At 42.8% G+C, this 72,089-nt stretch overlaps 1 protein-coding gene and 2 pseudogenes across 1 annotated transcript; all 3 read left to right on the top strand.

Annotated features, from left to right (window-relative positions):
- Window positions 1-18,151: 18,151 nt before the first annotated feature.
- Window positions 18,152-19,755, top strand: LOC105734208 (G1/S-specific cyclin-E1-like; annotated as a pseudogene).
- A 15,689-nt stretch (window positions 19,756-35,444) lies between these two features.
- On the top strand, window positions 35,445-45,179 carry LOC135276608 (G1/S-specific cyclin-E1-like; annotated as a pseudogene).
- Window positions 45,180-54,602: 9,423 nt separating this feature from the next.
- LOC105710517 (E3 ubiquitin-protein ligase RNF34-like) lies at window positions 54,603-55,313 on the top strand. The gene has a single exon (XM_064380570.1). It carries the CDS (start codon window positions 54,603-54,605, stop codon window positions 55,311-55,313), a length of 711 nt encoding a protein of 236 aa, XP_064236640.1.
- Window positions 55,314-72,089: the final 16,776 nt, after the last annotated feature.

Here is a 72,089-nt window from a genome sequence, read left to right as displayed (position 1 = left end):
GTGATATACAAGGAGAGAGGGCTGCTAACAGCAGGAGGAAAAAAAAAAAATAAGAAAGAAATTCTCAGACTGCTAGAAGCAGTTTGGCAGCCCAAAGAGGTAGCTGTCATGCATTGCAAGAGCCACCAAAGAGGAACTGATCGGCCGGGCGTGGTGGCTCACGCCTGTAACCCCAGCACTTTTGGAGGCCAAGGCGGGTGGATCACAAGGTCAGGAGTTTGAGACCAGCCTGACCAACGTGGTGAAACCTCGTCTTACTAAAAATACAAAAAAATTAGCTGGGCATGGTGGCATACACCTGTAATCCCAGCTACTCAGGAGGCTGAGGCAGGAGAATTGCCTGAACCTGGGAGGTGGAGGTTGCAGTGAGCCAAGATCATGCCACTGCACTCCAGCCTGGATGACAGAGTGAGACTTTGTCTCAAAAGAAAAAAAGAGGAACTGATCTTATATCTACAGGAAACCAGCTGGCTGACCAAGAAGCTAAGGCAGCTGCACTGCAAAAAGAACCTGTACGGGCCCCCACCCACTTATTCAGTCACCCCTTGGCTCTGAGAGGATATGGGAAAGCCAGAGTGCTCTAAGGAAGAAAACCAGTGGGCACAGCAGGAGGGGGCAAAGCAGAGTGCTGGAGGATGGTGGCTGCTCCCTGACAACACACCAGTAGTGCCTAGGAACTTGGCTAACACCGTCATTACTCAGTGCCATGGTCTCACCCACCTAGGTAAAACTGCTCTGGAGATCTTACTCAACAGCTATTACTATATTGCAACCCTCCCTAAACTCTGTGCTGCAGTAAGCAATCAGTGCCTTACCTGTGCTAAAAGCAACCCCCTACAGTGGCTGAAACCTGCCCCAGGGGTGCAATGGGTGGGGATCTACCCCTTTGAGGACATAGAGGTGGACTTCACTGTAATCAAGTCCAGTAAAGGGTACAAATGCCTACTGGTCCTTGTATGTACATACTCAGGCTGGGCTGAGGCACTGCCAACTAAGATGGAAAGAGCCTGAGAAGTAGTGAAAGTCCTATTTTGTGAAATTTTTACCCAATACGGGATTCCACCATACACAGTGACAATGGACCAGCATTCAGCATACACAGTGACAATGGGCCAGCATTTGTGGCAGAGATCATCCAAACCCTCACCAGCATGCTCAAGATTAAATGGAAACTTCATACAGCCTACAGGTCACAAAGTTCAGGGAAAGTGGAGCACATGAATCGAACCCTGAAGGTTACACTAGCAAAGCTCTGTCAGGAAACACAGGCTCCCTGGGTAGATATGCTTCCCCTAGCCCTGTTGTGGTCATGGTGTACACAAGGACCTGCCAGCTACTCACCCTTTGAAATCCTATTTGGGAGCCCCCTCCACCTCCCTGGTTAACAAAGTAAAGGGAGACCTCAGACAGCTAGGAGAAACAAGCATGACATCCCAGCAGCAGGCATTGGGAAAGGTGCTGTCCCTGGTCAGTCAGTTTGTAATAGAAAGAGCACCTATCTCCCTAGCCAATCCAGTACATCCCTTCCAACCTGGGGACCAGGTCTGGGTGAAAGATTGGAAAAAGGAACCCCTCCAACCTGTCTGGACAGGGCCCCATGCTGTAATCCTTGTCACCCCAACTGCTCTCCAAGTTACAGTAGTCATTCTGTGGGTACACTATTCCAGAGCCAAGAGGACCCACCCAGACACATTGCTGGACAGGTGGTCTGTGCGCCCAGACCCTTGGCACCCCATGAAAATCATGCTCCAGTGAGCTGAATCCTGAGAACTCATCAAGCCCTGCTCTAGTCACACAACTGGAAGCTGACTAGTCAACACGCAGCTGAAGCTTGAGGAGCCTCCACTGAATCAGCAAATGTGGACTGAAGTCTCAATACTTGGAACTATTCTGACAGCATTTGTTGTTCTACTGTTGTGCTGACATCATTGTCTTCCCTCGAGGGACATTCCTTGTCCATGTCTGGTGTAAAATGTCACTCCCTGTTTTGCTATTAAAATCTTGGCCTTTGCCTTCAGCCCTTGCCTAATTAACATACTCCAGTGCTTCATTGAAGCCATGGTAATTAGAAAACCAAGTGCTCAATTACTAGCCCTCCATGAGTACAAGCCGCTAAGTACAGACACCAGGGTGTAAAAGGGGATGCTCCCTATATCCATAAGAGAGCATCAAAGCGGGGGATGAAGTGGAAATTTTGCCCAGGATTCTGTCAGCACGTACTCAGCAACCGTCCGTATTTTAAAACTACCCCTATTTTTGTTGTTAACTGCCTCTTTCCACTTCTGTACCTCAGCTTATTCCTTACTAACTGGAAAGCCTTAAGGGAAACTGCTGCATCATCTAAAACCTGCTGCATTGTGTAAAGTCCTGAGTTACTTCACCTGTCCATTTACCTATAAAAACTGTGTACTTTTCTTAGCTGGGGTCCAGACTTTTTGGTGTGAACCCTTCTGGGCCTGCCGGTGTAATAAAGTGTGTTCCTCTGATCACCTGAATGCTGCTTGGGTTTCTTGTTGGGTAAGATTTTCCAGAACATCCATACTTTTTTCCAAAGTGGTTGTATTAATTTATATTCTCAACAATAGCAGTGTAAAGTGTTCTCTTTTCACCACATCTATGCCAACATCTACTATTTTTTGACTTTTTAATTATGCCCATTCTTGCAGGAGTAAGGTGGTATCTCATGATCAACCCCACATTTATTTAGCAAACATTTATTAGGCAGTTATTACGTGTCAGACTCTCCTCGGCCTCAGTGAGTGAAACATCAAAGATTCCACAACAGGATTGAAAGAACTTGTAAATGCAGGCTACTATAATTAGTGCAGGAAAACTGCTTCCAGGAAGATGCAATATCTAAACAGAGACCTGGATGAGGAACAGTTAATCCAGGTGAATGGCAGGAGAAATCTTTTAGGGAATCAGTATCACAAACACAGGCTCAAAAGAAAGAGCACACAGGGAGTCTGGGGAACTGTCAGCAGTTGAGGGTGGAGATTAGAGAGAAAGGAGCACAGGGGCAGAAAGCAAGGTTGGAGCAGTGAGCAGGTTCAATGGCTGAGGCACATGGGCTTTGGGAGAACCTTGGGTTTTATCCCGAGGACAATATGCAGCATTGGCAGCACTGAAGTCAGAAAGAATCTTGATCAGATCCACATTCCAGAAGAATCACTCTGAGTGAGAAAAGAAATAAAGACAAAGACACAAGGGTAGAATTTTACAGCATGAGTCCAGGGGTCCAACACACTCTCCAGTGGGGTGATCCGCATGGGGTGATCCACATTGGCATTGAGCGCTGAGCTTCATGTGCTGTTATTGGGTGCATTATCTTTTAAATCTTGCAGGCTTTAGGGGGTGGGGATTGAGAAGGAAGATAACCTGAGGAAGAGCACTTGTCTGCAGCATTCAATAGCAAATGTGGTTCTCCTAAGAAATGCTAAGGACCCTGAGACTTTACCACCCATTATCTATCCAGGTGCTTTGGCAAGATAGGTGCAGTTGATAAGGTGCCATAAGGTCTGACCACACACACATGCATCAAGGGGCTTTTATCTCTGGAGTGTTGTGGACACAGAGCAATTAGAATTGCTCCATATAAGAATTGCTCATATTCCATATTCTGCTCCATCTCTGGAGTGTTGCCTGCAAGACCTTCAGGCCTCACAAGCATCCATCTGCAAAGACCCTCCTGAGTCTAGTGAGCAGAGGTTGCATTACTTCCCAGAGTCTTTTGCATACAGCAACTTTATGAGACCCTCATGCAAACTCTATGTTGGGAAGAGATGTGGGACCAAAGCAGTTTTTCCTGCTCTGCAACCACACAGCAGTGTTCTGCAGTCATAGGGCAATCTCAATTTGTCTTTACCATAGGCCTCCTATTACCGTTTGAGCTCTGCTTTTACTTTACTGCACCATAGTTTGGATTTGATCCATGGAACACAGGTCTGCCCTTGGCCATCCCTTCCTGTAAGAAAGGACCCTGGCTGGGTGCAGTGACTCACACCTACAATCCCAGCACTTTGAGAGGCCAAGGCAGGTGGATCATGAGGTCAAGAGATTGAGACCATCCTGGTCAACATGGTGAAACCCCATCTCTACTAAAAATACAAAAATTAGCTGGGCATGGTGGTGCACACCTGTAGTCCCAGCTACTTGGGAGGCTGAGGCAGGAGAATTGCTTGAACCCAGGAGGTGGAGGTTGTGGTGAGCTGAGAACATGCAGTTGAACTCCAGCCTGGGTAACAAGTGCAAAACTCTGTCTCAAAAAAAAAAAAAAAAGAAAAAAGAAAGAAAAGAAAAGAAAAAGAAAGGACCCTGAGTGATTGAGATCCAGTGTTTCACACCTGGAAAATAAGTTGGAAAAGGAGAAAGGGCCCCATGTGAACAGCACCTCACCTGGAAAAATGACATAAAACAAGGGAATTTGGCCCATGATATGAGAGGTTGTTGGGCTCACATGTTATTGAGTGATCAGGGAAGAGTTTAGTTGAGTTCACCTCTACAAACAGATATTGAGTGCCAGGTATGGTGTCATCAGGGACATAAAGAAATCAATGGTATATGTTTTATATCTTTGTCACCAACATGTCTGCTCCTGCTTCAGAACGATGCCAATCCCTGACTTTCCAGGATTCCCACGAATTTTATCTAGTGCCCATGTGGAAAGTGAGCTGAGGCTTGGCAAGAGGATTTTAGCTTATATGGTCCAAAAAATAGTAGAAAGATTTATTTAGAAAACACCAATTCCCTAATCAAATTAACTAGTTAATCCATACAAGAGAAATAAACCACTAAAAAATAAACTGAGTGAAGGAAAAGAAATAATTATTAGAAGTAACTTCATGGGAATATTCAAGAAAACAAGCTTGAAGAAATAGTGAGAGCAGAACATTTGCCTGACCGGATGACACTTGATAGAAAAAAAACAGATGGGTTTAGTGATGGTGCTTCTTCAGAGATACAGGAGGTGTGAAGAGTAATACAGAAAATATTTGGAGAAAATGCCACCCTAGCTTCACACAGAATACAAGACCAGCCTTTCCAGTGGGCATCTCTGATTCTTGTATCCAGGACTTTGCTTTCATAAACAGAGTTCAGCTCTGCAGATCATCCAGCCCAGCCCGGGACAGGGGTGTGTAATGATCTTGTTCAGTGATGGCCCAGCCTCTGCATATAGACCCGAAGATAATGCCCAGTGATTCTCTCTCTTGGCATCTCATCCAGCTGAGTACCAAAGGACCTATAACTTGCTTCTAACCAATAGAATGTGGAAAAAATGATGTCATTTCTGTGATGAGGTCATGTGACAGCCCCACTTCTGTATTACTAGATGACTCTGTCTTCTGCCTTCATTGTTTACAACTTTTGATGAAGCAGAAAGGCCTGTTGGTGGGGGAGAAACTCCATAAGAGCCAAGGCAAGGGTCTGAAGCCTCAGCATGTTCTCATATGAACATAAAATTAGAGACAAATTACAGATATAGTTACATAGTTATTCCTATATAAATATAATCATAAAATAATCACATAGGCGTTCACATGTAATCATAAATATACTCATCTATATAATTGTATAATCTTTACTCTTACTAATAAGTGTCAGGTCAAGAAGTATGGGACTAAAGTGGCATTGGAAAAGAGGTGACCCTAAGGCAAGATGCTCTAAGTCCTCTGTCACACCTGCATAAGGGCTGCTGGAGGACACCTTGGCTGTGGGACAGTGTCAGCACTATGAAAGGGCCCACTGTTTAGCCAGCTAGAGAAGGACACATCCAAGATGGCTGAGATGTCTCCTTCCTCAGGGGAATGAGGAGAAAACTCTGCTCTTCCAAGCTCTTGTGCTAGGACTGATGCCTGTCAGGGAAGCCCACAGACATCCGGGGACTTAATTGTCTCCATGTGGTGCTGTGCTTCAGTGGTCACGTTCCATGTCTACTATCAAGTTTTGATTCTGCACCTGGTTCCTCTTTTTCTTGGAAGATAAGGATGAGAGGTGGCCATGAGGTCAGGGAAACTCCCACAGAATTCTCAGGAGAGGAAACTCTTCAGAGCTGTGGCTTTGGTTTAGTTTGTCTTACCCACCCAGCTACCTGTGTCCTAGAGCTGGAGATGCTTAAGTTTAAACCAGAGACTCTGAATATTTTCTCTGAGTGACATAATCCTTGTCTTTCTCTCCTGGAATCGTGGGTCCATCAGAGTGATCCACTCTGCACAGTCTCCTTCTTCTCTCACTCCAGTCTCTCTCCCTGAGCTGGACTCTCCACCACCCTTACATTTTGGAAAAGTGCAGTGTCCTGAGCATGGCCCTGGGGCAGGGTTGTCTGAGTGCAAACTCAGCTCCACTCCTACTTTTGTGTGACCTTTGCTCCTATTTATCATAATCTGTAAAAGAGAAAATAACAGGCACAACCTGATGTGTAGTCAGAATAAAATAAATTAGTATTTTTAAAGTGCTAAGACCACTAATTGACACATAGCACAATGAAAGTGTAAAATATTATCACTATTGTCATTCCTTTAGTCCCTTTTTCTTGAGCTCTTCCTCTTCTCTTTCAGTTCACATGAAAATTTGTCCTGTTGGAAGTTGATGTCAGCAAGAGACCTCCACCTGGGAAATGCTGGCTCAGGGTGGGGCCTTCCTTTTAGCAAAGGGAAAAACTGGTGGTGGACCAGTAGCTAGTGAATCAGAGTCCATTTTACTTAAAAAAAAAAAATCATCTACCTAGATTAACTCCATTTTGATAAGGACATGCATCTCACAGATAAGTCCAATGTCATTTGTCAGGAGACTGCTTTGATTTATTTGTGTAAAACTTACTCTAATGCCTTTCACAGAGTCTTGCAACATATTTCAAATCCCTGGTTATCCTTTCACACCGTCTGCCTCATGGAGTGAGGATGATGAGAAGTGTCTTCATACTGTACTCCCACATGTGTCTATCAGAGTCATAGTCATATATTACATATGTAGGTATTTTTCCTAGCAGTTTGAGTGTATTGATATATATTTTAATCTGGAATAGATATTATCTACATTTTTGTTTTTATTACCTTTAAATTACACATGTTTAAGTAAGGGGTCACTACTGATACCTACGCATTTTCTCTCTTGGTAACATTGAGATAAAAATGGTACACTGTTCTTTAGTTTTCAGCAATTACTAATCGGTAATTTGGATCATCCCTCCCATTGAGTACTACTGGACAAGTGGGAAAAGAGTGCATATTTGAAAAATCTGATTGAAGGTACAGATGGGCTAACCAAGCATTGAAGATTTGCCAGGCCAGGAAGCAGAGGGAAGGGAAAACTCTAGAAGTGCGAGTGGAGCTGTCGGGCTGTTTTGTATTGGATGATGTTTGCTGGTCTGGACAGTGTCTGAGACCCTCGATGGCTGGGGGATAAAGGCTACATCTAAATGCTGCAGGGTGCATATGTCACACTGTAAATTCCTGGGTTTAGGATGGGTCTCTAAGGACTGAAATGCAAGAGCAACCCAGTCAGTTCTCAGGAGTTACTGCTCAACTTTTGTTTGGTTGGTCCAGGAGTTTTCACTGCTCTTATTAAACATTGTAATTGAGGATCTTCCCAGTGTTAAAAAGGAAGAAAAGAAATACACTTAAAAAGGTTTTAAAAGAAGGCACAAAACTCTTATAATTTGCAAATGGTAATATGCTGAATGCAGAAAATACAAATGATTAGAACATTCTTGAAATTAGTAGGATAGCTTTGCATGGTAAGTAGAAAAAATTAGGAAGCTGTTTTGCAAAGATGGAAAACAAAATTTTAAAAAATTGTTACTGCCTAAGTGCATACATATAAACTTCTAAAACTAAACGTAACAAACTCTGTACAAGATATCAATTGGGTTACTTAAAAATCCCTACAGAGTAATTATAGAAGAGTGTAATTAAAGAAGACAATGGATTAACTGAAGAGATTTACCAAGATCCCGGCTTGGATGATTCAATATTATAATGACATTAATTTCTTACAATGCTCTAATAACTCAAGTACATCTCAACAAAATGTTTATCAATCATTTTGTGACAGTAAACTGATTTTAAATCTTATATCGAAATATGAATGACAAATAAGAGCTATGACACTCTAAATAAAAATAAGCAGAGAGAATTTCCTTAGCAGATATTAAGACAATGTTCGAGTTATTTTAGTTAAGAGAGTCAGGGTGCGGAGACAGGGGCACTAAACTAGATCTTTCAAATAGAATAGAAAGCCATGAACATCTGTAAAGCAAAGGTAGCATTACAGATTAGATCAGTGGATAAAGAAAAACTATTTAGTAAAGAGTTTAAGAACAATTGGTTATTTATATGGAAAAATGCAACTGTACTCCTCTCTTGGAAAACATTCTTTAAAATAATATAGTAGAATATCTTCATTACTTTATCATAGGGAAAGACGTTTATAAAGGTTACAATGAAATATCCATCCCAAGGTAACCTCTGACAGAATTAAAGACATTAAAATTGAGCTTCCCTATTATTTGGGGTTTTTCTGTTTCCCAGTGGACAGGGGAAAATGACTAAATGTTCCTCTGGGAAAGGCCTGTAGAAATAATATATCTAAAACAGCATCATAGGGTCTTTTCTCAAAGACACCAGACTTCTGCACATTTGAAGGACTCTGACATATAACCTAACTTTCGTGTAGTTACTGGGTAAGAATTTCTGAATATCCAGGACTCAAGATTGGTGACTATTCAGCAGACCTAGCAGTTTTTATACCTGTATGTGTCAAATGACACCTTCATGCCTTGGTGAAGGGGGCATGCTCAAAACAGAAATGTGTTGTGTCACAGTTCTGGAGGCTGGAAGTCCAAGATCATGGTGATGGCAGTGCACATTTCTTCTGTGTCTTCTTTCCTTGGCTTGTAGATGTCTTCTCCCTATGTCTTCACATGCTCATTCCTTCTGTATCTGTCTGTGTCCTAATCTTCTCTTTTTATGAGGACACCAGTCACATTGAATTAGAGCACACTCATATGACCTCATCTTACCTAAATGACCTCCTTAAAGACCTCTCCAAATGCAGTCACTTTCTCAGGTACTGGGAATTAGGACATCAACATGTCAATTTGAGGGGATGTAGTTTAGCCCATAACAGTCTGAATGATCCTTGAGATTCCATTTTCTAAAGACTAAAATAGAATAAATCTCTTTGGCTTGACTCTGGTGGGTGAAGGGAGAGCTCTTGGTGTAGGGTTTAGTCTTTACAATGAACCATTCTGTTTGGGCAGCAGGTTTAGCTCTGGAAGCTTGAAGGTTATGAAGGAGTGCGATCCTCCTTCCCATTCAAAAGGTCAAAGTAGAGCAGGTTCTTGTTCAGGGTGCAGTGAGTGAGAGAAGGGAACATGACAGAGAGCATTCTTTCACCATTTTGTGGCATGCACACATCCAAGTCTCTGGTGTTTTAAATAATTGAAACTGAGACCTAGGTCCACTTAGCTGTAAAGTAGAACTGTGGAGGAGGGAAGCATATCATCCCCACCACTGGAGAGATCCCTGAAGAGAGATTTGTGAGCCCCTAATTTGCCAAAAATGACACAAAATTTTATCAAAATAAAGTGAAATTGTGGCTTTAGATGGGCTTTATTTAGAGTTTCAACTCCACATCTACTTCCTAAAACATGGTCCTTCCCCAGGATACTATATGTTAGGAACAAACAGTTCCTCTTAAAAAGTTTTACTTCTTTGTTCTTTGAGGGAAGAAGATGAGAAAAGGAGATGTTCTTTCTTCTCCAAAGCAACTTCCTTATTCTTGTACCTCCTCGCCTCTAGTTGCTTAGTCACTGCTTGGTCAACAACTCTTCCCACCAGTTCTAATCTGTAGAAAAATACACCTCTCCAGTTTCTTCCTTGTTCCTGATTCTGCAAGTAATCTTTGCCATCTTTGCTGTTCCTGGACATGCCCAGACATGTCTCCCCTCCCCCCACCCTCACCCCTGCCACAGACACATTTGTAACTGACCCACACCTCCTTTACTTGGAAATTGCTAAACAATAGCCAATTGTGTTCCAACCCCAGCCAATGGGGGAAGGACACAGAGTAGGGACTGTGACAGGGATAAAAACTCCTTCTCTCCTTTGTTTGGTATGCTCTGGCAGCATACCAAGAATGTGAGTGTCACCCTTCTGCAGAAGTAAATTTCCCTTGCTGAGCAATCTGTCATTTAAGTGCTTGTTTTCTGTGTGACTCTGAGCAATTGTTTTCAACATATAGAATCACAGAACTTAGACTTGAGTGGTAAGGCATGATGGTCTTCTGTCTTTCTGTCAGATAGGATGTTTTGGATTGTATTTTCCAAAGAAGGCTGCAAAAATATTTCCATCACAAGTGGTTCTCTTTAGTCTCACCCACCACTCCCTCATCAAGAGGTAAGGTCTCTCCACCCCCTTAAACATAAGTAGATCTGGTATCTGTGTTAGCTAATAAAATATGGCAGAAGCGTGGTTGTGTCAGTTCTGCACACAGCTATTAACCATCCTGCCTGCATCTGTTTCCATCCACTTCAATCCCTGAACCATGTAAAACTCCCATGCCATCATCTGAGCTCAGCCAACACATAGAATCCTATGAAAGATCATAAGAAATTCTTATTATTTTCATAAATATCCTTTTCTATTCTTCCAATTTCAACTTCTACATGTCCCTAGATCCAAAGCGAGTATTTTGTAGCTAGGATATTGTTAGATTCTGTGAGTCATGGATAAACACATCCATTCTAGTGAGAATATATGAGAACACATCTCATCCTTACTGACATGCATTGAGGGTCTCTCTAGTACCAAGGAGTAAATGCAGAGAGAAACATGAAAGTGATGTCACTAGGTTATAAGATTTTAAGAAACATGACCCTTAAAAGCAGGAAGAAAACACATCATCCTTGCAAAACCCTGGGTAAAAATCCATTTTCACTTTAGTAATGATTACAACAAAATTGTTTCTCATAATTTTAGAAAATTAGGGGAATGCTTGCTCCCTCAGCATCTCAACAAACTTAAATGCATTTTGTGCTTATATATCAAATTGGAACCACAAGCTTTGTTCTGAGTAAAACTAAAAAGAAATGGGGACAGCTCCACTTTTGAGTGGCAACCATGGGACCTAAAGTGGCTTGGAAATGACCCTTTATCATCTATGCTTGACAATTTTCAATAGATTCATTCAATCCTTAGAAAACTCATATTACTCATAATCTTGAAAAATTCCATGTCCAGATACTAGGCAGGGTAATATGTGTGTTTTAATTTGCTAGAGTGGCTATAACAAAGTACCACACACTGGGTGACTGAAACAACAGAAATTACCAGGCATGGTGGCTCATGACTGTAATCCCAGTCCTTCGGGAGGCCAAGGCCAGTGGACCATGAGGTCAAGAGATCAAGACCATACTGGCCAACATGGTGAAATCCTGTCTCTAGTAAAAATGCAAAAATTAGCTGAGAATGGTGGCACAGAACACAGGAGAAAGAAAAATACCTAAAATTTGACCTTTTCATGGCCCCTAAAAGGCTGAAATATAAAAATAGAAATTGATAGACCAGTTGAACTATATTAGAAATATTGCAGAAGCATAATTTTAAACCTTAAAACATCTATGCCATGCCCAGTGGCTCAGGACTGTAATCCCAGCACTTTGAAAGGTCGAGGCAGGTGAATCACTTGAGATCAGGAGCTCAACACCATCCTATCCAATATGGTGAAATCTTATCTCTACCAAAAAAATACAAAATTAGGAGGGTATGATGGTGCATTCCTGTAATCACAGCTACTCGGAAGGCTGAGGTAGGGGAATTACTTGAAGCTGGGAGGCAGATGTTGCAGTGAGCCAAGATCGTGCCATTGCACCCCAGTCTGGGCAAAAATAGAGAAAGTCCATCTGAAGGAGGAGGGGCAGGAATCTAGCAGAGACAGTATCTAACCTGACCAATTCAGATCAAATGTCTAAATTTTGAAGTCATTTCATTCTATTTCAATAATTTAAAAATTATCTTTGTATACTAAAGATTGCTAAAGTCACATGAACTAAAAGGCATTTGAGTTAAAATTTCTATTTTTCTGATAAAATGTTTAAACACTTGCTTTTTTTTTTTTTTTTTTTGAGATGGAATTTTGATTTTATTGCCCAGGCTAGAGTGCAATGGCAAGATCCTGGCTCATTACAACTTCCATCTCCTGTTCAAGCAATTCTCCTCCTTTGGTCTTCAGAGTAACTGGGATTACAGGCACCTGCCACTACATCCTGCTAATTTTTTGTATGTTTAATAGAGACAGAATTTCATCATGTTGATCAGGCTGGTCTCAATCTCCTGACCTCAGGTGATCCACCTGCCTCAGCCTCCCAAATTGCTGAGATTATAGGCATGAGCAATCACACCTGACCTGCTTTTTCTATAAGCCAGTTTATTAGAGCTCTTCTGTATATTTTGGTAATTGAGCCATCACATATGCACATGACACATGTAAATACATACACATACAGGCACACAGATAGAAGTAGATCTTATAGATTTATAAGATTATTCATTTGCCAGTATAATTGTTTTATTTTCATTTTCTTAAAGACCAGGTCATGCTCTGCCACTCATACTGGAGTGCAGTGGCATGATCCTAGCTGACTGTAACGTTGAACTCCTGGGCTCAAACCATTTTCCTTCCTCAGCCTCCTGAGTAGCTAGTGTCACAGAATTTTTCTCCTTAGTTCAACTATAACTGGGTTCTTGTCAAAAAACCAGGAAAGACTAGGCTCATGGACACATTGAGGGATGAGTAGAGCAGGATTTCTTGGGTGAAAAAAGAAAGAAAAAAAAAATCTGTCAACAATCTGAGAGAAAGTCCTGCTAACAGGACCCCACCTCACAGATTGAATTCTGGGCACCACACACAAGCTGAAGACACCAGGCTCCTCCCTGCCTGCTGAAGGTGTGAATTACTGGAGGCTCCACCCCATTCTCCCAGTGTGCAGGTGAGTTGGCGATTCTCTGGTGACCCTTTTCTATCTGTGTAGGCATTTGGCTATCTCACTAGGGCTACAGGTGCACACCGCCATGCCTAGCTCATGTTTTTATTTTTTCTGTGTTACCCAGGCTGGTCTCCAATTGCTGAAACCAAGTGATCATCCCACCTTAGCTTCACCAAGTGCTGAAATTACAGGCAGGAGCCACCATGCCTGTCCTGGCTGGAGTGCAGTGGTGCCATTTCAGCTCACTGCAACCTCTTCCTTCCAGGTTCAAGTGAGTCTCCTGCCTCAGCCTCCCGAGTAGCTAAAACTACAGGCACCTGCCATCACACCCTGGGACTACAGGCATGAGCCACTGCACCCGGCCTATCATAGGATCTTATAAAAAAATCAAGTGCATTTAGATAGTACTTTTAATTTGGTCTGTGTCTTTTAACTGGACCATTGGATTCAGGGTAGAGCCCACACTGAATTTTGGGTTCTCAAAAAGAAAGCAATGCCTTGGGGACCTGGCCATGCAATATTTTCAGTGTGTTTTGCTACAAAAACAATCTCTCAAGGCTGGGGGCAACCCAGTGCCAATCAGCCCACTCTGTGATAAGCCCATTTCCCAGCCATTATATTAAGCTTTCTCACAATACAAAGTAATTTCTAATGCCATCCAAAGCCAAAATCAGGTCACATCATGCAAAGGAACAGAGTTTTAGATCTGAGAGACCTTTGTCCTCTCTTGGATTTCCTCTTGGGATTCCTGGAGGAAAAAAACAGCAGTTTTTCACAAAAATGAGTCTGTGGTGCCTTTTGTGTTTTTCTTAAGGGATTCCAGGCTATTCAAGTTTTATTTTATTTTATTTTTTCCTTATATGGCACCAAGGTTGGCAAGAGGAAGGAGGGGCTGATAGAATAAATAGGGAAGACCAGGCACAGTGGCTCACACCTGTAATCCCAGCACTTTGGGAGGCCAAGGCAGGCAGATCATGAGGTCAGAAGTTCAAGGCCAGTGTGGCCAATATAGTAAAACCCGTCTCTACCAAAAATGCAAAAACTAGCCAGGTGTGGTGGCATGCACCTGTAATCCCAGCTACTCAGGAGGCTGAGGTGGGAGTATCACTTGAACCATGGAGACAGAGTTTGCAGTGAACCAAAACCATGCCATTGCACTCCAGCCTCCAACCCAGGTGACAAAGTGAGATTCTATCTCAAAAAATAAAAATAAAAAGGAAATAAATAGAGAGATAGGGAAAGAGAGGGAGTGCATGTGACTAGCAGGGGGTTTAAGAAGAGAGGCATTCAGCTGACTGAGAAATGTTTACACAGAGAGAACAGAGACCTTTAAACAATATATACACACTAAAGTCTAAAATATCAGTTGTAATTAAGTCAAATTTTGACTATACAGCTCTAACAAGGTCCTTTCAAATCTCTTATCACCAGATGTTAGCCAGGAGGAACAGCTGATATTCCTAGCTTTACACTTTCTTTACCAAAATGTATCCTCTCAAATGTCTTAACCAAAGTTATGACTCTTAGGCCACAAGGTGGGTGGCCTTTGTTGTTCCCTGATGAGGTAGCAATCATGAGCCATAGTTGAAGTGTTTTATCCTTTTTTTTTTTCTTTTTTTTGAGACAGAGTCTTGTTCTGTTGCCCAGGCTGCTTACCACAACCTTCACCTCCCAGGTTCAAGCAATTCTCTTGCTTCAGCCTCCCAGTAGGTGGGACTACAGTCTCTCACCACCACATCTGGCTAATTTTTGTATTTTTAGTAGACTCAGGGTCTCACTATGTTGGCCATGATGGTCTCAATCTCTCGACCTCATGATCTGCCCACCTTGGCCTCCCAAAGTGCTGGGATTACTGGTATGAGCCACCATGCTCTGTCAATAAGTGTATAATTTTAACTACCAGAGTGTTTGAAGTCAGATTTTTTTGCTCTTAATTTAGTCAAGGGAATTTGTTAAGGCTAGCCATGACACTATGTGTCCTTTTAAAACCTGATGTTTTCATTAATTGTTTAGAATAAGAGTTCTCTGAAATCTTTAAATTAAAAGCACACAGAGAGAGGCTGAGAAGGTGGTCTTGTCATATAAATGAAACCTCTCAGGTAGTCAAATTTTTTATCTTTTTTAACTAGCTGGGGGTTTTAGAGGTGCAACTTGACTTTCTGCAGCTGTGGGGTTTCCAGTATAGCTCCTGGGTCAGGGATCTGTATCTGCCGCCCAGAGGCCTATACCTTAGACAGGGAGCCCCTTGGACTTCTCAGTACAGGTGGACTGAAACTAATGGGCTAGAAAAAGAGAAAGTGAGGTCAAATTTCTTACAGCCAGACCCTGCAGCACAGCTTCCCAGAGTCTCAGCCCCCTGCCCTGGCTGTCACTCCCTCCTTGATCCCCTCACCAGGCCCCTGGCCCCACCACACAGCTGAGCTGGCCCAAGCCAAAGAGTTGCTGGAGCAGTAACTGGAGAGGATCAGGCCCTGCAGGAGGGGGTGGGGGCCCAGGCCCTAGTGGTCAAGGTCCAGAACCTGAAGGAACAAATAAGGAGGCACCAAGAGAGCCTGTGAGGAGACACCCAAGCTTCCCACCAGTGTCCACGACACCCCTCAGCACTGGAAATACTGTGCACCATCCCCCAGGAGCCCCAGCATCAGAAATATCCCAGTTGCTCCCAGACCACTGGGGAAATGGAAGAGACCACAGAAGGCTGGAAGTTGGCAGTGTGGTGGTTAATACTATGTCAACTTGGTTGTATTCAAGGATGTGAAGTACTGATCATGGATGTGTCTGTGAGGGTGTTGCCAAAGGAGATTAATATTTGAGTCAGTGGACTGGGAAAGGCAGAGCCACCCTCAATCTGGGTGGGTGGCATCTCATTAGCTGCCAGCATGGCCAGAATATAAAGCAGGCAGAAAAATGTGAAAAGCCTAGACTGGTTTAGCCTCCCAGCTGATATCTTTCTCCCATGCTGGAGGCTTCCTGCCCTCTAACATCAAACTCCAAGTTTTTCAGCTTTGGGACTCAGACTGGCTTACTTGCTCCTCAGCTTGCAGATGACCTATTGTGGGACCTTGTGATCGTGTGAGTTAATACTACTGAATAAATCTTCATATATATATATCCTATTAGTTCTGTCTCTCTAGACAACTCTGGCTAACATAGGCAGGTAGTGGGGAGCCAGGGCTCTGCAGTCTCAGTCTCATCCACCTTTGACTCCACAGCAGTGCACCTCATCTTATAGGAATTTACCCTAGATCGTGTCCTAAAATAACCTCCCCAAACACAGTAAGATGTAGCACTTACAGATGCCACAGACACATGTCTTCCATTTCTGGTTAAGATGTTAAAAATTCTGACAATAAAAAATGGGGGTTCAGGGATGGTGCTGATGCAGAGGAGGGAAGCCATGGGGTGGGGGCTGTCAGGGGTGGGAGCATGGTGTCTCCTTCACCCCCACACTCACATCCTTTCCTGAAGGACAGATGGTCACATTTCAGAATTGGTGAGTCCTCTACTGCATCTGTTCAACTGAAGAGAAAATATGGCATAGTCAGAATAAGGCATGAAAAGGGGAAAGTGAGCCACGAACACACAACACACATGTAGATGCTGGTGTACTGTGTGGGTTCAGAGGACAGATTTGGGGCTGAGGGAAGGGATGTAATATGATAAGAGAAGACAGAGACCCCATACAGAGGCCAGGAAAACAGCCCAACACAGCATCAAAGGCCAGGGGGCATGAACCAGTCAAGTGTCCATTAGGTATCAGGTGCCCATGACCTATATGATGAGCTTGAGAACAAACAGACTAAAAAACAGGAGGATCTAAAAGTTTCATGAGCTCAGCACTCACTGTGGAGGAGATGTCTGTCTCATCAGACAGCTCCTAACACTCACCTCAAAACCATGTTGCCCATCACTGAGGATCCTGGCATCATTCTCATGTGATGCAAATGTGATGGCCAAGCCCTGTGCCAAACCAGCCTGCTCTGGCCACCTGAAAGGAGACAGAGAGAGAAGCAGAAGACCCCAAAGGGGGAAGACACGCAGAAGAAGGAATGAGGATATAAGCTATAAAAAGATACAAAAAATAAGGAATGGGAGAGTGGGTGTCCTTCTGGGTGTGGGGCTAACCTGATGCAGGTAGGTGTCAGAATCCTCACCTATGTCATAGATAAAGGCAATGTTCATCCACTTGATGTCTATGATGTGGCCAAATAGGTTGGTAACCATAGAATTGCTCATTGAAAATCTTTTGGGGTCATTCTTGGACACATGTGCAGAACAGCGAACAACTGTAGTCACCTGAGATGTTTCCTTGGCTTCCCGTTCAGTTTTCCTTAGGCCTCAGCTGCTGCCATCACCACTGGCTGCCTTCCCCATTTCCCTAAATTCCAGATGGGTGTGAGGAGGTAAGGACGGGAAGGAATAGTGGATTGTGGATTGAGGTGCTATTTCCCGTCATTGGCAGTGGTGAGGGTACAGATTCATAAGCTGGCATTGAAGAGGCTCCTGCCCTTTGCATGGCATGTTTGGTCACCCCAGTGCTCAGGCTGAACCCTGAGAGGAAAGAGGAACTTGACTGTCTACAGAAAGTGATAGTCCTGAGAAGGAGTGTAAGTGCCTGCAGATGATCAGTAAGGTCACCTGAGAGGGTGAGACAGGTGTCTGGTTCTAGTCTTGGGGAACTTCTCAAGCAATTATGCAGCCTGTCATCTGTGCCCTGCATTTCCCATGCCTGTCTGACTTTGGTTTGGAGGAACAGGGTATGAGGAGTGCGGGGTGAGGAGGTGAGGTCTGGGTGAAACTTGAGTTGCCAGTTGGCAGGGATATTCCCACCAACCTGGTCCTTGTGGTCTGATTCATTTTCTGTGCCAAGAGTCCTGACATTTTGGGACTGGGGAGGGCAGGGCAGAGGCAGCAGAGCCGGTGTCAGCAGGTCTCCTCCATTCTGACATCACCACGTCAGAGCACCTGGAGGAAAGCTGCTCCTCTGTGCGTACTCAGGTGTCCATGCAGCTTCTTCTGTTGTCAGCCTTGCCTGTGTGCCTGTGTGTGCTGAGAAGGGATCGGAGGGGAAAACAATCACCAGGCACTTGCTTGGGCATACTCGTTCCCTCCTGAGACACACTCAGCCCACTGCCCACAGAGCCAGGCCACCGCAGGGAAATTAGAACCATGGCTGCAAAAATTCTCCTGCAGTCCAGCATGTCAGGTTCCCAATCTGGGTTGAGAGGTGCCGCCTTCAACCTCTCTGCCTTTATGGAGAAGGTGACTCACCATTTTCATTACTTTGGCAGCATCGGTGATTCCATGAACTGTGGCTCTAGCTCTGTGGAAATCCCCTGTGCCTATGTAAGCCAGACTTCACTGTTATGGCTTGCACTCAAATAACTCAAGCGGTTCATATACAATTTGTACAGTACCTGTGGGGAAAGGGAGGGAGAGTTAGATACCATTGCATTTTTTTACCTGCTAAGCAATTTTAAGTGAGATGTTGCTTTTTAAAGGCATGCTTCCTCCTGCTCACCTCCTGCCTCCTGCCTTGACAGGTCCATGCCTGCCTGCCCTGGAGACAGCTTCAGGCCTGAGGTCTGTACCTGAGCTCTGCACCATGCCCAGGGAGAGGAGGGGAGGATGTGAAAGAATGGGGCAGCAGGAAAGAGGGAAATGGCACTGATTTCACTGTTTGTTCCAGGAAATGGAAGGAAATTGTGGCTTTTTATTTTTTTCAGAATCCAGTGGACAAATTGCCAATATTGACAGGACTGTGAGAGGCCAGGGTGGCATTCAGCCTTGGGACAGTAATACAGTCTGTGCAAACCCCTGCTGCTTGATCCCCACATCTGATAAAGAAGATGATGGGCTGGCCTACCCAAATTCTATGCATATGTCTCAGCATTTCATGTGATCCAGAGCCTCACCACTGCCTATACAGACATGGGCAAACAGAGAAGAGTCTGGAAAACCATGTTGAACAAGCAAAAGTCATACTTATGGGATAAGCCCTCTATGCCATGGCACCCTCTTCTGCAGCCTCTTCTGGATTGGCTAATGGAGGTGCATGAGGTCTACAAATTTCACAGAGAGATGGTTTACTTGACACAGGATTGCTTTGATCAATATATGACAGCACAGAATGTTGTAAAATCACTTCTGCAGGTGATTGGGATTTTATCTTTATTTGCTGCAGCCAAACTTGAGGAAATCTGTTGTTCACAGTTGCACCAGTGTGCAACTTTGAGACTTGTTCAGGAGATAACATTCTTACTGTGGAATGAGTGAGTATGAAGGCCCCTGAGTGGTGTTTAAGTCCCCTGGCCACTGTGTCCTGGCTGAATGTATACATGCAGGTGGCATCTCTAAATGACTTATACAAAGCGCTATTGCCACAGCATCCCCAGCACATGTTTACAGATTGTGGAGCTTTTAGATCTCTGTGTGCTGGATGCTGACGGCTTAGAATTTCCTTAGGATGTACTCACTGCTTCTGCCTTGTATTTCTCTTCACTTGAATTGATGCAAAAGGTTTAAGAGCATCAATGGTGTGAGAGAGAGAACTATGTCAAGTGGATGGTTCCATTTGCCGTGGTTACAAGGGAGACTGGGAGCTCAGAACTGAAGCACTTCACGGGGTTCCTGCTGAAGATGCACACAGCATACAGACCCACAGACACAGCTTGGATTTGCCAGACAAAGCCCAAAGAGAACCACATTGTCTGAACAAAACAGGATTTCTCCTCTCTCCACTGAGGTCCTCATACCTCTCCACAGAGCACTAAAATGCACAGCAGAGGACAAGGAACACTGTGGCCGCACCAGCATTCACCAAAGACAGTTGCGTGGAAGGGGCTGCTCAGCTCTGTTCTGTCTACTGCAGCAGAGGTGTGCGTTAGCTTTTACAGACATGTAAATGGAAGACTGCATCTCTTCTGCAGTTGACGTATTTCTGTGATGGGATTGGACAGGGAGAAGTGGTTTTTGTTGACTACATGGAATTTTCTTTTCTTTTCTTTTCTTTGAGATAGAGTTTCATGCTTGTTGCCCAGGCTTGAGTTCAATGGTGAGATCTCAGCTCACCGCAACCTCTGCCTCCCAGGTTCAAGTGATTCTCCTGCCTCAACCGCTCCAGCAGCTGGGATTATAGGTGCCTGCCACCACACCCAGCTAATGTTTTGTATTTTTAATAGAGACAGGGTTTCATCATGTTGTTCAGGCTGGTCTCAAACTCCTCACCTCAGGTGATCCACCCACCTCAGCCTCCCAAATTGCTCAGATTACAGGCATGCGCCACCATGCCCAGAGACTTAGACTTTTAAAATAAGTGAGTCAAGTACACCAGCCTCCTCCAGACACCAGTGAATGCTCCGGATGCTGCCAAGGAGGTGACACTAGACTTGATGGGTTGTTGACACAAATAGCACCGGTTTGAAGGTGAGGATCGCAACTGTTGCTGTTGGTCTCTCCTCGGGGGTTCTGTGCTGTGTGGTACTGAGTGGAGCAAAAGCATTTTGTGATGCAGAGCCCACAACCAGCTGGCCTGGGGCTGCCTTTCTCACACTATCAGTTAACAACGCACAATGCCTTTTATGAATGCTTGTTTTGTAAGTAGTGCTGCTATGACTGTCTCTTTTTTTTTTTTTTTTTTTTTTGAGATGGCATCTTGCTTTGTCACCCAGACTGGAGTGACACAATCTCTGCTCACTGCAACCTCCACCTCCCTGGTTCAAGTGATTCTCCTGCTTCAGCCTCTTCAGCACCATCGATGGCAGTGGTGCTGAAGTCATTTCCACATTCAATGGAATTCTTAGGTATAATTTCTTCCCTGGGCCTGGCTAACAGTCATAAATAGTCTGTAACCAGTGTTCTTTATATCCTTACCCAAATCTAATTGTAAAGAAGAAGTGGGCAGGCACGGTGGCTCAACATCTGTAATCCCAGCACTTTGGGAGGCCAAGGCAGGCAGATCACTAGGTCAGGAGTTTGAAACCAGCCTAGCTAATACAGTGAAACCCCGTCTCTACTAAAAATACAAAAATTAGCCAGTCATGGTTGTGCACACCTGTAATCTCAGCTATTATGGAGGCTGAGGCAGGAGAATCATTTGAATCTGGGAGGCAGAGATTGTAGTGAGCTGAGGTCAAGCCATTGCATTCCAGCCTGGGCAACAAAGAGAGACTCGATCTCAAAAAAATTATAATTATTTTCTTTGGAGAACTTGTGACTGTAGTGGCCTAAAGCTGTGATTTTAAGAAGAAAACACACAGTAAATTCCATGTAGCTGAAGGGCATGGCATCAGTATACAGTCTGTTCCCTGGCCATTGATGGTACCACTAGGTGCCTTACTAATGGTCACTGTCCACCTGAAGGCCTAATGTGTACAACTCCCATCATTGTTATTATTATTATTTTGAGAGAGAGTCTCACTCTGTCACTCAGGGTGGAATGCAATGGTGCAATCTCAGGTCACTGCAACCACCACCTCCCAAGTTCAAGTGATTCTCTTGCCTCAGCCTCCTGAGTAGCTGGGATTACAAGCATTGCATCATATTTTGTTGGATATTATTGAGGTGGGGGCCTTATTAAGTCTTGTGTTTCCCTTCCAACAATGCTTCAGCATGTGTGGCTACATACAAGGGAGGTTGAATGAATAAATAAATGACATGTGTGTTTTTTTTTTTTTTTTTGAAGCTATGCCTTTGGAGTAGGGCAAACTCTAGGATATTTAAGTGAATTCCCTGAGGAATGTGAACACTGTAAACAGGTGAGTGCATTATTCTCTACTTCCATCTCCCCACAGAGCAGTTGTTCACCAACATCCACCCTGCCCCCTGCACTAGGAGGTGACCATGACAGGTTTTGCCTTTGCTCCTTCACCATCTGGCTTCTGCTTGGGTTTAAATGATAGCAGGCACCTGCAGGAGATGGGAGTGTGGGAGAAGTAACTCAGGTTTTCATTTCCCTGACTTCCTCTGGGCAGCTCTGTAGTTCTGTAATCATTGCCATTCTCTACCTACAGCTACAGACACTTGGGGCTTCCCCTAATGAAAGCTACAGATTTCCCTGAGTTCTGGAAACTGCTGCCTGCCTTGTTCTTTCCAGCTCAGAGATGAGAACAGTTTCCTGCTGGGGATCATCCCAGGGGGCTTCAGCACCCCTTTTGACTTTCTTAGCCCTGCTGGCAACTGTGTAAAAGGTGTCATCTCAGGTAGGGCACAGTGGCTCCTGCCTGTAATCCCAGCACTTTGGGAGACTGAAGTGGGTGAATTACCTGTGGTCAGGAGTTCAAGACCAGCCTGACCAACATGAAGAAACCCATCTCTACTAAAAATACATTATTAGCCAGGCATGGTGGTGCATGCCTGTAATGCCAGCTACACAGGAGGCTGAGGCAGGAGAATCACTTGAACTTAGGAGGCAGAAGTTGCAGTGAGCCAAGATCACACCTTTGGACTCCAGCCTAGGCAACAAGAGTGAAACTGTCTCAAAAAAAAAAAAAAAGTGTCATCTCTTTCCTGTCAGGTTCCTGACCACACAGCGCTCCCACAAAAGGGGAAGTGACAAGAATGTATTTAACTCATTGCACTAACACATCTATTCATGATGTTAATTCAAAAAATTAACTTCCTACAATGAAAAGGAAATATGAGGGTATTCTGGAAACAGAGCAGAAAGGAGGGCAGAGGTGGAAACCATCAATTTAGGGCATCTAAGAAGCTCCAAGTGCAGAGGCTACCTCAAGTCTTTAGAAGACAAGAAACAGAACACACGACCCAAGAGTGAGAGACAGAGCCTGGCCAGAGCAGTATGATAATGGCTCTCCTACAGGATACCATCCCTGTAAATCTCTGATGAGGAAGATGATGTCCACATGTGAAAATACAGGCACACACAATGTGGAGTTGAGGGCGGCATGGAGAGCTGACATTCTCGCCCTTGACCTCCATAGACTTGGAGAAAGGCTCAGCCTGGAGATGTGTGAGGCCTCCGACCTGGAGCAGCATATACATCCTGGGTCTGGTCCTCCTCTTCCCACAGTCAAATCAGCATAATCTTTGCTGGGTAGAAGCTCTGGGCCTAGCATCTTAAGGCGACTTTCCCATTAGGTCCTGAGTGAGGGGTCACAAGTGCTGATGGCTAAAAATTTTAGTGATGGTAGGATTGTTTTTCCTTATGAATTTTTTAAAAATGTTTAAAGCATAGATAATTGTGGCCAATCAGTTGTTTTTCTGCTCAATCATTTGATCATGTGAAGAAAGCAGATTTTCAGGTATTTCCCCATCCTGACAAGAGGGATCTGTAAAAACCTGGAATTGGCCAGGCACAGTGGCTCACACCTATAAATTCAGCACTTTAGGAGGCCTAGAAGGGTGGATCATGAGGTCAAGAGTCCAAGAACAGCTTTGCCAACATAGTGAAACCCATCGGTATAAAAAATACAAAAAGAACTGGCCCTGGTGGTCTACAGGGTGCAGCCCTATAGGGCTCTGTGAGTCCCCCCCTGCTGGTGTGGAGATGCGAAACTGTGGAAATAAAAGACACAGACACAGAAATAGAAAAAAGAGAGTTTGGGCTTGGGGGTCCACTGCCAACCAAAGCACAGAGACCTGCAGTGGCCCCGAGTGTCTGGACATTCTGACTTTTATTGAGTACAAAGCAGTGGGCAGGGAAGGCAGGGTGAGGTAATGGTGGTCAGTGACAGGGTCAGGTAAATCATGTGTCTTGGAGACAGGGGCCCAGGACTCTCAAGTAGCCAAGAGGAGGAGAAAACTAATGCTTCAGCACTTTTGCATATTTGTTAGAAATGTCAAGGACATTAATTCTTATCTTCTGAGAAAAAGAGAAACCAGGTGCAGAAGTGGAGAGTGAGTGGACATGGAACGTGACCACTGAAGCACAGCATCACATAGATACAAGTAAGTCCCCGGATGTCTGTGGGCCTCCCTGAGAGCCATCAGGCCTACCACAAGAGCTTGGAGAAGTGGAGTTTTCTCCTAACTGTAAGGTTTGTTCTTGCTGAGTTCAAAATGAAGAAACTGAGGCCAGCACAAGAAGATCCAAGGCGAAGGGTTTATTCAGGCTCCCGGGTGAGGTTCTGCACTCCAACAGGAGTGGCCGGAGAAGTCGCACTGACTCCTCTCAAGCACAGGGTTTTATAGGGAGTGAAGGAGCTCGACTGGTTGTGGGAGAGCAGGACTGCTATTGGGTAGAGTTACAAGGCTTCATCTAGGACTTGGCTTGTTGTTGGTTAGAATTATTCAGCTGCTATTGGCTAGAAACTTGGCTGCTATTGGCCAGAAAGACTTGGCTGCTATTGGCTAGAAAGACTTAGCTGCTATTGGCTAGAAAGAGGATAGAGTTACAATACCTAGTTTGTATACTGGGCTTTTTAAGAAAAGGCCAGGCTGTGCGAGCATGGGAGAAGGGAACATGCCTGAGCATGTGTAAGCTTGCCGGAGCTCATCCAGTCTTGTCCGAGCTTTTGAAAAAAAGGTGGGAGGTCTGCAACTGAGCTCCCGATGAGGCAACCAGCCTTACACTAACTTCCCCAGGAAGGAGACGTCTCAGCCATTTTGTACATCTCCTTCCCTAGATGGCTAAACAGAGGGCGCTTTTCCAGAGCTGACACTGCTGCACAGCCAAGGCACCCTCCAGCAGCCCTTATGCAGGCGTGACGGAGGGCTTAGGGCATCTTGCCTTAGGGTCACTTTGTTCACAATGCCACCTCAGTTCCACGCTTCATAACTTGCTAGTTATTAGTAAAATTAAAGATTATATTGAGGATATATCTTTATGATTATAAGTGAGTAACTATAAGATTATATATGATTATATAAAGGAATAACTATGTGCCTATATTTCTAATTCTTTTCTAAATCAATATTTATATGGGAATAGTCTGAGGCTTCAGACCCTTGCCACGGCACTTGTGGGGTTTTCCCCCAACAGTGGCCAGCCCCTGTAATACCAGCTACTTGGCAGGTTGAGGGAGGATAATCACTTCAATCTGGGAGGCAGAGATTGCAGTGAGCCAAGACTGTGCCATTGTACGCCAGCCTGGGTGACAGAGTGAGACTCTGTCAAAACAAACAAACAAACAAAACCTGGAGTGAATAATTTCTTTATGTGTACAGCTTTTTTCTTGTGTGCACTGCCTTTCATTCACACTTCTGTGCATTCACACATTTGTGATTGCACATTTTGGTATCAATTTAGAATCACTTATTAATTCCACAATCAAGTTAATAAAATGCCATTGGGAATTAAAGATAAATTTTACATGTATTTTCTCAAAATTCATTACATGATCCATTTATTCATTCTAAACACATGTCAAATGACATCCTTAAACATCATCTTTTATTAAAGCTGCTTTCATTTATTAATTCAATCATATGCCATTGAGGTTTTTAGCAAGAGGCATCAAAGAAGGTAGAATGTTCCCATCTGTTCAGGGATTAGTGGAAGTAGAAAGATGTGAGGGGCAAAGGGACAAGAGCTCTCATAGAGGCAGACCAAATATAATGACACCTGCCTCCCTGGTTCCCTGGTTAGAAACCAACTTCCAGGATTCAGGGTTCAGGATTCAGGAGTAAAGTATCCCAATATTTAGAAGGTTTTCTGGTCTCTCTCAAATTCAGTGCTCATTTGGCCAGGGCTAAGACCCTTACACACATTACTTTGAGTATCCAAGCTTAGAATGTGACTGCCTCTGGGACATTTCATGCTAAAAAAAAAAAAAACTAGCAGGTGTAGATGGAGGGTCTAGAGGGCACCAGCCACCCTTCCATGGAACTCTCTTCAAGGCACCAACCTGAGCCCTATTACTTGTGCTGGCCACATCCTCAGATATTTAGAGAAATGGCTGTTTTGTCTCTGAGTGGAAGTGAGGGGAGGCCACTGGGCAGTCAGAGATTTTGAATCCCTGGGTCTTTCTCGCCATCTCAAACAGAGACCACTTGTGGAAGCCCAAGAAAAAAAGACACACATGTCAGGAGTGAATCCAGTCCCATGGATCCATTGTTGTCCGAGGACTGATGGCAAGTGGCCCAACAGTAATGAAGTCTATGAGGCCTTGGTCACCCTAAAGCTCCCCCTGATTAGGAGCTGCCTCTCACTGCCATGAAGGACCCCAGGAGTTGGACATGGCATTCTTTATCATATCTGATGAAGAGCTGGAAAGGTCCCAGAGCGTATAGACCTTCATTGAATTGGAGCCAGAGTGGAGTCAGGTAAAACTCTGTACTGATTCAGAGGCACCGAGAGTAAAATAAAGTCTCCACTCAGAGCTTCCATTAGAGCATCAGGCTCAGTAGCAATTCCTTTCTGCTGTTTCTATATTTGCCCTGTGACAGCTGGTGCTTGAAGGAAGGAGAAATCGCTGTGCATGCAGGAAAGCACATGCAATGAGAAAACTGGGACATGATTCATAAGGCAGGAGGGATTCTTTTCTCTTTCACAATAATGTGGGACTCCCTGTCATCTTTGTCCTGATGCCCCAAGTGCAGAAGGTAAACTTTCCTGCTCTCAGTTGAGTGACCAACAATGGGAGCTGAAATTCAGAGAATCAGTGGCAGCCTCTCTCTCCATCCCCCAACCCAGTAAATCTAAGGCAAGGGCTTAGGGCTCTTGCATTTTATTTTCACCATGCATTTTTCTTCTCTGGTTAAGAAAATAATCAAATGGCTAAGCATGGTGGCTTACACCTGTAATTCTAGCATTTCGGGAAGCTGAGGTGGGAGGATGACCTGAGGTCAGGAGTTCAAAACCAGCCTGGCCAACATGGCAAAACCACGTCTCTACTAAAAATACAAAAATTAGCCAGTTGTGGTGGCATGCATCTGTAGTCCCAGCTACTCAGAAGGCTGAAGCAGGAGAATCACTTGAACCTGGAAGGTAGAGGTTGCAGTCAGCTGAGACTGTGCCACTGTGCTCCAGCCTGTTCAATAGAGTCAGATCCTGTCTCAAAAAAGAAAGAGAGAGAGAGAGAGAAAGGAAGAAGGAGGAGGAGGAGGGAGGAGGAAGGAAGGAAGGAAGGAAGGAAGGAAGGAAGGAAGGAAGGAAGCAAGGAAGGAAGGAAGGAAAATAGAGAAAATAACCAAATGTATGAAAATCAAGGGTTGCAATTCTGCAGTTCTTCTGGCACCCAAAGTACTGGACTAAATCAAGGGTTCTGTGTGCTTGTCACTGCTCCACCACTCAATGGCTGTGACCACAGGGGAATCTCACCAAGTCCTGGTGTTTTTAATTCATCTGTGAGACATAGATAAACACATCTGTTCTAGTGAGAATAAAAAAGAACACATCTCATCCTTACTGAGATGCAGTAAAGGTCTCTCCAGTACCAAGGGGTAAATGCAGAGAGAATCATGAAAGTGAAGTCATCAGTTTATACGATTTTCAGAAACATGACCCTTAAAAGCAGGAAGAAAACACATCATATTTGCAAAGCCATATGTAAAAATCCCCTTTTACTTTAGTATGATTACAAAATAATTATTTCTACTAATTTCTAGAAAATTAGGGGAAAATTTGCTCTCTCAGCATCTCAAGAAACTTAAATATAGCTTGTGATTATGTATCAGATTGAGATGACAATCAATCAATGTTCTGAGTAAACTGAAAAGAACTGGGGCATCTCCACTTTTGAGAGGGGACTAAGGTTCCCAAAGTGGCTTGGAAATGACCCTTTATCATCTATGCTTGTCAATTTTCTATTGATTCACTCAATTCTTAGAAAACCCAGATAATTCATAATTTTGAAAAAACTCCATGTCCAGATACTAGGCAGGGTACTATGTGTGTTTCAATTTGCTAGTGTGTCCATAACAAAGCATCATACAATGGGTGACTTAAAAAACAAAATTTGCCAGGCACGGTGGCTCATGCCTGTAATCCCAGCACTTCAGGAGGCTGAGGCAGGGAGATCACCAGGTCAAGAGATCGAGACCATCCTGACCAACATGGTGAAACCCTGTCTCTCCTAAAAATGCAAAAATCAGCTGAGCCTGATGGTACACATCTGTAGTAACAGCTGTTCTGGAGGTAAGGCAGGTGAATCCCTTGATCCTGGGAGGTGGAGGCTGCAGTGAGCCAAGATAGCACCATTGCACTCCAGCCTGGGTGACAGACAGAGACTCTGTCTCAAAACAAAAACAAACAAAGAAACAACACAGAAATGTGTTGTGTCACAGTTTTGGAGGCTGGAAGTCCAAGATCATGGTGTTGGCAGTGCACATTTTTTCTGCACCTTCTTTACTTGGCTTGTAGATGTCTTCTCCCTATGTCTTCACATGGTCATTCCTCTGTGTCTGTCTGTATCCTAATCATCTGTTTTTATAAGGACACCAGTCACATAGAGTTAGGGCACACTCACATGACCTCATTTTACCTTAATGACCTCCTTACAGATCTCTCCAAATGCAGTCACTTTCTCAGGTACTAGGGATTAGGACAATCAACATGTCAATTTGGGGAGTTACAATTTAGCCCATAACCGTCTGGATTATACTTGAGATTCAATTTTCTAAAGAATAAAATAGAGTCAATTTCTTTGGCTTGACTCTGTCTCTTGATACTCTGAAATTTGGTTCTTACAATGAGAACAAAAAAAAGGAGAGCCAAAGGTTGGTGTCACCTAGAATGTGAGCCCTCCCTAACTCTGGCTGCCCCAAGATCCAGTGCTGTGTCATTCCTGAAAGTCTTGCTTCATTCTAGTGATTCTGGCTTCAGCTTTTCAACTAGAGAGATAATTCTCTCCCAGAGGAAAAACTTCTACTGCTGTGCAGGATTCTTTTCTTTATATTTTCAGGACAAAAAAAAAAAAAGTTGATGTAATGAAAAGAATGTATGTGGCAAATTTTTGTGGTAATTATTTTTATATCCTTATCAATACCCTATATTGTGATGGATATGTTGGCTTCATTTAGATGGAAGGGACATGACAATGGACATTTTGAGCCAGGATTTCTTTTCATGGGATTCAGTCCCTGCCATGGTGGGTGAAGGGAGAGCTCTTGGTGTAGGCTTTAGTCTTTACAATGAACAATGCTGTTTGGGCAGCAGGTTTAGCTCTGGAAATTTGAAGGTTAGGCAGGAGTGTGATCCTCCTCCCCACTCAAAATGTCAAGGTAGAGCAGATTCTTGTTCACGGTGCAGTGAGTGAGAGAAGGGAAAGTGACAGAGAGCATTCTTTCACCTTTTTGTGGCATGCACACATCCAAGTCTCTCGTGTTTTAAATAATTGAAACTGAGACCTAGATCCACTTATCTGTAAATCAGAACTGTGGAGGAGGGAAGCACATCATCCCTGCTACTGGAGAGATCCCTGAGGAGAGATTTGTGAGCCCCAATTTTACCAAAAATGACACACAATTTCATCAAAATAAAGTGAAATTGTGGCTGTAGGCGGGGCTTTATTTAGAGCTTCGACTCCACACCTACTTCCTAAGACATGGTCCTTCCCCAGGATACTATATGTTAGGAACAAACAGTTCCTTTTGAGAAGTTTTACTTCTTTTTTCTTTGGAAGAAGATGACAGAAGGAGATGAGGGAAGGAGATGAAGAAAGGAGATGTTCTTTGTTCTCAAAAGCAACTTCCTTGTCCTTGTATCTCCCACCTCTAGTTACCTTAGTCACCTGCCTGGTCACCAACTCTTGTCACCAGTCCCAGTCTGTAGAAAAATATGCCTTTCCACTTCCTTGTGCTTTACTCCACAAGTAATCTTTCCCACCTTTGCTGTGCCCCCACATACCCATACCTAGGACATGTCTCTCCCTGCCACGTTTATAACCAACACACACCTCCCATAGAATCTTATGAGAGATAGTAAAAAAAATCTTAATTACTATTTTTATGAATATCCTTTTCTACCCTTGCAATTTCAACTTCTATGTGTCCTTAGATCCAAAGTGAGTATGTTGTAGCCAGGATATGGTTAGATTCTGTGAATCATGGAAAAACACAACCATTCTAGTGAGAATACATGAGAACACATCTCATCCTTACTGAGATGCAGTAAGGGTCTCTCCAGTACCAAGGGGTAAATGCAGAGAGAATCATGAAAGTGATGTGATTAGCTATAGGATTTTAAGAAACATGACCCTTAAAAGCAGGAAGAAAACACATCATACTTGCAAAAAGTAAGATGGGTAAAAATCCCCTTTACTTTAGTAATGATTACAAAATAATTATTTCTCATAATTTTTAGAAAATTAGGGGAAAACTTACTTCCTCAGCATCTCAAGAAACAAATGCAGCTTGTGGTTATATATCAGATTGGGACCACCAGCTTTGTTCTGAGTAAAACTGAAAAGAGCAACCATGGGACCCAAAGTGGCTGGGAAATGACCCTTTATCATCTATACTTGTCAATTTTCAATTGATTCACTCAAATATTAGAAAACTCAGATAATTCATAATCTTGTCCAGATTTTGGGCAGGGTATTATGTGTGTTTTAATTTGTTAGGGCAGCCAAAAAAAAGTACCACACACAGGATGACTTAAAGAATAGATATTGCCAGTTGCAGTGGCTCACACCTGTAATCCCAGTACTTCGGGTGGCTGAGTCCAGTGGATCACAAGGTCAAGAGATCGATACCACCCTGGCCAACATGGTGAAATCCTGTCTCTTCCAAAAAAAAAAAAAAAAATACAAAATTATGCAAGTATGATGGCATGCATCTGTAATCACAGCTATTCAGGAGGCTGGGGTAGGGGAATTGCTTGAAGCTGGTGGGGAGATGTTGCAGTGAGCCGGGATTGTGCCATTGCACTCCAGTCTGGGCAACAATAAAGTCCATCTGAAGGAGGAAGGGCAGGAATCTAGCTGAGATGGTATCTGACCTGACTAATTCAAACCAAATGTCTAAATTTTGAAGTCCTTTTTTATTGTATTTCATCAATATTTTAAAACTTACCTTTATATACTAAAGATTACTAAAATCACATGAACTAAAAGGCATTTGAGTTGAATTTCTATATCTATTTTCTGATAAAATATTTGATTTCAGTACATGATTTTTTCTTTCTTTTTTTGAGTTTTTGAGTTTTTTGGGTTTTTTTTGTTTTTGTTTTTGTTTGTTTTTGGTTGGACTTTTGCTTATTACCCATGCTGGAGTACAATTGCACGATCTCAGCTCACTGCAACCTCCACCTCCTGAGTTCAAGTAATTCTCCTGCTTCAGCCTCCAGAGTATCTGGGATTGCAGGCACCCACCACCATGCCCAGCTAATTTTTTGCATTTTTAAAAAGATGGGATTTCATCATGTTGGCCAGGCTGGTCTCAATCTCCTGACCTCACGTGATCCACCTGACTTGGCCTCCCAAAGCACTGGGATTACAGGTGTGAGCAGTCGCTCTTGGACTACTGTTACTTTAAGCCAATTTATTAGAGCTCTTCTATGTATTTTGGCAATGGAACCATCATATAGGTGTAAGGCCGGTCGCCTCGCCAGGAGCTCGGACACCACCCCCTTCCAGGAGCTCATCCACCCCTGTCGCACAGCCTAGCTCTCCCTTAAAAATCCCACCAAAATGCAAATGAAGTCTTGTAACTCTAGCCAGTAGCAGTCAAGTCTAGTATGCAAACAAAGTCTTGTAACTTTAGCCAATAGCAGTCAAGTCTAGTATGCAAACAAAGTCTTGTAACTCTAGCCAATAGCAGTCCTGCTTTGCCCACACCCTGCTCTCCCACAACCAATCGAACACCTCCACTCTCTATAAAACCCCACGTCTGAGAGGAGTCTGTGTGACTTCTCTGGCCCCTCCTGTGGGACCACAGAACCTCACCCAGGAGCCGAATAAATCCTTCACATTGGACCTTCTTGTGTTGGCCTCAGTTTCTTCATTTTAATCTTGGCGAGAACCTAACAATCCTTACAAGTGGTGCTGAAACCCGGGAGGAGTTGTAAGACCCCTCCTGGGGGAAACTGACTCCTCCACTCAAAGCTGGACCAGGGAGCTGCCATTACACTACAAGGTAAGACTTCTGCTGCCCACTACTCCACCCGCTGTCCTTGGGGAGTCCCTGTTCAAAACCGTTGCAATGTCAGGGATTCCTACCATAAGTCCAGGACTCTGGCTACTGTGAGTCTGGGACTCCGGCTTAGGACCTGAGTGTAAGAGGAGACATCCCTGCACTATTGTCTTCTCCCCATGAGGGGTTTCTTAGGGTCAGGATTTTGAGGGAGACATCCCCACTTTCCTGAACCCTCACCAGCAACTGAGGTGTGGGTACTCAGAACCCCACTCAAGCAGCCCTGCCTCATGACAGAGTCAAAACCCCTGGCTTACACCACCAAAATCTTTATTTTGAACCAGCGTGTTGGCACAAAGGCTCCTGTTAATTAAGTAACTGAACTTTCAGTTTCTTTCTCTCTCTCTCTCCTGCACCTAAGATGGTGGCCGTTCCCCACTCCTAAGATGGTGGCCGCTTCCCACTCTTAGCTCTATCTTTCTCTCTCTCTCTCTCTAGAACTGCACCTTCAGTTTCTCTTCCTAATCCCGATGTGAGTGAGTGAGTTTATGTGTAGTCCCACGGCTTAACAGCTATGGGGATTGTGTGGGCCTCAACCCACAGTTCCACAGGGACGTCATAAGGCATAATGGTGATTCACCTCTGGACTGAAAAGTTCTGAGGTGACCAGGCCCAGGGGTTATATGGGTAGACCTTAGCCAAGATGCCCCTGAAACATCCCTTTGGGGATGTGGTCAGGAAGGCATCAGATTGGTCTCCCATCTGGGGGGCACCCATCCTTTGTCTGTCACTCTTATATGTGGGACTGTCTTTATTGTAGCCTCTAATTTTGCCATATGGCAGACAGTCCTAGCCCTGTCTCTTTGTTTTCCTCCTTATTATCATCATTGCATTAATCATTGGAGCCTGTAGGTTTTCTTAGCCACCCTCTCTGGGAAAGGAATACTTCTGCCTGTGTTGGGTGTAATACCTGTTCCTATCCCTTCCTCGCCTCTGACTGCCCCACAAAAGCCAACTATGGGGAATCAGAAGTCCTGCTTAGACCCCAAGTCGCCATTAGGATATCTAGTCCAAAACCTACCCAAACTAGGTCTTTCCATAAAAAGGAAAAATCTACTCTTCCTTTCCACCGTCGCCTGGCCACAGTATCCTCTAGACAACCAGTCTAAGTGGCCTCTGGTAACTTTTGCGGAAAGAACAGTAAATGGTCAGAAATCCCTTATGTGCAGGCTTTCTGGTATCTTCATTCCCACCCCACTCTCTGTTCCTCTTGCACCACTGCCCAGGTGTTCCTAGCTAAAGAAACCTCCTCTTCACCCTTAACCCCTCCACCCTCCTCCTCTTTCTTTTCCTATCCCGATGTGCCTGAGGAACTCTCCTTTCCACTGTCCCAACCCAATAATCCTCTGCCTTATGACAGACTTCAACCCCCCTCAGCTTCTCCACCTCCTAATCCCAACCTGGCCTCTCCTGTTAGTGCTCACACCCGCTCACGCTGTGCTCCTAACAATGAAGCCTCCCTCCTTTGTCCCCTCTGCAAGGTGGCTGGAGCAGAGGGCATTGTCCGAGTGCATGTTCCCTTCTCCCTCTCCTATCTATCAGTCATTGAAAAATGCCTAGGGTCTTTCTCCACCAATCCTACTGTTTACACCAAATAATTCCGCTATCTTACTCAGGCATATGACCTAACCTGGCATGACACATATGTAATCCTATCCTCCACCCTCACCCCAGATGAACATGACTGGGTCTTTACAGCAGCCTGAGCACACACTGATCAGGTACACCTAACTGACAACCAGATGCCAGTAGGCATGGCAGCGGTCCCCGAGGCCGACCCTAATAGGGACTATCAGGATGGTTGAGATGTCTGCCTCTGCCAAGACCAAATGATACAGTGCCTCCTAGCGGGCATGCAAAGCGCAGCCCAGAAGGTAGTTAATTATGACAGGTTCAGCGAAATAACTCAGGGACCTGATGAAAACCCAGCCACCTTCCTTTGCTAATTAATGAATGCTATGATCCTTCATACCCAGCTGGATCCAGCCTCCTTAGCAGGGGCTACAGTCCTAGCCACCCACTTCATTTCCCAGTCGGCGACTGATATAAGGAGGAAACTTAAAAAAGCTGAGGAGGGCCTCCAAACTCCCATATGGGACCTGGTAAACATGGCATTCAAAGTTTTTAACGGCCGAGAGGATAAGGCTGAGGCCACCTGACAGGCCTACTTATGGCAGAAGGTAGGCCTCCAAACCCGAGCTCTTGTAGCAGCCCTGAGGCCGGCCCGAAACGTCCAGTGGGGGAGGTCCATCAAAACCCTTCCAAAACACTTCAAGGGCCCAGCCCAGGTCCTGTTTCAGATGTGACCAAGAGGGACATTGGGACTGGCAGTGCCCCTGTCCTCATCCACCTCCCAGACCCTGCCCAAGCTGCAAACAGGCTGGACACTGGAAGGTTGATTGCCTGTCCCGGACCACAGGCCCACTCCCTGCACCTCTATGTGAGGAGCAGGCTGGTCTGCAGGAAGCAATCCCTTCACTTGAACTTCTCGGCCTTCTGGATGACTGACACAGTCTGGACTTGAGGACCCCCATCACCTTTGCCAAGCCCAGGGTAAAGCTGCAGGTAGCGGGTAAGTCCACTTCCTTCTTAGTGGATATGGGAGCTAACTATTCTGTATTGCCTTCCTACTCAGGGCCTAATTCTCAGTCATGGGAATTAATAGAAAGTCTTCTGCCCTAATCAAACTCATCCTTTAACCTGTGTCCTCGAAGGACACCCCTTTTCTCACTCCTTTCTAATCATACCCTCATGCCCAGTTCCCCTGTTAGGATGAGATATTCAGACTGTGGGGCCACTCTCCAACTTACTGGCACCCCATACTCAAGCCCATCTCCTGCACACTTCCTACTGCCCCTCCTAACCAACACCATGCCCCAAAAGTCATCCAGTGACTACCACCTAGTTCAGGACCTACATTTTATCAAAAAGGCAGTGGTACCCTTTCACCCTGTAGTCCCCAGCCCATACACTCTGCTATCCAACATTCCCTCCACTACCTCCATTTTTACAGTTCTTGACCTCAAAGATGCCTTCTTTACCATTCCTCTATACTCTGAGTCTTACTTTCTCTTTGAAAATCCTTCAGTCAGCCTTCATCCCACTTCTCTACTCAACTCGGCTACTTTGTTTCCTCTTCCATCCCATTCCTCTTCCCCAGCCCATTCCTGTCCTAAACTAATGGATACATTTGTTATACCTCGGAAGGGCCTGCCTAACCTTCCTCTCTCTAGCCCAGACCTTAACTTTTATGTAAATGGGAGTTCAATAGTGACAGTGGAGGGGTGATGAAAAGTGGCCAATGCAGTAGTCACAGATTCAGCCACCCTCAAGGCACATCACCTCCCCAATGGACCTACAGAATGAGGCCACCTTAACTAACCAACTCAGGCCCTCGAGATGAAGGTGACTATTAATAATGATGGTAATAATGATGAAAGTAATGGTAAAGGGCAAAGGTGGTAATGGTGATGATGCTAATGGTAGTGATGGTAAAAGTGATGATGCTGAAGGTGGTGATGATAAAGGTTGTAGTGATGACAGTGATGATAATAAGGGTGATAATGAAGGTGCAACAACCCCCAACCTTTCTCTTGGCTAACACTAGTCCAAGACATAAACTTCACTAATTGCCTTTAGGTGCCTCCCTTAACAAACCCCCCTTAGCTGCGGTTCCCTTCCAGACCAGGTTCAACCTGTCATGATCATCTATGGGACCTGACACCACTCTAATGGGGATCCCGCTGTTCAAGGCACACTTCCAAGGTCTCCTTCTTTGCTATGGAAAGGCCAACAGCTCCAGCTGCAATACAACTGCAAAAGTAAGATCCACCCTTTATGCGCCTCCAGGAGGATACTTTTGGTGTAATGGGAACCTAACCAAGATTATAAATGCCTCCCTCCCCTCCTGCTGTGTGCCCATTATTCTAGTCTCACAGTTAAAGGTATACGGGCAAGCTGAGCTCCTATCTCACCTTACGCTTCCCTCTGCTCACTGAAACAAATGAGCAGTCTTCCTCCCAATAATTGTTGGTCTCTCTCTAGCATCCTCTCTAGCAGCAGCTGGGCTAAGGAGCGGTGCCCTAGGGTACAGTATCACTTCAGCTGCTCAACTGGAAGACAAGCTCTGTGTGGCCATTGAATCATCAGCTGACTCCCTGGCCTCCCTCCAGCGACAAATCACATCACTGGCCCAGGTTCCTACAAGCTCATATGCAAGAAATTGGATGAGTGGCTGTTAACCAAATGCTGCTTCATCCCTACGTCCGATTCTCAGGCGAGTCACCAGCCAACTGACCTGTCCCCCTCACTCTGCCCCTATTCAGCAGGAAGTAGCCAGAAAGAGCGCCACCCTCTATCATCAAAAGGTCAGAATGTAAGGCCGGTCACCTAGCCAGGAGCTTGGACAGCCACCCCCAGAAGCTCATCCACCCCCCTCACACAGCCTAGCTCTCCCTTAAAAATGCTGCCAAAATGCAAACGATGTCTTGTAACTCTAGCCAATAGCAGTCAAGTCTAGTATGCAAATGAAGTCTTGTAACTTTAGCCAATAGCAGTTGTCTAGTATGCAAATGAAGTCTTGTAACTCTAGCCATAAGCAGTTGAGTCCTGTATGCAAACAAAGTCTTGTAACCCTACCCAATAGTAGTCCTACTTTGCCCACACCCTGCTCTCCCACAACCAATCGAATGCCTCCACTCCCTATAAAACCCCACATCTGAGAGGAGTCCATGCAACTTCTCCAGCCCCTCCTGTCGGACCACAGAACCTCACCCAGGAGCTGAACAAATCCTTCGCATTGGATCTTCTTGTGTTGGCTTCAGTTTCTTCATTTTAAACTCGGCAAGAACCTAACAAACCTTACAATAGGCACATAACACATGTAAATAAATACACATATGGACACACAGATAGAAGTAGATCTTATACATTTATAAAATTCTTTATTTGCCAATATTATTGTTTTATTTTTATTTTTTTGAAGATAGGGTCATCCTCTGTCACTCATACTGGAGTGCGGTGGCATGATCCTAGCTGACTGTAACCTTGAACTCCTGGGCTCAAACAATTTTCCTTCCTCAGCCTCCTGATAGCTAGTGTTGCAGAATATTGCTCCTTCATTCAACTATAACTGGGTTCTTGTCACATGACCATGAAAGAATAGGCTCATGGACACATTGAGGGGTGAGTAGAGCAGAATTTATTGGGTGAAAAGGAAATAGAAAGAAAAGGAAAAAAAGCCTCTCACAAATTGAGAGGGAGTCCTGCTGACAGAACCCCACCTCACAGATTGAATTCCAGGCCACCCCACCACAAGCTGAAGTGACCAGGCTCCTCCCTGCCTGCCAAATATGTGAATTTATGAAAGCTCCACCCCATTCTCCCAGTGTGCAGGCAGGTTGGCGATTCTCTGGTGACCCTTTTTTAATCTGTGTACACATTTGGCTAGTGTAGACACTAGGGCTCCAGGGGCTCACCACCATGCCCAGCTAATGTTTTCCTTTCTTCTGTGTAACCGGGCTGGTCTCCAACTGCTGAAGCCAAGTGATCATCCCACCTTATCTTCTAAAAGTGCTGAAATTACAGGCAAGAGCCACCATGCCTTGCCTGGCTGGCATGCAGTGGCACAATTTTGGCTCACTATAACCTCTGCCTCCTGGGTTCAAATGATTCTCCTGCCTCAGCCTCCCAAGTAACTGAGACTACAGGCACCCACCACCATGCCTGGCCAATTTTTTTAAAATTATTTTTAGTAGAGATGGGTTTCACCATGTTACCCAGGATGGTTTTGATCTCCTGACCTCATGATCTGCCCACCTCAGACTCCTAAAGTGCTGGGACTACAGGCATGAGCCACCATGCCCAGCCTATCATAGGATCTTATAAATAGATCAATTGGATTTAGATAAGTGCTTTTAATTTGGTCTGTATCTTTTAACTGGACCATTGGATTCAGGGTAGAGCCTAAACTGAATTTTGGGTTCTCAAAAAGAGAACAAGGCCTTGGGGACCTGGCCATGTAATATTTTCAGTGTGTTTTGCTACAAAAACATTCTCCCCAGGCTGGGGGGAACCAGTGCCAATCAGCCCATTTCCCAGCCATTATATACATCAAAGTCAAGTATTCTCACAATACAAAGTGATTTCTGATGCCATCCAAAGCCAAAATTAGATCATGCAATGCAAAGGAACAGAGTTTTAGATCTGGGAGGTCTTTGTCCTCTCCTGGATTTCCTCTTGGGATTCCCTGAGGAAAAAACAGCAGTTTCTCACAAAAATGAGTCTGTGGTGCCTTTTGTGTTTTTCTAAAGGGATCCCGGGCTATTTGAATTTTATTTTACTTTATTTTTTCCTTATATGGCACTAAGGTTGGTAAGAGGAAAGAGAGGCTGATAGAAACTAATAGGGAAGGCTGGGCACAGTGGCTCACTAATCCTAGAACTTTGGGAGGCCAAGGCAGGAGGATCGTGAGGTCAGGAGTTCCAGACCAGCCTGGCTAACATGGTGAAACCCCATTTCTACTGAAAATGCAAAAACTAACCAGGTGTGGTGGCATGTGTCTGTAATCCCAGCTACTCAGGAGGCTGAGGTGGGAGTATTGCTTGAACCCAGGAGGCAGAAGTTGTAGTTAGTGGAGACTACATCATTGTACTCCAGCCTGCAGCCAGGGCAACAACATGATATTCCATTTAAAAAAAAAAGAAAAAGAAAAAGAAAAAAAAAGAAAGAAATAGGGAAATAGGGAAATAGGGAAACAGAAAGTGCATGTGATTAGCAGGGGGTTTAAGAAGGGAAACATTTAGTTGACTGAGAAATGTTTATGCAGAGAGAACAGAGACCTTAAAACAATATATACACATAAAGTCCAAAATATTAAGTTTTAATTAAGTCAAGTTTTGACTATTGAGCTAAAAAAAAAGTCCTTTCAAATCTTTTATTACCAGATGTTAGCCAGGAGGAGCAGTTGAAATTCCTGCCTTTTAATCTTTTTTACCAAAAGGTATCCTCCCAAGTGCCTTAACCAAAGTTATGACTATTAGGCTACAAGGTGGGTGGCCTTTGTTGTTCTCTGATGAGATAGCAAACTGAACCATGGCAGAAGTGTTCAATTTTTTTTATTTTGTTTCAGACGAAGTCTTTCTCTTTTGCCCAGGCCGGAGTGCAGTGACATGATCTTGGCTTACTGCAACCTCTGCCTCTAGGATTCAAGAAATTCTCCTGCCTTGGCCTCCCGAGTAGCTGGGACTAAAAGCATGTGCCACCACACCAGGCTAATTTTTGTAATTTTAGTAGAAATGGGGTTTCAGCACGTTGGCCAAGATGGTCTCAATCTCTCCACTGGGAATGGGGCAGCAGGAAAGAGAAGGTGGTACTGATTTCTCTGTTGTTCCAGAGAGAAGGAAAATGTGTGTGTGTGTGTGTGTGTGTGTGTGTGTGTGTGTGTGTGTGTGTTTTCAGAATCCAGTAGACAACTTGCCAATATTGACAGGACTATGAGAGGCCAGTGTGGCATTAAGCTTTGGGATAGTAATGCAGTCTGTGAAAACCCTGCTCTTTGATCCCCACATCTGACAAAGAAAAAGATAGGCTGGTTTATCCAAATTTTATGTATAGGCCTCATCATTTCTTTCTTTTTCCTATGTATTTATTTATTTATTTATTTATTGAGTCAGAGTTTCACTCTTGCTGCCCAGACTGAACTTCAATGATGTGATCTCAGCTCACTGCAACCCTGGCTCCCAGGCTTGAGAGATTATCTGCCTCAGCCTCCTAAGTAGCTGGGATTACAGGCACCCACTACCATGTCCAGCTAATTTTTTGTATTTTTAGTAGAGACGGCATTCCACTATGTTGGCCAGGCTGATCTTGAACTCCTGACCTCAGATGATCTGCCCTCCTCAAACTCCCAAAGTGCTGGGATTACAGGTGTGAGCCACCATGGCTGAGCAAGCCTCAGTGTTTCCTGTGATCCAGAGCCTCACCACTGCCTATACAGATCTGGGCAAACAGAGAAGAGGTCTAGAAAATCATATTAAACAAGCAAAAGTCATACCTATGGGATGAACACTCTAGGCAGTGGCACCGTCTTCTGTGGCCTCTTCTGGATTGGCTATTGGAGGCATGTGAGGTCTCAAACTTCACAGGGAAATAGTTTACTTGGCACAGGATTGCTTTGATCAACACATGACAGCACAGAATGTTGTAAAATCACTTTTGCAGGTGATTGGGATTTTATCTTTATTTACTGCAGTCAAACTTGAGGAAATCTGTTTTTCACAGTTGCACCAGTGTGCAACTTTGGGACTTGTTCAGGAGATAACATTCTTACTGTGGAATGAATGAGTATGAAGGCCCCTGAGTGGTGTTTAAGTCCCCTGGCCACTGTGTCCTGGCTGAATGTGTACATGCAGGTGGCATCTCTAAATGACTTATACAAAGTGCTATTGCCACAGCATCCCCAGCAAATGTTTACAGATTGCAGGGCTTTTAGATCTCTGTGTGCTGGTTGTTGACTGCTTAGATTTTTCTTAGGATGTACTCACTGCTTCTGCCTTGTATTTCTCTTCACTTGAATTGACACAAAAGGTTTAAGAGCATCAGTGGTGTGAGAGAAAGAACTCTGTCAAGTGGATGGTTCCATTTGTCATGGTTACAAGAGAGACTGGGAGCTGAAAACTGAAGCAGTTCACAGGGGTTCCTGCTGAAGATGCACACAGCATACAGACCCACAGACACAGCTTGGATTTGCCGGACAAAGCCCAAAGATAGCCACCTTGTCTGAACAAAACAGGATTTCTCCTCTCTCCATTGAGGTCCTCACCCCTCACCACAGCAGGAAAATGCACAGCAGAGGACAGGGAACACTGTGGCCACACCAGCATTCTCCACCAAAGACAGTTGTGTGGAAGGGGCTGAACAGCTCCGTTCTGTCTACTGCAGCAGAGGTGTGTGTTAGCTTTTACAGACATGTAAATGGAAGACTGCATCTCTTCTGCAGTAGAAGTATTTCTGTGATGGCATTGCACAGGGAGAAGTGGTTTTTATTGACTGCTTAGACTTTTCTTTTCTCAGGTTCAGGAAATTCTCCTGCCTCAGCCTCTTCAGCAGCTGGGATTATAAGTGCCCACCACCACACTCAGCTGTTTTTTTGTATTTTTAATAGAGATGGGGTTTCACCATGTTGGTCAGGCTGGTGTCAAACACCTAACCTCAGGTGATCCACCAGCCTTGGCCTCCCAATGTGCTTGGATTACAGGCATGAGCCTCCCCACCTGGCCACTTAGACTTTTAAAATAAATGAGTCAAGTACATCAGCCTCCTCCAGAATACCAGTAAGTGCTTCAGATGCTGCCAAGGAGGATAACACTAGACTTGATTGGTTGTTGACACAACAGCACCAGCTTGAAGGTGAGGAGCGCAACTGTTGCTGTTGGTCTCTCCTCAGGGGATCTGCACTGTGTGGTACTAAGTGGAGCAGGTAGTTGTGAGCAAAAGTTTTTTGTGATTCAGAGCCCACAGCTGGGGCTGCTCCTCTCACACTATCTGCTGACAATGCAGAATGCCTTTTACAAATGCTTGTTTTATAAGTGCTGCTATCCTTTTTTTTTTTTTTTTTTTTTTTTTTTTTTTTTTTTTGGAGGTGGAGTCTTGCTTTGTCACTGAGGCTGGAGTGCAGTGGCACAATCTTGGCTCACTGCAACCTCCACCTGCTGAGTTCAAGCAATTCTCCTGCCTCAGTCTCTTCAGCCCCCCTCGATGGCACTGGTGTGGAAGTTATTTCCACATTCAATAGGATTCTTAGGTATAATTTCTTTCCTAGGTCTGGCTAAAGGTCATAAATAATCTGTAATCAGCATTATTTAATACTCTTTTCACCCTTACCCATATCTTATTGTAAAGAATAAATGGGACCAGGCGTGCTGGCTCACGCCTGTAATCCCAGCACTTTGGGAGGCTGAGGCGGGTGGATCACGAGGTCAAGAGATCGAGACCATGCTGGTCAACATGGTGAAACCCCATCTCTACTAAAAATACAAAAAATTAGCTGGGCACAGTGGCGCATGCCTGTAATCCCAGCTACTCAGGAGGCTGAGGCAGGAGAATTGCCTGAACCCAGGAGGCGGAGGTTGCGGTGAGCCGAGATCACGCCATTACACTCCAGCCTGGGTAACAAGAGCGAAACTCCGTCTCAAAAAAAAAAAAAAAAAAAAAAGAATAAATGGGCCAGGCACAGTGGCTCATGTCTGTAATCCCACCACTTTGGGAGGCTGGAGGTAGGTGAATCACCAGGTCAGGAGTTCGAAACCAGCCTAGTCAATGTGGTGAAACCTCATTTCTTCTAAAAATACAAAAATTAGCTGGGCATGGTAGTGAACACCTGTAATCACAGCTACTCAGGAGGTTGAGACAGGAGAATCATTTGAACAAAGGAGGTGGAGGTTGCAGTGAGCTGAGATCAGGACATTGCACTCCAGCCTGGGCAACAGAGTGAGACTCCATCTAAAAAAAAATTAATTTTGTTTGGAGAATTTGTTAATGTAGTGACCTAAAGCTATGATTTTAAGAAAAAAATGCACAGTAAATTTCTATGTAGCTGAAGGGCATGGTGTCAGTATACGGTCTGTTCCCTGGCCATTGATGGAACCATTAAGTGCCCTACTAATGGTCACTGTCCACCTGAAGGCCTAATGTGTACAGCTCCTATCATTGTTATTATTATTTTGAGGCAGAGTCTTGCTCTGTCACAGTGAAGTGCAATTATGCAATCTCAGGTTACTGCAACCACCGCCTCCCAAGTTCAAGTGATTCTCCTGCCTCAGCCTCCTGAGTAACTGGGATTACAAGCATTGCATCACATTTTGTTGGATATTATTGAGGTGGTGGCCTTATTAAGTCTTGTGTTTCCCTTTTAACAATGCTTCAGTGTCTGTGGCTACATACAAGGGAGGTTGAATGAATAAATAAATGACATGTATTTCTTTTTAAAGCTATACCTTTGGATTAGGGCAAACTCTAGGATATTTGAGTGAATTCCCTGAGGAATGTGAACACTGTAAACAGGTGAGTGCATTATTCTCTACTTCCCTCTCCCCACAGAGCAGTTGTTCACCATAATCCACTGTGACCCCTGCACTAGGAAGCACACCACTCAGCACCTGCCCCTCCACCCACACTTCTCTTCTATCCTACCCCTGCCTCAGCACAGCAGATCCTCAGAATACAAAAAGTGAACTTACCTTCCTGTTCTCTGTTTCTTTGTTTGTTTCATTTTGTTTTGTTTTGAGACAGAGTTTTGCTCTTGTTGCCCAGGCAATGGCACAATCTTGGCTCACCACACCTCCTCTGCCCAGGTTCAAGTGATTCTCTTGCCTCAGCTTCCTGAGTAACTGGGATTACAGGTGCCTGCCACCAAGCCAGACTAATTTTAGTAATTTTTTTTGAGATAGGGTTTCATCATGTTAGTCAGGATGATCTCCAACTCCTGACCTCAGATGATCTTCCCACCTCAGCCACCGAAAGTGCTGAGATTACAGGCATGAGCACCGTGCCTGGCCCCCATGTTCTCTTAATAGTTTGTAATATCTGGCTGAGCACAATGGCTCATATCTGTAATCCCAGCACTTTGGGAGGCCCAGGTGGACAGATAACCTGAGGTCGGGAGTTCGAGACCAGCCTGACCAACATGGAGAAACCTCGTGTCTACTAAAAATACAAAATTAACCAGGCTTGATGGTGTGTGCCTGTAATCCCACATACTTGGAAGGGTGAGGCAGGAGAATTGCTTGAACCTGGGAGGCGGAGGTTGTGGTGAGCCGAGATCTGCCATTGCACTCCAACTAGGGAAAGAAGAGCAAACCTCTGTCTCAAAAAAAAAAAGATAGTTTGTAATACCTTAGCACAGCTTCAAGGAAAGCATGTGAGAACAATAACTTATAGAGCAAGACATCTATTTAGAGTGAGTGAGTCACAGGGAAGATCTGGGAGGGAAACACAGTAACCCTCTCATTTCCAGAAAAGGAAGGTTGATCCAGGGACAGGGACCCCAGACCTGGATAGTGAGATTATGTGGAAGGGGTTCTGAAGTATTAAAGGAATGAGTCCCTCTCCCTACATCCTCCCTGTGCTATGCTTGGGAGGAGGCACAGTTCATCAGCTGCACAGCTGGGGGAAGAGAAGTCAGGATCCAGAGACAAGGGAGCTGAGAACAATCTGTGTCTTGCTGGTCTGCACAAGGCAGCTCTCAAACTGTGGAGAACACTGCAATGACCAGATTCAGCTCAACCACTCTCAGCCTCGACACCCTGAGCATTATGGGCAGCCCATCGCCATCCCCTACCTTCAAATCCAGTGATCCCCTACAGCACAAAGCTGCTCCCCAGTCAACTCCTGTGGGGATCGCTCCAGCGTAGAGACCCCTAAGTGTCTCCGCCATAATGGAGTTTGAGCCCAGACACATTTCTCCCCTCCTGGACGCAGTCGAGCTAAGGGAAAGAAGGAAGTGCAAGAAGCTTGATTTTGCAGAAGTTTTCTGTTCACTGATCTAACAGTTTGGCTGGGTGAAGGCTGTGTGGTTTCACTGCACATGCTATTTCTTGAAGTTTCTGCTCTGGGCTTGTTTTATGACTCCGTTACCAGGTACTCACTGAAGCTTGTGACTATTCATATGACATTTGAAATTGTTACCTCTAAGATTTATACCTTGATTTGACCATTGTAAAATTGATCTTGTTTCTGTGTTTCTGATTATCAGATAAGTAGAAAAGGTCACCTGTTTGTTTTATGACTTCTTGATCAATCTTTATGACAGTTGATTGTATGCTTCTCCTTTTACTAGTTTTAACTTGAACCCTAGGCTTGTAATGTTGTGATTTTCTCTTCTCCTTTGTTGTAGTTACCTCACTAAGTAACCTGATGTCAGTCACTGCAGGCTAAAGGGTATATAATGAGACCCTGTGCACAAAATAAATCACTGACTTGGGCAATCCTCGTCAGCCCTCCAGACCCCTAAACTTTCCTGTCGTTCTTTTCTTCTGCGCACTCTCTCTTCCAGGTATTGGGACCCTCTTGCTGGTCAAGAGACCCCCGGCAGACGTGCCGATCTCACGGACCACAACAAACTCCTATTGACATTGGGCCCAAAGGATCACATTTCAGGAAGCTGTGAACACCACATCAGTGTCAGGGACCCTGTCATGACCTGGAGAATGATAATAAAGAGGACTCAGCAGAGCCTGCAGGAGTAGACTGTATTTGAGGCAGGACCATGGGATGGGTGAGGAACAGGACCATGACTCCATCCTCTCTATTCCAGGGGTTAGAGATGAGCTGCCCCACTGCCCCTTCCGTGCTGGTTTTTATAGAGTAGACCCCTCCTGATGTTCTTATGAGGAGAGAAGACCCTGTTAGGTGCCATGGTAGAGGGAGGCCCAAAGGTCAATGAATACCTGGTTAATATATTGCTACTAGCTGAGATTAGGAAATTAAACCATTAAACCCAGGACCCAGGACAGGAGGAAAAGACAGTGGAGGACCCTGCAATCAGTCTCCTGGATGTCTGTTTGCAGCAAAGTTCTTTCCTTCAGGGTTCAGGGCATCCAGTATCATGATCCTGAGTGTTGTTATCCTGCTGTTCTCATCTGTGAATGGGGCTGGACCCCTACCTTCCTCCATATAAATAACTAGGAGGATCTGTTCACACATACCTGGTACCTACATATTAGTTAATACTGCACAAAAGTTTGGTTTAATATTTTATGTCTTGTAAGGAATAAACAAAATAGAAGGATGATATTTTTGTTAAATGTAATTTAGGTTATGTGAGAATCAGATTCCTGGGGTCCTGGATAACTTATCCTGATGTTTAAAATCCTCATGGAAGATCAGGGGGGTACAGAGCCCAGAAATGACCATGAGACCTGAAGCTCCCTGGTGTAAAGGACCCTCCCTTGCACCTAGGGCTCAGAGAAAGCAGCACAGCTGACTCCCAGGGTCTCCAGCCTCCAGCCTCTACTGTCAGCCTGCACTTTCTCAGCCTTCCTGGCTGCCAAGCTTCTGGTTCCCAGCAGCCTCCTCTGTCACCCTTCACCTCTTCTGATTGGGGCCATTGGCCACTTGGCAGGCAGTGCCCTCCTTGTCAGTCTGCCTGGCTCCCTCTCAGGGCTTGTGGCTTGACTGGGTTCACCATCCCCAGTTCCAGCAGGAACAGGAAGAAGGGACTCAGCAAGTCTCCCACAAAACAGTGGGATCTCTACAGGTGAGAAGGGATAAAGCCATCTCTCCAGCCTCTTCCATACCTGAGAACTTCTTGCACATCACAGCTCCAAGACCAGAGCAGGAAGTAGTGCTAAGCCAGCAATGGTTCCCACAATGGTTAGGATGAGCTTGGAAGGTGGTTCTGAGAAGAGAATGAAAGGAGCCTGGACCTTCAGGTGAAAATCCTGACCCTACCACAGGGCCCAGAGCAGCTTCCATTGTGCCAGTTCTGTGAAGGGATTCCCACCATATACCCATTTTTACCCATCTCAGTATAAGGGATGCATCCTGGATCTAACTTTGGTCCTCTCATTTCCACAGTCAAATCAGCATAATCTCTGCTGGTTGAAGCCCTGGGCCCAGAATCTCAAGGTGACTTTCTCATTAGGTCCTGAGTAAGGGTTCATGAGTGCTGATGGCTGCTCTGAGGAGAGTCAGAGGCTGAGCCATATTGAGTCATATACAGCAGGATTCTCATGGATAGAGAAAATTTAATGGGAATCTCAGCCAGCATGTTCCTGTGAGAGATCCAGCAACAATTTTCAAAGTTAAAAATAGATTCAGGATAAGCAAGTTTCCTAATCTCCAATGCTCGCTTTCTACAAATGTGTCTCATTGTCTGCAAAGCCACCCTTTTGCTTTTAATTTTGGTGATATTACTTTTCAGTTTTAAAAAAGAAAGAAAAACAAAACACCCTGGAATGAAGAATTTCTTCATGTGCACACCTTTTTTCTTGTGTGAACTGCCTTTCGTTCACACTTCTGTGCATTCACACATTTGTGATTGCACTTTTTTGCTTTATTTTAGAATCATTTTTTAATTCCACAGTCAAGTTAATATTACCAATGGGAATTAAGATAAATTTTACATGCATTTTCTCAAAGTTCATTACTTGATCCATTTATTCACTCTAAACCCATGTTAACTGCCATTCTTTAAAACTCATCTTTTATTAATGCTTTCATTTATTAATTCAATCAATTGCCACTGAAATTTATAGCAAAAGGCATCAATGAAGGCAGAATGTTCCTATCTATTCTGGGATTAATGAGAGTAGAAAGATGTGAAGGGCAGAGGGACAAGAGACCTCACAGAGGCAGACCAGATATAATGATACTGGCCTCCCTGGCCAGAAACTGACTTCCAGGATTCAGGATTCATGGTTCAGGATTCAGTAGTAAAGCATCCCAATATTTAGAAGGTTTCTTGGTCTCTCAAAGCCCTTGTTCCTTTGACCATGGCTAAAAGCCTCACATATTTTGCTTTGAGGATCCAAGATTAGAATTTGACTGTCTCTGGGACATTTCATGTTATAGAAAACCCAGAAGATGTAGACAAAGGGTCTAGAAGGCACCAGCCACCCTTTCATGAAACTCTCTCCGTTACTTATATTGACCACGTTCTCAGGGATTTAGTGAAATGGCCATGTTGCCTCTGAGCGGAAGTGAGGGGAGGTCACTGGGTAGTCAGAGATTTTGAATCCCTGTGTCCTTTCTCTCCATCTCACTTGTGGAAGCCACCCCCCAAAAAACATGAATGTCAGAGGTGTATTCAGGCCCATGGATCCATTGTTGTCAGGGAACTGAAGCCAAGTGGCCCAACAGTAATGAAGTCTATGAGGCTTTGGTCTCCTCAAATCTCCCCTCCATTAGGAGCTGCCTCTCACTCCCATCAGAGACCTCAGGAGTTGGACATGGAATTCTTTGTCATGTCTGATGAGGAGCTGGAGAGGTCCCAGAGTATGTAGACCTTGATCAAATTGGAGCCAGAGTGGAGTCAGGCAAAACTCTGCACTGACTCAGAGGCACCAAGTGTGAAATAAAGTCTCCATTCAGAGCTTCCACCAGGGCATCAGGCTCAGTAGCAATTCCTTTCTGCTGTTGCTATATTTGCCCTGTGACAGCTGGTACTTGAAGTAAGGATAAATAGTTATGTGTGCAGGAAAGCACATGCAATGAGAAAACTGGTACATGATTTATTAGGCAGGAGGGAACCTTTTCTCTTTCATGGTAGTTATGGGACTCTGTCATCTTTGCCTTGATGCCTCAAGTACAGAAGATAAGCTTCCTGCCCTTAGTTGAGTGGCCAATAACGGGAGCTGAAATTTAGAGAATCAGTGGCAGCCTCTCTCTCTCCATCCTCCAGCCCAGTAAAGTGAAGGCAAGGGCTTAGGGCTTTTGCCCTTTATTTTCACCGTGCATTTTCCTTATCTAGTTAAGAAAATAATGAAATGGTTGGATGTGGTGGCTTACACCTGTAATCCCAGCATTTTGGAAGGCTAAGATGGGAGGATAACCTGTGGTCAGGAGTTCAAGACCAGCCTGGCCAACATGGAAAAACCCCATCTCTACTAAAAGTACAAAAATTAGCCAGGTATGGTGACATTCACCTGTAGTCCCAGCTACTCAGGAGGCTGAGGCATGAGGATCACTTGAATCTGGAAGGTGGAGGTTACAGTCAGCTGAGATTGTATTGCTATACTCCAGCCTGTGTGACAGAGTGAGACCTTGTCTCAAGAAAAAAGAAAAAAAGAAAGGAAGAAAAAGAAAGAAAGAAAAAAAGAAAGAAGAAAAAGAAAGAAAGAAAGAGAAAATATCCAAAGTTATAAAAATCAAGGGTTGCAATTCTTCTCCAATTCTGGTGGCACCCAGAGTACTGGACTAGATCAAGGGTGCCATGTGCTTGTCACTGCTCCACCACTTAATGGCTGTGACCTCAGGAGAATGTTTTAAATCCTGGTGCTTTTTAATTCATCTGTGAGTCATGGATAAACATATCCATTCTAGTGAGAATAAATGAGAACATAACTCATCCTTACTGAGATGCAGTGAGGATCTCTCCAGTACCAAGGAGTAAATGCAGAGAGAAACATGAAAGTGAAGTCATTAGCTTTTAGGATTTTAAGAAGCATGACTCTTAAAAGCAGGTAGAAAATACACAATACTTACAAAGCCCTGAGTAAAAATCCCCTTTTACTTTAGTAACAATTACAAAATAATTATTTCTCATAATTTCTAGAAAACTAGGGGGAAAACTTGCTCTTCAGCATCTTAAGAAACTTAAATACAGCTTGTGATTATATATCAGATTGGAACCACAAGCTTCATTCTGAGAAAATCTGAAAAGAAATGGGGACATCTCCACTTTTTTGAGTGGTGACCATGGGACCCAAAGTGGCTTGGAAATGACCTTTTATCACCTATGATTGTCAATTTTTAGTTGATTCATTAAATTCTTAGAAAACCCAAATAATTCATACCCTGGAAAAATTCCATATCCAGATACTAGGCAGGATAATATATGTGGTTTAATTTGTTAGGGAAGCCATAACAAATTACCACACACTGGGTGACTTAAGCAACAGAAATTGCCAGACACGGTGGCTCATGCCTGTAATCCAAGCACTTTAGGAGGCTGACATGGGTGGATCACGAGGCAAGAGATTGAGATCATCTTGGCCAACATGGTGAAACCCCATCTCCACTAAAAATACAAAAATTAGCAGAGTGTGGTGGTGCATGTTTGTAGTCCCAGCTACTCAGGAGGCTTAGGCAGGAGACTCACTTGATCCTGGGAGGTGGAGGTTGCCTTGAGCCAAGATTGTGCCATTGCACTCCAGCCTGCTTGACAGAGCAAGACTTTGTCTCAAAAACAACAACAACAAAAAAACAAAACAAACAACAAAAAAACCATAAATTTATCGTATCACAGTGTCACAGTTCTGGAGGCTGGAAGTCCAAGATGATGGTGTTGGCAGTGCACATGTCTTCTGAGGCTTCTTTCCTTGGCTTGTAGATGTCTTCTTCCTAGGTCTTCACATGGTTATTCCTCACTATCTGTCTGTTTCCTAGTCTTCTTTTCTTATAAGGACACCAGCCACATTGAATTTGGGCCCACTCATATGATCTCATTTTACCTTAATGACCACCTTAAAGATCTCTCCAAATGCAGTCATCTTCTCAGTTACTGGGGTTTAGGACATCAACTTCTCAATTTGCAGGGATAGAATTTGGCCCATAACGATCTGGATTATTCTTGAGTTTGCAATTTCTAAAGAATAAAAAGGAGTAAATCTCTTGGGCTTGACTCTGTCTCTTGACACTGTGAAATTTTGTTCTTGCAATGAGAACAAAAAAAAAAGAGAGTCAAAAGTTGGTATCACCCAGAATGTGAGCCCTCCCTAACTCTGGCTGCCCCAAGACCTAGTGCTGTGTCATTCCTGAAAGTCTTGCTCCATTCTAGTGATTCTGGTCCCAGCTTTTCAACTGGGAATAGGATTCTCTCCAAGGGGAAAAACTTTTAATGCTGTGCAGGGTTCTTTTCTTTATATTTGCAGAACAAAAAATGTTGATATATAAAAAGAATGTATGTGTCAACTTTTTGTGGTAATTATTTTTATATCCTTATCAATATCCCATATTGTGATGAATATGTTGGCTTTATTTAGATGGAAGGGACATGACAATGGACCTTTTGAGCCAGGATTTCTCTGGGCCTTTTCATGGGATTCAGTCCCTGCCATGGTGGATGAAGGGAGAGCTCTTGGTGTAGGGTTTAGTCTTTACAATGAACAATGCTGTTTGGGCAGCAGGTTTAGCTCTGCAAGCTTGAAAGTTATGCAGGAGTGTGATCCTCCTCCCCTTTCAAGAGGTCAAGATAGAGCAGGTTCTTTTTCACAGTGCAGTGAGTGAGAGAAGGGAAAGTGACAGACAGCATTCTTTCACCATTTTGTGGCATACATGCATCCAAGTCTCTGGTGTTTTAAAGAATTGAAACTGAGACATAGATCCACTTATCTGTAAGGCAGAACTGTGGAGGAGGGAAGCATATCATCTCCACCACTGGAGAGATCCCTGAAGAGAGATTTGTGAGCCCCTATTTTACCAAAAATGACACAAAATTTTATCAAAATAAAGTAAAATCGTGGCTGTAGATGATTACCTTATTTAGAGTTTCAATTCCACACCTACTTCCTAAGGCATGATCCTTCCCCAGGATACTGTATGTTAGGAACAAATAGTTCCTCTTCAAAAGATTTACCTTTTTGTTCTCTGTTCTCCAAAGCAAGTTCCTTGTCCTTGTACCTCCTCATCTCTCACCTTCATCATCTGCTTGGTCAACAACTCTTCCCACCAGTCCCAATCTGTAGAAAAACATGTCTCTCTACTTACTTTTTTGTTCCTGACCCTGTGAGTAATCTTTCCTTCCTTTGCCATCTCTGGACATGCCTGGACATGCTTAAACATGTCTCTCTTCACCACTTCTGAAACCAACCTGTACCTCCCTTATTTGGAAATTGATAAACAATATCCAATCGGGGTCAACTTAGATTGTGCAGTCCAATCCCAGCCAATGGGAAAGGACACAGAAGTAGTGACTGCATTAGGGATAAAAACCCCTGCTCTCCTTTGTCCAGTGTGCACTCTAAGCAACCAAGAGTGTGAGTAGCACCCTTCTGCAGAAGTAAATTTGCCTTGTTGAGAAATATTCATTTAAGTGCTTATTTTCTTTGCAACTCTGAGCAATATTTTCCAACCTATAAAATCACAGAACTTTGACTTGAGGTGTAAGGCATGATGATGTTATTCCTTTATGACAGATGGGATGTTTTAGATTGAATGTATTTTCCAAAGATGGCTGCAAAAATATCTTTCATCACACTTGGTTTTTTTAGTTTGACCAACCACTCCCTCATCAAGAGGTAAGGTCTCTCTACCCTCTTTAACATGAGTAGATTTGCTATCTGCAAAATATGGCAGAAGCCTGGTTGTGTCAGTTCTGGACACTGGTATTAACCACCTTGCTTGCATCTGTTTCCCTCCACTTCAATCCCTGAACCATGTAAATCTCCCATGCCATCATCTGAGTCCAGCCAACACATAGACCCCTATGAGAGATCATAAAAAATTCTTAGTTATTAGTTTCATGAATATCCTTTTCTATCCCTCCAATTTCAACTTCTATGTGTCCTTAGAGTCACAGTGAGTATCTTGTAGTGAGGATATGATTAGATTCTTTTTATTCTATCCATTGTGATAACCTCTGAGTTCTGATTGGGGAGTTTAATCATTTTACATTTAAAGTAATTATTGATAAGGAAGGATTTATTTCTGTAATTGTGATGTTGGTTTTATGTATGTCTTGTAGCTGTTTCATCCCTCATCTCCTTAGTTCTAACCTTCCTTTGTGTTTAGTCAATTTTTTTCTAGTGGCATGTTTTTATTGCCCTCTCATTTTCTTTTGTGCATAGTTTATGTATATTTTCTTTGTCATTACTATGATATTGTATAAAACAATACAGTTATAACAGTCTTGAATTGAAATTAACATGAAAACTCTGCTTTTTAATATCTTTTTCCACCTCTCATTTTACATTACTGATACCACAAATTACACCTTAGCAGGTTGGCAGGTTGGAAAGTCACAATGTTGCAGTCTTCAGTCTAAAATTTGTAGACCAGTTTGGCAGACTGGAACCCTAAACTGTAGTTGCTGCTAACACCTTGAGGCAGAATTTTTCTTTTCTGGGAAGCCTCACATTTTGCCCAGGCCTTCAGCTGATTCAAAAAGTGTCACCCACATTTTTTAGGGTGATTCCATTTTTGTAAAATCAACTGACATCAGATTTTAATCACAACTGCAAAACACCATCATAGCAACATATAAATTTAGTGTTTGATTAAATAACTAGGCACTATGGTTTAGTGAAATTAACACATAAGAGCCATTATCCCAGTCCATGCTTGTGAACTTGGCATCCATTAATGTTTTCTTAAACCGTAGTTAGTTAGTTTCCAAATAAAAGCAACCATAAAGTCATGTTTGCAAAGATTATACAACTATCTTGCATCCAACTAAAAACACACTGACCCTTTCCTCAGAAAAAGATTCAAACTGAATGCATGATATGCACTCTTCTCTTTGATATATTGTAACCTAAATACCATGTTTAATAAAAGGGAACTCTTGTTATGACATTTTATGTTTTATTACAAGATGATGAGGAAAATATGAAAACAAAGGTTTTTCCTTAATACATGTATGGATACATACACACAGACATAAATATCATTATATAAACATTAGAAAGGGAGGACCCAAGATGGCCAAATAGGAACAGTTCCATAGTGCAGTTCCCAGCAAGAATAATGCAGAGGGTGAGTGCCCACTGCATTTCCAGAAAAAATTTTCACAGCCCACAGACCAGGAGATTCCCAGGCTGAAAAGTGCCGAAAGTGCCACAGGTTTTCAGCATGGTGGTTTCAGCCAGTACTAGGTTGGCACATAGAAACAAACAAATTTGGGCAGCCATTTCAACTGATGCCTGGAATGCCTGGGAGACAGAGCCACCCATTCAACTGAAAGGGAGAGGGCAGAGACAGGGAGCCAGGCAATCTGCCTCTGTGGGTAACACGCCCACTAAACAAGCAATCTGAAATGTTCTGGATTGAGAGTTTCACAGCAAGTGCAGCTAGAGGTGGGACAGTTCAGCTCAGTCAGGGGAAGGGCAACCACCACTACCTAGGCAGTCTGCCACTACTGAGGCAGTTCACACAGCAGCTGGACAGAGCCTGCAGCAGTTCAGCAATGCCTCTGCTGGCAGACTGTGACTAGACTACTCTGTGCAGGGCAGGGCAGCTATGAAAACAGGCAGCAGCATGACAGGAATTTATAAATAAAGCCAAACATCCTAGGACAGAGCACCTGGGACAAGAGGTGGTTATGAGTTCTGCTGCAGCAGACTTAAAAGTACCTGCCCAGCATCTCTTCACTGAACAATGGAGCTCCCATCACAGCACTTGAGCTCCTATACAGAACAGACTGTCTCCTCAAGCAGCTCCCTGACCCCCATATTCCCAAAGAGACACTTTATAAAGAAGAGCTCAGGCTGACATCTGGCAGGTAGCCTTCTGGGATGAAGATAACAGAAGAAGAAACTGGAAGCAACCCTTACTGTTCTGCAGCCCCTGTGGGTTATCCCCAGGCAAGCAGGGTCTGGAGTGGACCTCCAGCAGTCTTTCAAAAAAGGGTCCTGACTGTTAGAAGGAAAACTAAGAAACAGAAAGAAATAACTTCATCATCAACAAAAAGAACATCCATTCAGAGACCCCAACTGAAAGTCACCAACTACAAAGACCACAGAGATATAAAGCCACTAGATGGGAGGTACCATAATCGCTGCCCAGAGTAAAGAAGGTCAGCAGTGCGAGGAGCTGCTATGGTGCTGAGTTCCCTGGCAGAGCCGGCCAAGCCAAGGCAGTTGTGGCCATGAAGGTTGGGGAGTGGTGCTAAGGATCAAGTATACTGTTTTAAAAAAGAAAACAAAACCCAAGCATGAGGAAGGTGGGTGCCACATCTATGTGGGCTTCGTGCTGTGGGCTGCTGAATGAAGTCATGGGAACTGGAGCTGCCAGGGGCCAGCAGTCAGGATTTGCAGGAGCCACCAGTCCATTCAGATTTACACCAAACCCTGATTTTTCCACCTACCCACCAGCAGCTACGGAAGGGCCCAACATAGTTTGTAAAGCCTGTGGACTTTCATTTTCAGTCTTTAGAAAGAAGGTACAGAGTGAAATCACTTCAGCAAACACAGATGATAATGACAACGACGATGAGGATGACGATGAAGAAGAAGAAAATGTGGTTGATCGGACCCCTGGGCTCTCCAAGAAGAGAGTGAGAGCTTCGCTGTCTGACTTGTCAAACCTTGATGATGTGGAAGGGATGAGCGTGCACCAGCTGAAGGAAATTCTAGCTCGGAATTTTTTCAACTGTTCTGGCTGCTGTGAAAAATGGGAACTAGTAAGGAAAGCAAACCGGTTATACAAAGAGAATGAAGAAAACCAAAAGTCCTATGGCAAGCGGCTGCAGCTGCAAGTTGAGGAAGATGACAGCCTGTGTTGCATCTGCATGGAGGCTGTCATCGACTGTATCCTGCTGGAGTGTGGGTACATGGTTACCTGCACCAAGTGCGGCAAGCACATGAGTGAGTGTCCCATCTGCCAGCAGCATGTGGTGCAAACTGTGCATGTGTTCAGGTCCTAAAACTGAGGCTCCCCTCAACAGGATAGTCACCCCCAAACTTGACCCCAAACATTTCAATGCACAGAAGGAACTAGAAAGTTACTGTTCAAAGGCTGAAGCTATTTTTAAAAATTATTTTCATTACTAAGTGGAGACAGAAAGATCCATACTGAGTTGTGGAAACCTTGGTCCATGCTATGAGCCTGTCTGCCTGTGGACACATGAGCTTCCCAGGCTCAGCTGGGCTTTATCACACATCCCATGAACACTCATTGAAGTCAGCCTGTTTGTGCCATGTGGGCATCAGCTACTGCTGTCTTTGGAGGACAGTTATCCTGTTCTCTTATTTCCCCTTCATCCTATTTTTACCTTAAACTCAGAAGTTTGAAACTTCTGTCTTCTTTGGATAAGATAAGTGTCCACAAGTGGTCGACATGGAAAATGCTGAGCAGGGGCTCCTCTGAATGTTCACTTTATTAGTCATGTATATTTTAAATGCTAACATTTGATGAATGTAAGTTTCCACATTGTTGCTGTTTCTGCATTTAAACATAATTGGGAACAACCAACATTCTATAGTCGACTGCCAGGGCCTTAGACTACACATGTCCATTTTTGTTCAAGTATAGCTTTTTATAAGCAAGGGCTGCATCTAGCTTCTTTTATTAGAAGTGTGTGTGCTAAATTCTTTATTAATGTGTAATCAGTTTACACTGTTTTGTATAGTGAAGGTGTATTTTCAGTGCTACCCACTAGCTGATTTTAACTTCAGGAATAAAATTAGTTTTAAAAGAAAAAAAATTCCACTAAGATGGGAGGAAACCAGTGTAAAAAGGATGAAATCACCAAAATCCAGAATGCCTCTCCTCCTCCAAGGGATCAAAACTCCTCACCAGCTAGGGATCAAAGATGGATAGAGAATGAATCTGATAAATTGATGGAAACAAGCTTCAGAAGGTGGGTAATAACAAACTACTCAGTGTTAAAAGAACATGTTCTAACCCAATGCAAAGAAACTAAGAACCTAGAAAAAAGATTAGATGAGATGCTAACTAGAATAAACGGCTTAGAGAAGAATATAAATGACTTGATGGAGCTGAAAAACACAGCACGAGAACTTCATGAAGCATACACAAGTTTCACTCGCCAAATTGACCAAGCAGAAGAAAAGATATCAGAGATTGAAGATCAATTCAATGAAATAAAAAGGCAAGAATAGGGAAAAAAGAGTGAAAAGAAATGAACAAAGCCTCCAAGAAATATGGGATTATGTGAAAAGACCTAATCTATGTTTGATAGGTGTACCTGAATGTGACAGAGAGAATGAATCCAAGCTGGAAAACACTCTTCAGGTTATTATCCAGGAGAACTTCCCCAACCTAGCAAACCAGTCCACCATTCAAGTCCAGGAAATACAGAGAACGCCACAAAGATACTCCTTGAGAACAGCAACCTCAAGGCACATAATTGTCAGGTTCACCAGGGTTGAAATGAAGGAAAAAATGCTACGTGCAGCCAGAAAGAAAGATAGGGTTACCCACAAAGGGAAGCCCATCAGACTCACAGCAGATCTCTCAGCAGAAACTCTACAAGCCAGAAGATAGTGGGGGCCAATATTCAACATCCTTAAAGAAAAGAACTTTCAACACAGAATTTCATATCCAGCCAAACTAAGCTTCATAAGCGAAGGAGAAAGAAAATCCTTTATGGACAAGCAATTGCTGAGAGATTATGTCACCACCAGTCCTGACTTACAAGAGCTCCTGAAAGAAGCACTAAACAAAGAAAGAAACAACCAGTACCAGTCAGTCCAAAAATGTACCAAATGTAAAGACAATTGACACAATGAAAAAAAAATGCATCAGCTAATGGGCAAAACAGCCAGCTAGCATCAAAATGGCAGGATCAAATTCACACATAACAACATTAACTTTAAATGTAAATGGGCTAAACGGCCCAATCAAAAGTCACAGACTGGAAAATTGGATAAAAAGTCAAGACCCATTGATGTGCTGTAGTCAGGAAACCTATCCCACATGCAAGAACACACATAGGCTCAAAATAAAGGGATGCAGGAATATTTATCAAGAAAATGGAGACCAAAAAAAAGCAGGAGTTGAAATCTTAGTCTCTGATAAACTGGACTTTAAACCAACAAAGATCAAAAGAGACAAAGAAGAGCATTACATAATGGTAAAAGGATCAATACATCAAGAAGAAATAATGATCCTAAACATATAGGCATTCAATACAGGAGCACCCAGGTACATAAAGCAAGTTATTAATGACCTACAAAGAGACTTAGATTCCCACACAATAGTAGTGGGAGACTTTAACACTCCACTGTCAATATTAGACAGATCAATGAGACTGAAAATTAACAAGGATGTACAGGACTTGAACTCAGATCTGGACTAAGTGGACCTAATAGGCATTTACAGAAATCTCCACCCCAAATCCACAGAATATACATTCTTCTCAGCACCACATCACACCTATTCTAAAATTGACCACATAATTGGAAGTAAATCACTCCTCAGCAAATGCAAAAGAACGGAAATCATAACAGTCTCTCAGACCACAGGGCAATCAAATTAGAACTCAGAATTAAGAAACTAACTCAGAGCTGTACAGCTTCATGGAAACTGAACAACTAGCTCCTGAATGTTGACTGGATAAACAATGAAATGAAGGCAGAAATAAAGATGTTCTTTGAAACCAACGATAATGAAGACACAACATACCAGAATCTCAGGGACACATTTAAAGCAGTGTCTAGAGGGAAATTTATAGCAATAAATGCCCACATGAGAAGTGATGAAAGATCTAAAATTGACACCCTACCATCAAAATTGAAAGAGCTAGAGGAGCAAGATCAAAAAAACTCAAAACCTAACAGAAGACAAGAAATAACTAAGATCAGAGAACTGAAGGAGATAGAGACACAAAAAAACCCTTCAAAAAAATCAATAAATGCAGGAGCTGGTTTTTTGAAAAGGTCAACAAAATACACAGACCACTAGACAGATTAATAAAAAAGAAAAGCGAGAAGAATCAAATAGATGCAATAAAAAACAATAAAGGGGATATCACCACTGATTCCACAGAAATACAAACTACAATCAGAGATAACTACAAACAACTCTATGCACATAAACCAGTAAATCTGGAAGAAATGGATAAATTCCTGGACACTTGCATCCTCCCAAGCCTAAACCAGGAAGAAGTTGAAATCTTGAATAGACAAATAACAAGGACTGAAGTTGAGGCAGCAATGGCCTACCAATAAAAAAAGTCCAGGTTGAGAGGGGTTCACAGCTGAATCCTACCAAACATACAAAGAGCAGCTGGTACCATTCCTTATGAAACTCTTCCAAACAGTCCAAAAAGAGGGAATCCTTCCCAAATCATTTTATGAGGCCAACATCATCCTGATACCAAAACCCAGCAGAGACCCAACAAAAAAGGAAAACTTCAGGCCAATATCCATGATGAATATAGATGCAAAAATCGTCAATAAAATACTAGCAAACCAACTGCAACAGCATATCAAAAAGCTTATCCATTGCAATCAAGTAGGCTTCATTCTGGGGATGCAAGGCAGGTTCAACATACACAAGTCTATAAACTTAATCCACCACAGAAACAGAACCGAAGACAAAAACCACATGATTATCTTAACAGATGCAGAGAAGGCCTTCGACAGAATTCAACAGCGCTTTATGCTAAAAACTCTCAATAAACTAGGTATTGATGGAATGTATCTGAAAATAACAAAAGCTATTTATGACAAACCCACAGCCAATATCATGCTGAATGGGCAAAAACTGGAAGCATTCTCTTTGAAATGTGGCACTAGACAAGGATGCCCTCTGTCACCACTCCTATTCAAGGTAGTATTGGAAGTTCTAGCCAGAGCAATTAGGCAAGAAAAAGAAATAAAGCATATTCAATTAGGAAAAGAGGAAGTCAAAATGTCTCTATTTGCAGATGACATAATTGTATATTTAGAAGAACCCATCATCTCAGCCCAAAATCTCCTTAAACTGATAAGAAACTTCAACAAAGTCTCGGGATACAAAATCGATGTTGAGAAATCACAAGCATTTCTTTTTTGTTTGTTTGTTTCTTTCTTCCTTCCCTTTTTATTTTTTATTGCATTTTAGGTTTTGGGGTACATGTGAAGAACATGTAAGATTGTTGCATAGGTACACACTTCCACCCCTTCACCTATATCTGGCATTTCTCCCCATGTTATCTCTCCCCAGCTCCCCAATCCCCCTGCTGTCCCTCCCCTATTTCCCCTGCACAGGCCCCAGTGTGTGATGCTCCTCTACCTGTGTCCATGTGTTCTCATTGTTCAACACCCACCTATGAGTGAGAACATGTGGTGTTTGATTTTGTGCTCTTGTGTCAGTTTGCTGAGAATGATGGTTTCCAGGTTCATCCATGTCCCTACAAAGGACATGAATTCATCATTTTTGTTGGCTGCATAATATTCCATGGTGTATATGTGCCACATTTTCCCTGTCCAGTCTATCATCGAAGGCCATTTGGATTGGTTCCAGGTCTTTGCTATTGTAAACAGTGTTGCAATGAACATTCGTGTGCACGTGTCCTTATAGTAGAACGATTTATAATCCTTTGGGTATACACCCAGTAATGGGATTGCTGGATCAAATGGAATTTCTATTTCTAGGTCCTTGAGGAATCACTACACTGTCTTCCACAATGGTTGAACTAATTTACACTCCCGCCAACAGTGTAAAAGTCTTCCTATTTCTCCACATCCTCTCCAGCATCTGTTGTCTCCAGATTTTTTAATGATCGCTATTCTAACTGACATGAGATGGTATCTCAATGTAGTTTTGATTTGCATTTCTCTAATGACCAGTGATGATGAGCATTTTTTCATATGTTTGTTGACCTCATATATGTTTCCTTTTGTAAAGTGAATTTTCATATCCTTCGCCCACTTTTGAATGGGTTTGTTTGTTTTTTTTTCTTGTAAATCTGTTTTAGTTCTTTGTAAATTCTGGATATTGGCCCTTTGTCAGATGGGTAAACTGCAAAAATTTTTTCCCATTCTGTTGGTTGCCGATTCACTCTAATGACTGTTTCTTTTGCTGTGCAGAAGCCATGGAGTTTGATTAGGTCCCATTTGTCTATTTTGGCTTTTGTTGCCAAAGCTTTTGATGTTTTGGTCATGAAGTCCTTGCCTACGCCTATGTCCTGAATTGTTTTACCTAGATTTTCTTCCAGGGTTTTTATGGTGTTAGGTCTCATGTTTAAGTCTTTAATCCATCTGGAGTTAATTTTAGTGTAAGGTGTCAGGAAGGGGTCCAGTTTCTGCTTTCTGCACATGGCTAGCCAGTTTTCCCAACACCATTTATTATACAGGGAATCCTTTCCCCATTGCTTGTTTTTGTCAGGTTTGTTAAAGATCAGATGGTTGTAGATATGTTGTGTTGCCTCTGAGGCCTCTGTTCTGTTCCATTGGTCTATATCTCTGTTTTGGTACCAGTACCATGCTGTTTTGATTACTGTAGCCTTGTAGTATAATTTGAAGTCTGGTAGTGTGATGCCTCCTGCTTTGTTCTTTTTGCTTAGAATTGAATTGGCTATGCGGGCTCTCTTTTGGTTCCATATGAAGTTTAGGTTTGTTTTTTCCAGTTCTGTGAAGAAGGTCATTGGTAGCTTGATGGGAATAGCATAGAATCTACAAATTAGTTTGGGCAGTATGGCCATTTTCACAATATTGATTCTTCCTAACCATGAACATGAAATGTTTCTCCATCTGTTTGTGTCCTCTCTTATTTCCTTGAGCAGTGGTTTGTAGTTCTCCTTGAAGAGGTCCTTTACATTCCTTGTTAGTTGTATTCCTAGATATTTTATTCTCTTTGTAGCAATTGTGGATGGCAGTTTGTTCTTGATTTAGCTGTCTTTAAGTTTGTTATTGGTGTATAGGAGTGCTTGCAGAAATCACAAGCATTTCTATACACTAGCAACAGACTAACAGAGAGCCAAATCATGAGCAAATTCCCATTCACAATTGCTACAAAGAAAATAAAACACCTAGGAATACAACTAACAAAGGATGTAAAGGACCTTGTAGAGGAGAACTACAAACCACTGCTCAACAAAATAACAGAGGACACAAACAGATGGAGAAACATTCCATGTTCATGGTTAGGAAGAATCAATATTGTGAAAATGGCCATACTGCCCAAAGTAATTTATAGATTCAATGCTATCCCCATCAAGCTACTAATGACCTTCTTCACAGAACTGAAAAACACCACCTTAAACTTCATGTGGAACCAAAGGAGAGCCTGCATAGCCAAGACACTCCTAAGCAAGAAGAACAAAGCCAGAGGCATCGTGCTACCTGATTTCAAACTATACTACAAGGCTATGGTAATCAAAACAGCAGGGTACTGGTACCAAAACAGATATAGACCAATGGAACAGAACAAAGGCTCTGGAGGCAATGCCACACGTCTACAACTATCTGATCTTTGACAAACTTGACAAAAACAAGCAATGGGGAAAGGATTTCCTGTTTAATAAATGGTGTTGGAAAAACTGGCTAGCCATGTGCAGAAAGCAGAAACTGGACCCCTTCCTTACACTTTACACTAAAATTAACTCCAGATGGATTAAAGACTTAAACATAAGACCTTAAACATAAGACCTAAAAACCTTAGGAAAAGAAAACCTAGGCAAAACCATTCAGGACATAGGCATAGGCAAGGAGTTCATGACCAAAACACCAAAACATTGGCAACTAAAGCCAAAAAGAGAAATGGGACCTAATTAAATTCCACAGCTTCTGTATAGCAAAAGAAACAATCACTAGAGTGAACCAGCAACCAACAGAATGGGAAAAACTTTTTGCAATCTACCCACTTTACAAAAGAAGACATACATGAGGCCAACAAACATATGAAAAAATGCTCATCATCACTGGTCATTAGAGAAATGCAAATCAAACTACATTGAGATACCATCTCATGTCAGTTAGAATGGTGATCATTACAAAATCTGGAGACAACAATGCTGGAGAGGATGTGAAGAAACAGGAACACTTTTACACTGTTGGTGGGAGTGTAAACTAGTTCAACTATTGTGGAAGACAGTGTGGTGCTTCCTCAAGGACCTAGAAATAGAAATTCCATTTGATCCAGCAATCCCATTACTGGGTATATACCCAAAGGATTATAAATCATTCTATTATAAAGACACATGCACACATATGTTTATAGTGGCAGTGTTTACAATAGCAAAGACCTGAAACCAACCCAGATGCCCATCAATGATAGACTGAACAAGGAAAATGTGGCAAATATACACCATGGAATACTATGCAGCCATAAAAAATGATGAGTTTGTGTCCTTTGTAGGGACACAGATGAATCTGGAAACCATCATTCTCAGAAAACTGACACAAGAATAGAAAATCAAACATGTTCTCACTCATAGGTGGTGTTAAACAATGAGAACACATGGACACAGGGAGGGGAGCATCACACACTGGGGTCTGTTGGTGGGGCCAAAGGAGGGACAGCGGTGGGGGGGGGAGGTTTTGGAGGGATAACTTGGGGAGAAATGCCAGATGTAGGTGACAGGGGGATGGAGGCAGCAAATCGCATTGCCATGTGTGTACCTATGCAACAATCCTGCATGATCTGCACATGTACCCCAGAACCAAAAGTACAATAAAAAAATGTAAAGTAACTATATGTGTTCATTAGGAATAAATATGAATGTAAATAACAAAAAAATTAGAAAGTAGTACTGATAACATTTACCATCTTTATTCCTGTAACTGGTCACATGACTACAGCTGGTTACTTATTTATTTATTTACTTATTTATTTGAAACAGATTGTTGTTCTATTGCCCAGGCTAGATTGAGTGCAGTTGCATTACCTTGGCTCACTGCCACCTCCACCTCCTGGGCACAAGTGATGCTCCTACCTCAACCTCCTAAGTAAGTGGGACTACAAGCACACTACCATGCCTGACTAAATTTTTGTATTTATTTTCAGTAAAGATGCAGTTTCAGCATGTTGCCCAGGTTGGTCTCACATTCCTAGACTTAAGCAATCCACTCGCCTCAGCTTCTGAAGTGCTGAGATTACAGGCATGAGCCACTGTGCTGGCCACAACTAGTATTTATAAATACTTTTTTTTTTTTTTAACTGACCATCCTATATTCCCATTGTCTTCAGCAAGTCCCTCAGCTGATCAGGTTTCTTTTCCTGCTTGGGTGACTCAAACCTTCATTCCTGAAGGGTATGGCTCATTAGTACTCCTACCTGACTTGGGCTGTTGTAGTGTATATTGACTTTAATTATAGGGCAGAGTATTACTAAGAGGTGCTCTAAGAGATCTTCTGTGTTCCATACATAGTCTTACTTACTGCCACTGTGTAGTAGCAGAACAATTTCCTCCCTGATGACCAAAACCATTCACCCAGACAGTGCAGTAATTCCTTCCTTTGTTTGCTGATTCAGAATCACAAGGAACTGAAGCTGTCTTAGCTTCTAGCTCAATGGAATCATCTCTGTGTCTCCTGAGGGAGCATTCCTCCTTTTGGTAAACCTCTAGATTCTGGTCCTGTTCCTCCTGACTGGGCAGGACCTCCCAACCAGGGTCTCCAGCACCTCCTACAGATGTGTTCAGGCTGGTAACAGGTCTGTACTTTAGTGGAACAGATCTCTCAGAGGAAGAAGCAGACTGCCATCTTTGCTGTTATGTAGCCTTCCAGGTACTGGAAAATCTGAGGCAACTAGGGACTAGAGAAGGCCCCCAGCAAACTGTAGCAGCCCTACAGAAAAGTGGCCAGACTGTTAAAAGAGAGAACAAAAGAAGAGAAAAACAAAACCCATTCAAAGGTCAACAACTTCAAAGATTGAAGGTAGATAAGCCCACAAAGTTGATAAGGAATCAGTAAAGGAATATTGAAAACTCAAACACCCAGCAAAGGTTTGGAACCAGGCTAAGGTTGAGATGGCTGAAACAACAGAATTAGAATTCAGAATATGGAAAAGAATGAAGTTCACTGTGCTAAAGGAGTGTGCTGTAACCCAATGCAAGGAAGCTAAAAATCATTATAAAACATTGCAGGAGCTGACAGACAAAATAACCAGTATAAAGAACATGACCAATCTGACAGAGCTGGAAAACACACTATGAGAATTTCATAGTGCAATCAAAAGTTTTAACAGCAGTATAGAGCAAGTGGAAGAAAGAACCTCAGCACTTGAACACTGGCTTTCTGAAATAAGACAGGAAGCCAAGAATAGAGAAAAAAGAAGGAAAAGGAAAGAATAAAATTTCTAAAAAGCATGGGATTATGTAAAGAAACCAAACCTAAGAAAAATTGGTGTATCTGAAAGAGATGGGGAGAATGGAACCAATTTGGAAAACACTTCAGGATAACATCCATGAGAACTTCTCCAACATAGCTAGACAGGCCAACATTAAAATTCAGAAATGCAGGGACCCCAGTAAGTTACTTCATGAGAAGGTCATCTCCAAGACACATATTCATCAGATTCTCCAAGGTTGAAATGAAAGAAAAAATGTCAAGGACATTCAGAGACAAAAGCCAGATCACCTATAAAGGGAAGCCCATAGACTAACAGTTGATCACTCAGTGGAAATCCTACAAGCAGAAGAGACTGAGGGCCAGTATGCAACATTCTTAAAGAAAAGAATTTCCAAGCCAGATTTTGATATCCAATGAAACTAAGCTTCATAAATAAAGGAGAAATAAGATTCCTTTCAGACAAACAAATGCCAAGGGAATTCATTACTACCAGACCTGAATTACAAGAACTCCTGAAGGAAGCACTAAACATGGAAAGGAAAATCAGTTACCAGCCACTACAAAAACACACTAAAGTATACAGACTAGTGACACAATAAAGCAACCACATAAGCAAGTCTGCAAAGTAACCAGCTAACATCATGAGGAAATGATCAAATCCATACATATCAGTATTAACCTTAAATGTAAATGGGCTAAATGCCCCATTTAAAATTCATAAAGTAGCAAGCTGGATAAAGAACCAAGATCTATCAGTATGCTGTCTTCAATATACCCATCTCACATGCAATGACATACATGGGCTCAAAAAAAAAAAAAAAAAAAAAAGACGGAGGAAAATTCACCAAGCAAATGGAAAGCAGGAAAAAAGGCAGGGTTGTAATCCTAGTTTCTGACAAAACAGGTGTTAAACCAACAAAGGCCAAAAAAGACAAAGAAGAGCATTACATAATGGTAAAGGGTTAAATTCAACAAGGAGATCTATCTATCCTAAAAATATATGCATCCAATATAGGAACATCCAGATTCATAAGGCAGGTTCCTAGAGACCTTTAAAGAGACTTGGAACCTCACGAATAATAGTAGGAGACTTTAATACTCCACTGAAAATGTTAGACCATGAAGACAGAAAATTAACAAAGATATTCAGGACCTGAACTCAGCCCTGGATTAAATGGACCTGATAAATATCTACAGAACTCTTCACCCCAAAACAACAGAATATACATTTTTCTCGTTGTCACATGGCACTTACTCTAAAATGGATCATACAGTTGGAAGTAAAACACTCCTCTTCAAATGCAAAAGAATTGAAATCATAACAAACATTCTCTTGGACCACAGTGCATTCAAATTCAAAATCAAGATTAAGAAAATCACTCAAACCATGCAATTACATAGAAACGGAATAACTTGTTCTTGAATGACTTTTGGGTAAATAATGAAACTGAAGCACAAATTAAGAAGTTCTTTGAAGATAATGAGAACAAAGATGCAACATACCAAAATCTCTGGGAAACAGCTAAGGCAGTGTTAAGAGGAAAATTTATGGCATTAAATGTTCACATCAAAAAGATAGAAAGATTTCAAGTTAACAACTTGAAATTACAAACAGAAGAACTTGAGAACAAAGAGCAAACATATCCCAAAGGTAGAAGATAAGAAATAACCAAAACAATTAACTAAGGTATTGTCTCCTGAAGGAGACAGAGAAGTGAAAAATCACTTAAAAGATCATCTCAGCCTGAAATCTCCTGAAACTGATAAGCAACCTCAGCAAAGTCTCAGGATACAAAATCAATGTGCAAAAATCACAAGCATTCCTATACACCAATAACAGACTGAAAGAGAGCCAAATCAAGAACGAACTGCCATTCACAATTGCTACAAAGAGAATAAAATACCTAGGAATACAACTAACAAGGAACGTAAAGAACCTCTTCAAGGAGAACTACAAACCACTGCTCAAGGAAATAAGAGAGAACACAAACAGATGGAGAAACATTCCATGTTCATGGTTAGGAACGATCAATATCGTGAAAATGGCCATACTGCCCAAAGTAATTTTTCAGATCCAATGCTATCCCCATCAAGCTACCAAAGACCTTCTTCACAGAACTGGAAAAAACCACCTTAAACTTCATATGGAAACAAAAGAGCCCGCATAGCCAAGTCAATTCTAAGCAAAAAGAACAAAGCGGGAGGCATCACACTACCAGACATCAAACTATACTACAAGGCTACAGTAATCAAAACAGCATGGTACTGGTACCAAAACAGAGATATAGACCAATGGACCAGAACAGAGGCCTCAGAGGCAACACAACATATCTACAGTCATCCGATCTTTGACAAACCTGACAAAAACAAACAATGGGGAAAGGATTACCTGTTTAATAAATGGTGTTGGGAAAACTGGCTAGCCATGTGCAGAAAGCAGAAACTGGACCCCTTCCTGACACCTTACACTAAAATTAACTCCAGATGGATTAAAGACTTAAACATAATATCTAGTACCATAAAAAACATAGAAGAAAATCTAGGCAAAACCATTCAGGACATAGGTGTAGGCAAGGACTTCATGACCAAAACACCAAAAGCATTGGCAACAAAAGCCAAAATAGACAAATAGGACCTAATCAAACTCCACAGCTTCTGCACAGCAAAAGAAACAGTCATTAGAGTGAATCGGCAACCAACAGAATGGGAAAAAATTTTTGCAGTTTACCCATCTGACAAAGGGCTGATATCCAGAATTTACAAAGAACTAAAACAGATTTACAAGAAAAAAACAAACAAGCCCATTCAAAAGTAGGCAAAGGATATGAACAGATACTTTACAAAAGAAGACATACATGAGGCCAACAAACATATGAAAAAATGCTCATCATTACTGGTCATTAGAGAAATGCAAATCAAAATTACATTGTGATACTTTCTCACATCAGTTAGAATGGCGATCATTAAAAAATCTGGAGACAACAGACGCTGGAGAGGATGTGGAGAAATAGGAAGACTTTTACACTATTAGTGGGAGTGTAAATTAGTTCAACCATTGTGGAAGACAGTGTGGTGACTCCTCAAGTTACCTAGAAATAGAAATTCCATTTGACACAGCAATCCTATTACTGGGTGTATACTCAAAGGTTTATAAATTGTTCTGCTATAAGGACACATGCACATGAATGTTCATTGCAGCACTGTTTACAATAGCAGAGACCTGGAACCAACCCAAATGGCCATCGATGATAGACTGGACAGGGAAAATGTGGCAGATATACACCATGGAATATTATGCAGCCATCAAAAACGATGAGTTCATGTCCTTTGTAGGGACATGGATGAACCTGGAAACCATCATTCTCAGCAAACTGACACAAGAGCACAAAATCAAACACCGCATGTTCTCACTCATAGGTGGGTGTTGAACAATGAGAACACATGGACACAGGGAGGGGAGCACTACACACTGGGGTGTGTTGGGGAGAAATAGGAGAGGGACAGTGGGGGGTGGTGAGTTGGGGGGAGATAGCATGGGGAGAAATGCCAGATACAGATGATGGGGAGGAAGGCAGCAAATCACACTGCCACATATGCACCTATGCAACAATTTTGCATGTTATTCACATGTACCCCAAACCTAAAATGCAATAAATAAATAAATAATTTTTTAAAAATATCAACAAATTCAGGAGGTTTTTTAAAATTAATAAACTAAATAGAGCCCTAGCTAGGCTAGTAAGGAAGAAAAGAGAGAAGATTCCAATAAACACAATTAGAAACAGTAAGAGGAACATTATAATTGACCCCACAAAAACACAAGCAACCACCAGAAAATATTATGAACACCTCTATGCACATAAACTAGAAAATCTAGAATACAAGGATCAACTCCTGGACACATACGCCAGCCCACCAGACTGAACAAGGAAGAAACTGAATCCACGAACAGACTAATAATGAGTTCTGAAATTGAAGCAGCAATAAACAGCCTACCAACCAATAAAAGCCCAGGACCAGATGATTGAGAGGTGAATTCTATTAGATGTTAAAAAAAATAGCTGATACCATTCCTACTGAAACTATTTCAAAAAAATGTGGAGGAGAGACTCCTCTTCAACTCATTCTATTAGGCCAACACCATCCTGATGCCAAAATGTGGCAGAGATACAACAACAACAACAACAAAAAAAAACTCCAGGCCAACATTCTTGATGAACATTGACCCAAAAATTTCCAACACAATGCTGGCCAGCTGAATCCAGCAGCACATCAAAAAGCTTCATCCACCACAGTCAAGTAGGCTTCATCCCTAGGATGCAAGGTTGGTTCAAAATATGAAAATCAATAAATGTGCTTCATTACATAAACAGAACTAAAGACAAAAACCACAGGTTTATCTCAGTAGACACAGAAAAAGATTTTGATAAAATTCAACATCTAATCATGTTTTTAAAAAGCTCTCAATAAACTAGGTAGTGAAGGAACACACCTCAAAACATTAAACACCATCTGTGATAAACCCACAGCCAGCATCATACTGAGTGGACAAAAGCTGGAAGCATTCCCCTTGAAAACCAACACAAGACAAGGATGCCTTCTTTCACTACTCCTATTCAACATAGTATTGGAAGTTTTGGCCAGGGCAATCAAGCAAGAGAAATAAATAAGAAGTATTCAAATAGGAAGAAAAGAAGTCAAACTATTCCTGTTTGCAGATGACATGATTCTATATCTAGAAAAACCCACAGTCTCAGCCCAAAAGCTTCTTAAGCTGATAAACAACTTCATCAAAGTCTCAGGATACAAAATCAATGTGAGAAAATTACTAGCATTTCTACACATGAACAACAGGTAAGCTGAGACCCAAATCAGGAGTGAACTCCCATTCACAAATGCCACAAAAAGAACAGAATATCTAGGAACACAGATAGCTTGGGAGGTAAAAGATCTCTACAAGGAGAACTGTAAACCACTGTTCAAAGAAATCAGAGATGATGCAAACAAATGAAAAAACTACCTATGCTCATGGATAGGAACAATCAATATCATGAAAAAGGCCATACTGCCCAAAGCAATGTGTAGATTCAATGCTATTTCTATTGAACTACCACTGACATTCTTCACAGAACTAGAAAAAGCTATTTTAAAATTCACATGAAACCAAAATAGAGCCTGAATAGCCAAGGAAATTCTAAACAAAAGGAACAAAGTTGGCAGCATCACACTGATTTCTTTTCTTTTTTCTGTTTTTCTTTTTCTTTTCTTTTTTTTTTTTGAGAGAGAGAGTTTCATCCTGTCTCCCTCACTGGAGTACAATGGTGCAATCTGCTCACTGCAATTTCTGACTCCTGGGTTAAAGCAATTCTCATGCCTCAGCCTTCCAAGTAGCTGGGATTACAGGCACGCACCACCATGCCAGGCTAATTTTTTGTATCTTTAGTAGAGATGGGATTTCACCATGTTGGCTAGGCTTATCTCAGACACCTGACCTCGTGATCTACCTGCTTCAGCCTTTCAAATAATGAGATTACAGGCATGAGCCACCACTCCCGGCCTACCCTATCTGATTTCAACTATACTTCAAGGCTATGGTAACCAAAACACCACAATACAGGTACAAAAACAGACACATATACCAATGGAACAGAACAGAGAACCCAGAAATAAGACCACACACCTACAACTATGATCTTTGAAAAACCTGACAAAAACAAGCAATGGGGAAAGCATTCCCTATTTATAAATGGTACTGGGATAACTGGCTAGCCATATGCAGATTTAAATGGAGCCCCTTTCTTACACCATATGCCAAAATCACCTCAAGATGGATTAAAGACTTAAATGTAAAATCCAAAACTGTAAAAACCCTGGAGTAAAAACCCTGGAAGACAACCTAGGCAATGATATCATCACCCGCAAACTAGGACACTTCACTTCTCTTTCATTTATAAGTCTTTCCTTTGTTTTTCTTGGCTTAATGCTCTGGCCAGGACCTCCATAACATCTTTGCTGTTTTCCTGTTCTTAGGTAGAGAATAATCAATTTTCATCTTCAAATATGATGTGAGTTGTAGTTTTACATATAAGCCATTTATAAAATTGAAGAACTTGCCTACTATTCCTATGTAATGATAATTTTCATCACAAATAAGTGTTGCATTCTATTTTTCATTATTTTTTTTTTTAACTTTTAGGTTCACTGGTACATGTGCAGGCTTGTTATCTATTTAAATTGCATGTCATGGGCGTTTGATATACAGATTATTTCACTAAGCAGGTTACAGACATGGTACTTGATAGAAAGTTTTTTAATCCTCACTCTTCTCCCATCCTCCACCCTCAAGTAGGCCCTGGTGTCTAGTGTTCCCATCTTTGAGTCCATGTGTACTCACTGTTGAGCTCCCACTTATACTTGAGAACACGTGGTGTTTGGTTTTCTGCTCCTCTGTTAGTTATCAAAATAATGGCCTCTAGTTCCATCCATATTGCTGCAAAGGACATGACCTTGTCCTTTTTTATGTCTGTGTAGTATTCTGCAGTGTAGATGTGCCACATTTTCCTTATCTAGTCTACCATTGCTGGGCAATTAGGTTGATTCCATGTCTTTGCTATTCTTTATAATATTGCAATGAACACACACGTACATGTGTCTTTAAAGTAGAATGATTTTTATTCCTTTGGGAATATACCCAATAAATGGATTGCTGGGTCAAATGGTAGCTCTAAGTTCTTTGAAAAATTGCCAAACTGCTTTCCATAATGGCCGAACTAATTAATTTGCATTCCACTAGCAGTGTATAAGCATTCCCTTTTCCCTCCAACCTTTAACAGCATCTGTAATTTTTGACTTTTTAATAATAGTCATTCTGACTGGTGTGAGATGGTATCTCATTGTGGTTTGGATTTATGTTTCTCTAGTGATTAGTGTGTTTACTATGCTTCTAGGCTGTGCATATGGCTTCTTTTCATAAATGTCTGCTCATGTCCTTTGCCTACTTTTTAATGAGGTTGTTTGTTTTCTGCTTGTTAATTTGTTTAAATTCCTCATATATTCTGGATATTAGACCTTCGTCGGATACATAGTTTGTAATATTTTCTGCCATTCTGTAGGCTGACTGTTTGTTGATAGTTTATTTTGCTGTGCAGAAGCTCTTCAATTAGGTTCTAGTTGTCCATTTTTGTTTTAGTTGCATTTGACTTTTGCCATCTTCATTTGATACATTTAAAAAAATTTTTAATGTTATTTTTTAACCCTTTATTTTAGTTTTGGGGTACATGCCAGCAGCTGAGGTAGCACAGTGGGGTGCAGGCACATTGGCTGGTGTGGGGTACCACCAGGAGTGGGACTGTGGTGTTCCTGTGCAATGCTCGTGACAGCAGTGTTGGTGATGGTGGGGATGGAGTTGCTGGTGTCTGCCCTAGCACTGGTGCAGGCATTGTGACAGCCAGAAAGATTGC

Source organism: Aotus nancymaae, unplaced genomic scaffold (assembly GCF_030222135.1).
Source record: "Aotus nancymaae isolate 86718 unplaced genomic scaffold, 86718_ANA_hifiasm-v0.15.2.pri h1tg000027l, whole genome shotgun sequence".
Classification (NCBI taxonomy): Eukaryota; Metazoa; Chordata; class Mammalia; order Primates; family Aotidae; genus Aotus; species Aotus nancymaae.
Note: the sequence above shows the minus strand (reverse complement) of the source record. Positions and strands in the feature narration are given on the sequence as shown.

What these genes read in the sequence shown, in the direction of transcription:
- LOC105710517 (XM_064380570.1), top strand. Translation starts at nt 54,603, where the DNA reads ATGAGGAAGGTGGGTGCCACATCTATGTGGGCTTCGTGCTGTGGGCTG.